Below are 65,016 nucleotides of genomic sequence, written 5' to 3'. Positions count from 1 at the left end.
ACAGAAGGTTGCTAACCCCTATGAGGTATTTATCCCAGTCATAACATCAAGGAAAGAAAAGCATCAAGTGCTAGTGAGGATGCAGGGACAGATGATCAAGCAGATTGTTTCTGTGACTGTAATCTTGTCCAGTCATTATGGAAAACAATGTAGAGTTTCCTCAAAGAACTAAGAGAGAAGGGTGAGGAATAGCTGAATACAGCACTTACCTGGCATGTGCAAAGGCCCTGGATTCTATGCACAGCTCAACAACAGCCAAACAAAAACCTAACAGATGAGTACTGTAGCAGACCGGTATACTCGCTTAGGAAATGGAAGCAGGAGGGTCAGTTCAAGGTCCCCTTTCACTATATAGTAAACTTGCCAATAGTTGGAGATATTTTTAAGATGATTTATTTGTTATTGAGATTGCAATGATTACATCGTTTCCCCTTCCCTTCCTCCAAACCTACCCACGCACATCCCCCCACCCTCATTTCTTTTTCTTTAATTGTCGGTGGTGTGTGTACATGTATATGTCCATATGTATATTCCTAAATATGTAAACATCTACTCAGTCTATATAATCTTAATTGTACCTGTATGTTTTCAGGGATGACTACTTGGCATAGGGAAGACTGTTTCCCCTCTCTCAGTATTCCTTGGTTGCCTGTAGTTTTGTCTAGGGTTGAGACATCATGAGCTCTCACCCTTTTACTTTGGCTTGTCTGTTGTCCCCGTTCAGGTCATACGTAGGCAGCCATGTTGATGAGACTTCATGAGTGTAGTAGTAGCAGATCTTATCTCTGAAAAAAAAAGTCTCCAGGAGATAGGGTGAAGGGCTACAAAATGCCATTCTCTGCATCAATACAGTCACTATAAACATTAGCTCACACCAACTTTAATGATCTGTATTGAACCAACACAAGACCAGCCCTGGCAAGAGTCAAGGAAAGAGGAGGGGCCCTGCCCTGTGCCTCTGAACTATTAACTGTTTATAGAGTTGACGGGAACAAGAGCCATTGCCTTCTCCAGTTGTGTCCCCTCTGATGAGTCTGTCAACCTCAAACAGATAGCGCCAAACCTCGGGTCACACAGGTGGTTCTGATGAGTCTCAGGGGATGAAAAACCAAAACTAAGGCATGAACATGAGAGAGAGCTTTGCACAAAGAGGGAAGAGTACGCAGGATGGTGAGGAGCCAGAAAGCAAGCGTAGTTTGTTTGCATGGTGTTCTTGCAGTGTGAAGGAGGCCAGAGAGTATAGGGTCCTTTGGAACTGGAATTACAGACGAGTGTGAGCTGAACCTGGCCCTCTTCTCTAGCAGCAAGTGTTCTTAACTGCTAAGCCATCTCTATGGCTTCTTTTATTTTTACTCCAGGGACTGTTTAAGCTCACCTGGAAATCACTGTGTAGATGAGATTGGCCTCAAATTTATGGTGAACCTCCTGCCTACAAAAAGTGTGTGGTTACAAGCATATGCCACTAGTCACAGATATAATTTCATTATAAATAAATAAATAAATAAATAAATACATACATACATACATACATACATACATACATACATTCTATATCTGTTCTACCACTTGCCACACCAATCTTTCGCCTCTCAATTCGTACTTTGGATGACTGTGTTACAGTCTTGACACAGCAGCAGGCAATGCAGGTTGATGGTCACAATTATGCAACCTAAGGAATCCTTAGAACTGCAGAGTTCTCTCTAGTTACATACTGCTGTGATTCTTGATGTATATTGCAGAAAACTTAAGAATGCTTATTGAATATGATGAAGGAAAGATATGAATGGGTATTAGGAGGGGCATAGACTGAAGTCCAGCAGTAGTAGCTATATACCTGATTTGGTTTTCTTGAGGCTTATGTTATTTAAAGGAAGTAGTTTATAACCAAGGTTGAGGGAGAAAAGAAGACATTTGTTCATCTTGGCAATCTGCCCTGGCTTTTTCCATTTTTGTGTGTATGTGTATTTTGTCCACAGATGTGGGTACACATGTGTATAGGTCCATATGTACATGTGTGTGCATGTATAAGCCTAAACTAATGTCCTCAATCATTCTTCTACCTTGTTTACAGAGACAAGATCTCAGCCAAACGGAGAGTTCACTGATATGGCCAGCTTGCTCTGGGGACCCCTGTTTCAGCCTTCCATAGCTGCAGTTATAGGAGGGCTTCATATAGGTTCACATCTTGGGCATTTGAACTCTGGCTCTCATGCTTTTATGGCAAATACTTAACCCATGAGCAATCTTCTTAGCTCCCCATTACATTACTGAAAAGTATTTAATTTTTCTTTCTTTCTTTGTTTCTTTCTTTGTTTCTTTCTTTCTTTCTTTCTTTGTTTCTTTCTTTCTTTCTTTGTTTCTTTCTTTCTTTCTTTCTTTCTTTCTTTCTTTCTTTCTTTCTTTCTTTCTTTCTTTCTTTCTTTCTTTCTTTCTTTCGAGACAGGGTTTCTCTGTGTAGCCCTGGCTGTCCTGGAACTCACTCTGTAGACCAGGCTGACCTCGAACTCAGAAATCTGCCTGCTTCTACCTCCCAAGTGCTGGGATTAAAGGCGTGCACCACCACTGCCCGGCTAAGTATTTAGTTTTCAAGGTTTATATCTGATTTTATTTATGTGAATGGTGCTGAGAACCGAACTTGGATTTTCTGAAAGAGCAGCAAATGTTTATAAGCACTGAGACATGTCTCCAATCCCAGAAGATTTGTTTGCTTGTTTTATTTAAATGATGTTATAAGCCCATCTGAAGGTACTGGTGAGGCTGCTATATGAATAAGAAATGTGATTGAGATAAACCCATAGAATCTGGGCAGTGGTGATGCATACCTGTAATCCCAGCACTTGGGAGGCAGAGGCAGGTGGATTTCTGAGTTCAAGGTCAGCCTGGTCTACAGAGTGAGTTCCAGGACAGCCAAGGCCACACAGAGAAACCCTGTCTTGAAAACAAACAAACACAAACAAACAAAAAAGAGGAGATAATAATACACTTTGGGGGCTGGAGAGACGGCTCAGCAGTTAAGAGGATTGGCTGTTCTTCCAGACGATCCAGGTTCAATTTCCAGTGCCCATATGGTAACTTACAACTGTCCGATTCCAGGGGTTCTGACACCCTCACACAGACATACCTACAGACACCAATACATAAGAAAACAAAATAAATCCAAAATAAAACTAGAACCGTGGATCAAAATTTAAAATCTGTCAGCCAGTTGTGCTACCACAGGGGACCATGTTGATGTGAGTAGTCTGTGCTGCCATTTGAAGCCATCTTAATGTCCTTGGTTTGTGCTGTTGCAGAGGGCCATGTTGGGGCCTGTGGTCCTGCTACAGCCAGGGGCAGCGGCAACCCCAGGGGTGGGCAGGGATAGTCATGTTGATGTCCATCACCGTTGCTGCCCCTGAGAGCTCTGATGGTGTTCATGGCTCGTGCTTTGTCGCTGAGCCGTTTTGATGTTTGTGGTCTATACTGCCACGTGAGACCATGTGGATGTCCGTGGTCTATAATGTCATCAGAAACCATGTGACAGAAGTATGTTGTCTATTCTGCTGACTGTAAAGGGCAAGGAAGTTACTTTTGCTGTGGTATTGATGACTGTAGACTCACAGCTGAGAAAGAGAGACATAGAAGGCTTCTATGACAACCCCTACCCCATCCTACTCTCCCCAAAAGTAACAGCCTAGATAGAAAGCCATTGAAGAGACTCTTAAAAATTGTGATGAGGATGTTGAAGTATAGCTCTCTGCAATTGATGGCTTTCAGTAGGAATGGAGGTGGGAGACTCAGTTTTTTTTTTTTTTTTTTTTTTTTTTTTTTTTTTTTTTTTTAAAGAGCAGGCCACTGGGAGTTTGAACCGAGGAGCTAATGCTTCATACAACATGGAGGGACTTAGAGTAACATAACCTGATGACAAAAGTGGTCAAGTGACAAGAGCGATAGAAGGGTCCAATGACCCTGTCCCTGTTGGAGTATTGAGTTGTGATTTAAACTAAAAATAGGGGAGACGTTTCGATAGAGAACAGGGAGTACTCGTAAGAAGTAATTTTCTTCAAGGTGTAGTCTGATTAATTATTGTGTCGTGTGGTACTGCAAGATAGCCCAAAGAAGCCCTCATTTTGGCTGGCCGTGATAGCACATGCCTGCAACCCCAGCAGAAGAATTGCCTTGAGCTTGAGGCCATGCTGTGTCTTGAGAGAGTTCTTGTTTTTTTGTTTTTTTTTAAAGGGTGGTTCATGTTTGAAGCATAAGCTGATTACTTTTGCCTTGCATCATGGATAAGTGCCCTTATATGGGGGAAGGTCTGTCCTGGCAGGTTTTGCCGTTCTTGGAGTTCAAGAACCAATTAAAAAAAATAAGTTATTGCTGAGCATTGAATTTTGAAGTGGAGTGAAATAATTTAGGAAGACACTCCTTCAGTTATTAGCATGCCTGTGCATAGTCAAGCAGGAGTTTGAGATGAAGGAAAGGACAGACTCAAAATGAACAACAGTCTTTATCAAAAACGAGGGGCATTCCCGGGCCTGTGGCTTACTTTCCTACTTCTGCGGCATGAGAATTGCACTTACAGCAGCTCCAGCAATGCTGGCAGCTAAAATACAGAAGTGGCTCCGAAAGAGGTCTCAGGAGCAAAACACAAGCCCATCTTCTACAGAAACAAAAAGAAAAAGGAATTGCGTAGGGGAAGAGAAAAACAAATTAAAGACGGGCACGAAAAGCGGGAGCATGTGAAAGAAGCTAACAGGGGCAGTCGTGAGAGGAACCGCAAGCGCTCAGGCATCTGCGGAAGCGGCCGCTGGCAGTCCGGGTCACGTTGCTGGAGCAGCCATTTAGGGAGAGCGTGACAGCGCGGCGCCGCGCGGCGCAGGGACCGTTGGGCAGTGACGCATGCTCTCCCCCTCCCGATTCCCCCCCCCCCTCCGCGGCGCCAGAAATCCAGACTTCTATAACTTGTAAGATGGCGGCGTCCACATGTATGCGTCCTTCCCGGGATTAGCAAGGTAGCTAGAGGATGACTTAATAATGAGAGTGGAGAAACTGGCCAGTTAATGAACATGCCCTGGTGAGTGCCGGGTTTCCCGCTGCCAGAGAGGTGACCACCGGGACAGCGGTCACCACTCTGACCGCATGGTCTGCTGAGCGCGCCGAGTAGCCGGCTAGCACTCCCTATTTCTCCCCCATTCCGCCCATAATAGATGATAAGTAATCAGTCCCCGCATCACCGGACCTCCACGGATGAATGTGTCAGGCTGGGGAAGCTAATTCCTAGGAGACATTGTGTTTTGACGGTTCCTTTGGTTTTCTTTTGTCTAATTGGGGTTTGACCGAGAGTGTCTCCAAAATAGAGTGTTCATTCCATCTCCCCAGAGGCCTCTAAGAACAGCCTCAGCTCTTATCAAAACTTAGTAGTTGATAAAACTAACTTATTTGTAACATTACTTATGTATAATACGCTTCCCCCACCCCTATGCCTTTCTTATGTACTCCAAAGAGTTACTGAATATGTGGTCTGAAAGCATTTGTTATAATAGGCCTTAAAGGGTGATCTGTGTTCTGTTGTTGGATGCTTATTTGGTCAAAAAGAATTTTCCGTACTTTAGCTAGGCATTGCTGAATAAAGTATGCATTGTTAAAACCATTTGGAAACATTAATGTAGCTATATTTAGAAAAATAAAAAGAATATATGGCGTACCAAGTTCCAATATCTGGAACTCAGTCTGACTTTCAAGGCTCAATCCTTCAGAAAGACAAGCATCAGTGTACAAATGAGGAGACCTAACAGAGGAGGCCTGTGCAGCTCTCTTTTTGTGGCAAGTAATAAGAAACAACCTGTGTATCCATCCATAGGAGGATGTTTAAAAAGTCTGTATATTTTGACTCTTTGGTATAAAAGATGATATGATAGCTTGTTACATTAAAAATAAGTTGTAGGATAATGTGAAAAATGTTAAATTAACTTTGTTTTTTTTTCAAACATTATTTTGGTGGTTTTATATATTATGACCTATTTAACACAAATGCAAACAGAGAATAAAATCAAACACTAACAGTATAGTTGAAGTTTTGCCATATCAATCCACAATTGCGTCTCACTCTTCTGTCATCCCGAAACTATTATTTTTAGTTTAGTGATTATGCTTATTTTTACCTTTCCCCACTAGCATTGCTTGTGGAACCTAGGGCCCTGTGGTGCTAGGGAATCATACTACCACCGAACTATGTCTGGATCTGTCCCCACTTTAAGATTTATTTTTATTTTTTATTTTTTTATTTTTTTATTTTTTTGGTTTTTTTTTTTTTTTGGATTTGGTTTTCTTCGAGACAGGGTTTCTCTGTGTAGTCCTGACTGTCCTGGAACTCACTCTGTAGACCAGGCTGTCCTCGAACTCAGAGATCCGCCTGCCTCTGCCTCCCAGAGTGCTGGGATTACAGGCGTGAGCCACCACCGCCCGGCTTAAGATTTATTTTTAATTGTGTGTGTTTAGCACAGTGGTAGTGGCGCATGCCTGTAATCCCAGCACTCTGGGAGGCAGAGGCAGGCAGATTTCTGAGTTCGAGGCCAGCCTGGTCTACAGAGTGAGTTTCAGGACAGCCAGGGCTACAGAGAAAAACCCTGTCTCGAGAAAAAAAAAATAGAAAAGAAAAGAAAAATAAAATTGTGTGTATTGGTGTGTAGGTATGTGTATGTGAGTACAGTTATGGAAGCCAGAAAAATCTATAGAATCCTGTGGAACTGGAGCTACAGGCGCCTCTAAGCCCCACTTTTGGAGCCCCTTACCCCCTTTTTTTCCCAAAACAAAATCTTCTGTACTTGAGGCTGTCCATGACCCTCAGTGCTCATTTCTAGCTTCCAAGTGCTGGGATTACAAGTTTGTACCACCATGCCCAGCTTGTATTTCTTATTTTAAGAGTATTAACCCAGGCTGGTCTTTTTCCCCCCTTCCCCTGCTTTTTTTTTTTTGAAAGATTTATTTATTTTTTATTTATATGAGTGCATACTAGAAGAGTGTGTCGGATACCATTACAGATGGTTGTAAGTCACCATGTGGTTGCTGGGAATTGAACTCAGAACCTCTGGCAGAGCAGTTGGTGCTCTTAACCATTGAGCCATCTCTCAAACCCCAGGCTGGTCTTGATTTTGTAAAATTTCTGCCTCTGCCTCCCAAATAGCTCAGCTTCTCCACTTATTTTGTGTGTGTGTGTGTGTGTGTGTGTGTGTGTGTCTGGTATTTTGCACCGGAGTCTTCAACTCTTTGTAACTCAAGTTCCAGGTGATCCAAATAGTCTTCTGACCTCCTTGGGTACCAGGCACATGATACACAAACATCCACGCAAGAAAAATATTCATACACACGAAATGAGATAAATCATGTTTAAGTGTTTTAATAAATAAAAGCAACAAAATTAAGAGCAATCATTTTTATTTGCATAGGATATTACTAAGACCAAAATAATGAGTCCGTCTCAGAGATTAATCTTTATTAATTATAGACACAGGACAACTGTTACCACTGCATAGACAAAGGAGCCTTTGAACAGAGCATTAATAAGCTGAAGCAGCCACTACAAGTTATTTTAAATGGTTCTGCATGCAGGCAAAGGAAGTCATATATTTGAATCTTGGGAATGCTATAGTCCTCAGGATATGTGCCTGAGACTCAAATTTGGAGTGTTAGTTCCACTCATGTAAAATGTTTTTGTGTTAATGGATCTTTCTGCACAGCAGCAGTGGTTCAGGACTTCGACTCAGTTACTGACAAGCAGCCAGTCATGAGTAAAGAGTCTTCAAAGAGTCAGATGTGTGGTCCCAACGAGAGGGTTTCAGGACATCCATCAGTGATGAATCTGACCCTCTCTGAGATGTAACAATACTATCACTTAGCAGGTTCTACGAAGATTTGAAGGCAAGAAATCTGGCAGGTTAGGCTCCAGTACTCGGCTATACATATGACTCCCCCAATATGACCTTCGTAAGGCTCAAGAGAATACCTTCCCGCTCCACCCTTCTGGCCACACTGAGGGCTCTGAGACTGTGCTCATATCAATTTCTTTGTTGTGTTTTTGAAACAGGGTCTTGCTATGTGGATCAGGCTGGCCTGGAATTCCCAGTCTTTTTACTTCAGACATGGTCATGCTTCAGACATGTATCAAACGTATGACTGTTAATCAATACGTTTCAACAGCTGAACCAGCACTGAAAAACAGACAACATATTTCAGTTTAGTAATTCCAACCTTCTTTATGTATTTAAGTCTGATACTATGCTGGCCTATTTAAACTGTGCTGTTTAAAAGGAACTACAGTACCTAAGCCTGTAGTGGTGTGGTAGTAAGAGATGTAGGGATTTGACCTGTTCTGAATGCACCTGGTTATTCTGTGCTTCTGGGTTGTGAAGTACAATTGCACACCCTCCTAATTATCTCTCCCTCTCCATGTACATGAGATGTGATGTCAAGAGAGCTGTGGGTTGGAAACTTCAGGCTGGACTTGGGTACCCACACACATCCTTCCCCTTTTCCATCTCCTTTAGTCTCTGATCAAGCAGTTTCTTTTGAGTGGAAGTCTTGTTTGGTACAGAACGCTCTTATGTATTTCAAAATGGCTGAATATATTTGAAGGTGGTTGCACCCTCCTAAGCATCTGGGATTTTTTTTCTCAGATGTTCATTGTGAAAACCTGGTAGTAGTCCTGGAGGTAGAAATCATGAAGAATTTTTGGACTCTCCATGGCATCGTTCTCCCTGCACCCAGACTTTTTGTTTGTGTCTTTGCTTTATCGTTGTTTGTTTATATTTCTTTGAGACAGGGTCCCACTATATAGCCTTGGCTGTTCTGGAACTTACTATGTAGACCAAGCTTGCCTCAAACTCACAGAGATCTGCCTGCCTCTCCCTCTGCCTCCTGAGTGCTGGGGCTGAAGGCGTGTACCAGCATGCCTGGCTAGAATGACAGTTTTCAAGCTCTGAGCATTCTGTACTAAAGCAGAAATGGTCTATAAATTTGTGACACGGTTAAGTTAGTGTAAATTTTCTGCTAGTGTTTTGGATTGCCTTTCATCTGTAGGTCAGTCACGTTTCATCGAGGCCCCTTTTGTTTTGCTTTGTTTTAGTTTTTCAGCATATAGTAGTTTGTTATACATTTATCACTTCGCTATTGTAGCATTATAATAGTGACATTTTTCCTATTGTTACATAAGAGAGACTTTACAAATTCTCAGTTTATACTGGTTTGTATTTTACATATTAGCACATTGATTTTGTTTTATTTTGAGATAGGATTTTCTGTAACTCAGGCTGGCCCCAAACTCCCCATGTAGCTAACTCTGTCTGTGAGCTCCTGATCCTCCCTCCACCTTCACTTCCCAAGGGCTGGGATTACAGGTGTGCTCCACATAGCTTTCACACTGATTTTTTTATTACTGGCCTTGGATATTACCAGCCCGAAGAAACAATCTACTGTTGATTTGTTATCCTTTTGTATATTCTTTCTGTTTTCTTTTTTTCTAAACACCCCCCCTCCCCAGTATTAGGGATGGAACTCACAATGGAACATGGTAGGCAGTGCTCCCCTACTGAGCCACATCCGAAGCCCATACAGTTTTTCTTTTCTTTTGAGTCAGGGAGTCCTTGTAGAGATGAGCCGTGGCACCTAAGTTTCCTTAGGAAAGTCTACTTTGACAGTTGTGTTTGTGGCTTCAGTTTTGATCAGTCTTCTGAGTATTTTTCCTGTCTCTCCTCCTTTTCTTTTCTAATCGTCAAACATTACTGCATGAGCAGGAGCCACCACTGCTCTAGACTGGAAGAAAAGGTCTTCTTTGTTTTATTATAAACTTAAGAGAAAAGTTTCAGACTTTAAGCATTTCTGTGATTTGTATGTCCATATACTTTGTTTACTTTGTTTTGGTAGCATTTCCTTCTATTCCTATTTAGCTGAGTGGATGTATATGTATGTGTATATATGTGTATATATATATGTGTGTGTGTGTATATACATACACATATGTGTATATATATATGTGTGTGTGTGTATATATGTGTGTGTGTGTATATACACACACACACACACAATTTATTTTTATTTTATATACATTGGTGTTTTGCCTGCATGTATGTCTGTGTGAGGGTGTCAGATTCCATGGAACTGGAATTACAGATAGTTGTAAACTACCTGTGGTTTCTTGGAATTGAAGCTGGGTCCTCTCTTTGGAAGAGCAGCCAGTCTCCTTAACCACTGAGCCATTTTTCAGCCCCTAGCTGAGAATTTTTTAAAAAGATGTATTTAGTTACATTTGTGTGTGTTTGCATGAGTTTAAATGCACTTCATGCATGTCGGAGCCTATGGAGAGCAGAGGGTGTCAGATGCCCTGTAACTGGAGTTAATAACACTTGTCAGATAGAAGCAGGACAATCAGGAAAGAGTTCAAGACTAAATTTAGCTAACTTGTGAGTTTGGTGTCAGCCTGGGTTACATAAGATTTTGTCGCAAATCAAAATCAGTGAGCTAATATACTAGCAACAAACTACTAGAGATTGAATTTTGAATTTCTTTATAAGTTGAAATTGTATAAAGTCCCATTTATATAACCACAGCAAAAGCATTGCGACTAGTGTCTCAATAGCGAGATGATGAATGTGTATCAAAGGACCTTCAGTATCAGTTATAGCTGCTGGATATGGTTGCTGGGAACTGAAGCCCAGTCCATTACAAGAACACGAATCAGTCCTGATCTGTGAACCGTCTCTCCAGCCCCTCCACTGGCAATTTTTATCATGAAAGAACATTGATTGGGAGGGGGCTGGGGCCCCGTTGTAAAGTGCTTGGATCATGAGCAGGAGCACCAGAGTGCTTAACCACTCGGCATGGTGGCAATTGTGACTCCATTGGAGTGAGGGTATCAGAGATGAGTGGATTACCGTAGCTCACTGGCCAGCCAGCCTAGCCAAATAATGGACTTTTAAGTTCTTTGAGACCTTGTCTCAAAAACTAACACTGACAGTAATTGAAAACGACACAACATCAACCTCTGACCTCCACATGCACACATGTACATACATATGAACACACATACACACAAAATGATGCACATAATAAATAAATAAATAAATAAATAAATAAATAAATAAATAAATATTGGATTTTTAAAAATGCATCTGTTGCCAGGCAGTGGTGCCTTTAATCACAGCACTCTGGGAGGCAGAGGCAGGCAGATTTCTGAATTCAAGGCCAACCTGGTCTACAGAGTGAGTTCCAGGACAGCCAGGGCTATACAGAGAAACCCTGTCTCAAAAAAACAAAAATAAATAAATAAAAATAAATAAATAAATGAATAAATAAATTTTCCATACCAACAGTTGAAATAAAAAACACAATCATTAGCCGGGCGGTGGTGGTGCACGCCTGTAATCCCAGCACTCTGGAAGGCAGAGGCAGGCAGATTTCTGAGTTCGAGGCCAGCCTGGTCTACAGAGTGAGTTCCAGGACAGCCAGGGCTATACACACCCTGTCTAGAAAAAAACAAAATCCAAAAAAAAACACCAAAAAAACAAAAACCAAAAAAACCCACAATCATATCACAGATGCTTTTTTTTTTTCGAGACAGGGTTTCTCTGTGTAGCCCTGGCTGTCCTGGAACTCACTCTGTAGACCAGACTGGCCTTGAACTCAGAAATCCTCCTGCCTCTGCCTCCCAGAGTGCTGAGATTACAGGTGTGCATCACCACCGCCTGGCAATTTATTTTGCAGTTATAGCCCAAGCAACAAAGTTTCAAAGCACTATGTATGTAAAATCAAATTAGAGTCCTTTATTAGCTTGCAACAGAGTTCAGACTCTTGCCCCAAAGAGCACTGAAGCTCAGAGTTTCTGCATCTCTTAAGGCAATAACTGCATTGACATCATTGGCAGGCGTGGGTCAGGGAACCTGGTAATGTTTCTTTTGGTTACACATTCAGCTGTTATGTTGGTCATCTGGGCCATGGTCAGGGTCATGGAAGGTTCCAAATATGCTGTCACGGTGGACCAGACTTTTTAAGGGATTAGGGGCTGAAAAAGTACCTAAACAAAGGGGAGTCAGCGTAAAATCAGGACAAGAGGCGTTACTATTACCACAGTCATTTCAGAAATGGTGGGGTTAAAACTTGACCATGCTATGCAAGCACTCTCCACTGACCTATGTTCCCAGCCCAGGTTTTTTAAACCATTAATTAATTCATTAATTAATTCTAATTTAAGGTAAAGTCTCACTTGTAGTCTAGGTTACCCTTGAAGTTCCAATCCTTCTGCCTCAGCTTCCCAGAGGCTAGGATTACAGGTATGTTCCACCATACCTAGCTCATATGGATTGACTTTTAAGAAGTTTACCCTCCCCCGTGGTCTGGCAGTAAACCACATTTGCCTGTAGTATGTTCTCTTCTTACAAGCCTATGATCTGACCATCTCTACCTCCCATCACTGAATTAACAGATGCTCTCACATTGCCTTAAAAAAAAAAAAAAAGGAGCCTGCTGGGGCTCCTAATGAGGCCCTACCAGGAACACAGAAAGCATTTTACACACTGAGAAAGCTCCCAAGCTCGAATTCCTTTTCTGTGGTATTTAATTTAATGTAGTATTTTGTTAGAGATTTTGTAACCAAGTGATCCTGATTTGTATTTTTGATGTTCTTTTACTTGTTTGCTGTCTCTTTGGTTTTGGTTATCAGGGGAATCTGGACCAATAGCTGGGAAGTGGCTTTTGCTTTTCATTTGTTTTAGGAAAGATTAGGTCTTTGTTGTTTGTTTGTGTTTGTTTTATTATTTATTTATTTATTTATTTATTTATTTATTTATTTATTTATTTATTTGATTTTTTGAGACAGGGTTTCTCTGTGTGGTCCTGGCTGTCCTGGAACTCACTCTATAGACCAGGCTGGCCTCGAACTCAGAAATTCGCCTGCCTCTGTCTCCCGAGTGCTGGGATTACAGGTGTGCGCCACCACCGCCCGGCTTGTTTCTGATTTAAAGACAGAGTTTTACTCTGTAGCACAGGCTCCATGGCACACGCCATGTTGAGTGGGCCCTGAATTTTCAGTGCTCCCCCTAAATTTGCAGTGCTCCTCGTGACTCAGCCTCCCTCTTGCTTGGGTTACACAGGAGAGCCAGGCCTCTGAAGGCTGGCTTTCAGGAGGCGAGCCTGAAGAGCTGCTGTTGAGAGGAGACTCACCTGATGGTGTGTCGTGCACAGTGGAGGCCTTTATGCCATGGATTTGATTTCTACAGTAGATAAACATGCTTCCACTGATCTTTGTCTTATAACCCAACTATGATGATTTCTGTTTCCCAAGGAAGTACTTCCTTTTGTCTTCATTTAGCAAACATTAGCATCATCTTTGCCAGCAGGGTCCATCAGCCAGACTTAGTGTGGGGTGCTCTGGGGGCTGTTCTTTAACTGTTGCTATTCATAAAGTATTTTCTCTTTCTCTTATGATAGTGGTCGTTTTTTTTTTTTGCATTTCTGGTCTCCTGCCAAGACAGGAGCAAGAGCATTTCCCAGTTTCTAGCCAAGGATAGAACTCAGAGCTATTGCTTTCAAGGTTCATGCCCTAAACGGCCTGAGAGGTTTCTAGCTCCTGATGTCATTAGCAGTCCCAGGCGGCCAGTGTGAACTGTGTTTTCTTAAGTCATTTTCTATCAATAAGGTTTCTATTTCTCATACAAATCTTACCTTCTCATTTCCTTGTATATCATGCAGTTTTTATTGAAACTTGAATATTTTAGGTAATATGATGCAGTGATTTTTTTTTTATTGGAGGGTGTTTCTGAGACAAAGTCTTACTCTAATAGCCTAGGCCTGCCTCAAACTCACAGCAATCTTCTTTCTTAGCTTCCAGAATGCCGGGATATAGGCTTGATGAGCTATGCCTTGTTCATCATAGCGATTTGGAGTAGTGTGTCTTCCTATTTGGGGGGTTTATTGGTACGGTATTTTTTTCATTTAATGATTTGACAGGACTTCAACCAATGTACTTATTACTTACACAACATCCTCGGTGTCACTCAGGGGAGAACAGCATTGAATTTAATCTCTGGCTTTTGTTATCATATCTCACCATTACTTTGTATTAATTACGTGCTACTCTATTGCTTTTGTCCCAGGCACTGGTGTGTGTGTGTGTGTGTGCCCATACTGGTACACACACGCATGTCATGTGATCAGAGGTTGACTTCAGGTGTATTCCTCTATTGCTCTACACTTTGTTTTTTAATTTTTTTTTTTTTTTTTTTTTTTTTTTTTTTGGTTTTAGTTTTTTTCAAGACAGGGTATCTCTGTATAGCCCTGGCTGTCCTGAAACTCACTCTGGCCTCGAACTCAGAAATCCGCCTGTCTCTGCCTCCCAGAGTGCTGGGATTACAGGCGTGCTCCACCACCACCCAGCTTGTTTTTTAATTTTAATTTTTTCTTTGTGATAGGGTTCCTTTCTGTCTCTCTCTGTCTCTCTTTGGTTCTTTCGAGATAGGGTTTTCTGTGTAGCCCTGGCTGTCCTGAAACTCACTCTGTAGACCATACTGACCTTGAACTCACAGAAATCTACTTGTCTCTGCTGGGATTAAAGGTATGCACCACCACTGCTCAGCAATCTTTAAATTGATTTATTTCATAGATAAAGGTATCTTGTATGCATGTAAGTCTGCATGCCACTTGTGTGCTGGGTGTCCAGGGGAGGCAGGAAGAGGGAACTGGACCTCCTGTGTGGGATGTACCTGTTGACAGTAGTAAAACACCTGTTTATAGGTGCCTTATAGGTGCTGGGAATGGACCTACATCCTCTGGAAGATCAGACAATGCACTTTACTGCCGAGCCATCTCTCTAACCCTACCTTATGTTTTTGAGAAAGGATGTGGTAGTGTGAATGAGGTAGTGGACCGAGCATTCCGATGCCTGCCGCAGTCTCAGGCATTGGAATACTTGGTTGCTAGTTGGTGCCATTGTTGGGAAAGGCTAGGGAGGCAGGCTTTGAGAGTTTAAAGATCTGCAGCATTTTGACTCTCCACTCTCTGTTTTCATGCTTGCAGTTCAAGATGTTCAACTTCTCAGCTGCTGCTCCAGCTACCAAGCCAGCCGCCCCGTCGCCTCCGCTCCATCAGGGAACTGTAAGCTTAAATAAACTCTTTCTTCTAATAAGTTGCCTTGGCCACATTTTATTACCATAACAGAAAAGTGACTGATGCCCAGGGTTTCTCACCAAACCTGGAGCTGGCCAGCAAGCCTGGGGGAGCCATCTGTCTCTACCCATAGGTGCTGCACTGTGCTATCACAGCCCGCTTTTAAAGATGTGCTTGGGCTCTGAACTCAAGTCTTCATGCAGGCAAGCACTTTACACAGTGAGCTATCCCCCATTTCTCCCTTGATGCTTGGTAATAGTGTTCTAAAGTGTGACTTAAATACATCTGTAATGGTAGTGTTTGAAGCCTATGAAGGAGTACAAGAATGGCCACTCCCAAACGTGGCGCTTTATTATATCAAATGAGAGTAGAAAATACTAGGAAAGTATATCTCGGTCTGCTTATAAAGTTCAGACCTGCTGAGGAATATAACAATCACCTCTATTCTCTTTCTTGAGTTTTCTTCTTTTTCTTTTCTTTTCTTTTTTCCCTTAGAGACAGGGTTTCTCTGTATAGCCCTGGCTGTCCTGGAACTCACTCTGTAGACCAGGTTGGCCCTGAACTCAGAAGGCATGCACCACCATCTCTGGCTTTTCCTTAGGTTTTCATTAAACTGATTTGTGTCACAGGGAGAGGGACTGGAAACCCTCTCTGCCTACATACACCTTTGTCCTACATCATTGCCCTATCCTTAGGATTCATTTACTATTCCCTAAAAATAGTACACAAGCAGTTGTCTGTCTAGAGCAGTGGTTCTCAACCTTCCTAATGCTGCATGCAGTCCTTTAAGATGATTCCTCATGTTGCTGTGATTCCTAACTATAAAATTATTTTCATTGCTACTTCATAACTGTAGTTTTGCTACTATTATGAATCTCAATGTAAATATTTTCGGAGATATTGCCAGAGGGGTTATCACCCACCCATGGTAGTTTGATCACCACTGGTGATCAACAGAAAGTCCTAGCCCATCATTCTGTTTCTCTTAAGTTTATTGAATTCTCATAAAAATGACTTTACTACTCCCACTTAAAGTGTAAACATTTCCCCACGTTCCTGCTCCCCTATGGAAACTGGAGTTATATGTAAGCTTCTAAATTAAGTTAGACTCAAGGATGGTTACCTTTGATTTGTAGGCTTTTTCTCTTACTCAATCTGTCACTCCCTGCTGCAGAGTTTTCATATAAATAGGGCAGAATTGAGTGAGGAGTCAGACTAGTTGTCTCTGCTAAGGCAGTCTGTGGTTACTCTTTAGTTTGATACTTGGAGCTCTTTTGAATTTCCTGTTTGTTGCTTTCCCCCAACCTCTCTATTGTGACCAGGAGCATCCTTAGGCCTCTGCTTTTCCCCCATTGTGTTCCTAATCAGTTTTCTTGAGGATGTCTTTCTGGGCTCTCTCTTCTTTCATCCTACCCTAAGCCTCTGCTCTGGAGCTGAAGCTGAGGCTTGCATTTCTCAGAGTGACACATCTTTGTAGGGTGGCTGGCAGGGAGCCATTGCCTCTGGTTTCCTAAAGAATTCTATTACCCTCAGGTGGTTTTTGTGCTGTGTCTCTGAGGTCTTGTTCCACGTAAGTGTCTTCACTCCTGTAGTATGCCTTAACTTGTAGTGACATAGTGATGCCCCTTAGCCTTGTGACTGGCGGGGAGTGTGCCTCATCTGCTTCATTTACTGTATCTTAGTCTTGGAAATGATGTCCTTGGGTCTTGTATGGGTTCCCTACTCCTTACTCCTGCTCCCTGATCCCCCACCTAGTTTTAGATGCAGTATTTATTTCTACCTTTCCCCCCAAAGCTGTTTTATTTAACCCCTTCATGTCCATTCACCAGGTTGAGATGGCTTTCAGACCTGGCCAGAGGCTGTGGTAGCTGTTACCCTTCTTGTATGGGATAAGGGTTTTGTTCTGTATAAGAGAGGGAGATCTGGGTAGGATTTCTTTTTCTTTTTTCTTTTTTTTTTCTTTTTTTTTGGGGGGGGGAGTTTTCGAGACAGGGTTTCTCTGTGTAGCCCTGTCTGTCCTGGAACTCACTCTGTAGACCAGGCTGGCCTCGAACTCAGAAATCCACCTGCCTCTGCTTCCCAAGTGCTGGGATTAAAGGCGTGCACCACCACCGCCCAGCTGTGTAGGATTTCTGTGTGTGTGTGTCTCTTTGTGTATATTTTCCCACTCTCCCCACACTGCTTATGCCCCAAGTGTGTGGTCCACTGGCCATTTCTTAGTGCGTTCCTCAGCCTTGTGTGCGCTGAACACATAGATGAAGAAAACCCCAGAAGAGTAAGCAAAGCTCCTCACTTTTTATGCTTTTTATTCTTGTGCTTGTTAACACATGTGCCAGCCATTCCTCTTGACGTCTTAGTGAAGAGGCCATCAGAATCAGATCCCCTGGAACTGAAATTATTGCGAACCACCATGTGGTTACTGGAAATGAAGCCAGGTCCTCTGCAACAGCAGCCAGTGCTCTTAACCACTGATCCATCTCTCTAGCCCCTAACAATGGATTTGCCCCTTACAATCTCTCCTTTTTTCTCCTTTGTGATACGGTCTTATGCAGTCCAGAGTAGCCTGAACTCTGTCCAGCTCTTGCTGTTGCCACCTCCCAAATGCTCCTGTACTGTAAATGGTAATGCTTACCTTGTAGTTTGCCTTTGTTATGTCCATCCCTAACCATTTCTACGAGGAGCCTAAGTACTTCCTGTTGAAAAACGGATTTAGAAGGTAGAGAGTGAATATTAAGTGTCCTTTAACTGGTGAAGCTTCATTGCTTCTGGACTAAGCAGTGGCCTAGAAAATACATTTATATAGTATGTAGCTATCTGTGGGGTTTTTTGTTGTTGATGATGTTTGTTTTTGTTTTTTGTTTTTTCTTTTTGATTTTTTTTGTATAGCCCTGGCTGTCCTGGAACTCAGTCTGTAGACTAGGCTGGTCTCGAACTCAGAAATCTGCCTGCCTCTGCCTCCCAAGTGCTGGGATTAAAGGCGTGCGCCACCACTGCCCGGCTATCTGTGTTATTTATGAAAGTAAACATGAATACATGGAGGCTCTGTGGTGGAGATAGTATTTGTTTTTTTTTAAACTTTCCTCTGGCAATAGGAAACTGGTCCTGGAATGTCGAGTCACTTCTGCGTTTAACTCTGTGCGTGGAAAGTAGGCACCCAGACAAGTCCAGATTCACCAGCTAGAACCAGGACAGTTCCTTCAAAGCCCATTTCTAAACAATGCAGAAATTTTCCTTTTTCTTCATAGATGCCATATAAAGTTTCTTTTGTACCTTTTTTGGATTTGCTTTTTTTTTTTCTTTCTTTCTTTCTTTTTTTCCAAGACAGGGTTTCTCTGTGTGATGCTGGCTGTCCTGGAACTCACTCTATAGACCAGACTGGCCTCGAACTCAGAAATCCGCCTGCCTCTACCTCCCAGAGTGCTGGGATTTCTTTTGTACCTTTAAATCTAGTATTCATTGGAAGGAATATTTGTATAATGAATGAGAGTGTTTTGATTTCTTTGGAACTCCGGTCAATTGTTTCACCATCTTTTGTTGAAAGATCACCGTTCCCCAGTTGTATGATGATTGCATCTCTGTGAAAATAAATTCTCAAATCGTCTTTGGGGACACTTGTGTGTAATTCTAGCAGGAGGCAGAGGCATGAGGGTCAGAAGCTCAAGGTCATAAGGATCTGCGTACGGAGGTCAAGGCCAGCTTGAGTACAGGATACAATGTATCAAGAGATAGTGTCAGGGAGGAATGAAAGAGGAGGAAGACCTTTTCTGCTCGGTGTTCGGTTCAGGAGGCAGCCATGGTGCCCAGCCGGAATGGCACGATCCTGAAGCCCCACTCCCACCAGGGTTGGCAGCAGTGAGTGGATACTTGCTTCAACCAGCCGACACGCAAGACCTGCAGACGCAAGGCCCCGCAAAGCGAAAGCCCGCCGCAGTGCCCCTCGTCCCACACCCGGCCCCATCAGGCCCATGGTGAGGGGCCCTGCAGTTAGATACCACACCAAGGTCCGGGCAGGCAGGGGCTTTAGCCTGGAGGAACTCAGGGCGGCTGGTATCCACAGGAAAATGACTTGTGCCATCGGCCTCTCTGTGGACCCAAGGAGGCGAAACAAATCCACTGAATCACTGCAGGCCACTGTGCTGGCCTGAAGGAGTCCAGCTCCAAGCTCATCCTGTTCCCCAGGAAGCTTCTGCTCCAAAGAAGGGAGGCAGTTCTGCTGAAGAACTTAAATTGGCCACCCAGCTAACAAGACCTATGATGCCCATCCGGAATGTGTACAAAGAGGAAAAGGCCAGCGTCGTCACTTAAGAAGAGAACTTCAAGGCTTTTGCCAGTCTCCGCATGGGCCGTGCCAATGCCCGGCTCTTTGGCATCCGAGCAAAAAGAGCGGGAGAAGTTGCAGGGCAAGAGGTTAGAAAGAAAAAGTAATGCGCGATTGGAGAGTTGCGATCAATTTTTCATAAAGAAAAAAAAATCAACCCAGATTTTCATGGGCCTACTTCTTAGAAGCGTTTTTTTTTGTTTGTTTTTTTTTTGTTTGTTTGTTTGTTGTTTTTTCAAGCTTGTGCAGTTTCCCACGGCCTGTGTGCTTTCAGGAGTCTGTCTCAGCGCTCACCCTGTTTTGATGTAGGACCTCCTGGCAGCCAGCTCCTCCTGTAGGACACCTACTCTAGTTTGCAGAAAAGCAGTCCCCAACAGCTCCTGCCTCCTAGGTCCAGGCCAGGGAGTTAGTTGGGCCACTGGGTTAAAGCACTTGCAATGCTAGCCGGACAACCTGAATTTGGTTCCTGGGGCACAGTGGAACATCTGTAATCCCAGGACTGCTGCAGTGAGATGGGCAGACTAAAAGGGAGAATCAGCCAGAAGCTTGCAGGCCAGCTAACCCAGAGAAGGCCGCACACTGGCAGAACCGATCCTGAAGGTTGTTGTACCCTGACTCTCTCATGCACTCCAGTATCACACTTCAACACTTGATGGGGGCAGCCTTACCTGGCTCCCTTTCAGTCTGGTAGAATGATCTAAAAACCCCCAAATCGGGACCCTTTCAGTTACTCCATTTTCTCATCGTCTTTATGTTCAAACAGGGCTTCTTCCCCTTGACCTGTGTCTCCTCATCAACTGGACTGGAACTTTCACCCTGATATACTTATTCCCCCCCCCCCCCCCAACATAAACGTTGCTCCTGATACCCAGAGCTTTGACTTGTTGCATGTGAGATAGAAAATATATAGCCAGGCGTTGGTGGCGCACACCTGTAATCCCAGCACCTGGGAGGCAGAGGCAGGCGGATTTCTGAGTTTGAGGCCAGCCTGGTCTACAGAGTGAGTTCCAGGACAGCCAGGGCTACACAGAGAAACCCTGTCTTGAAAAAAAACCAAATCTAAAAAACCAAAAAAAAAAAAAAAGATACATGATTAATTCTTACCCTTTCTTCATAATCCTAGGGTTAATGACAGGACTAGGAACAGGAGGTCCAACTGTGTACTTCTTATGCTGTTATTCCTTATCCCACGACACGCAGGAAATCCTTGATGAAATTTCTCAGTGTTTAACAAGAGTGTCAGACTGGGCCTGGAGAGTTGCTCAGAGGTTAAGAGCACTTGCTGTTCTCCCAGAGAAGAGTTGCCTGTCGCTGCCTGTAACCCCCATTCAGCCAATTCTTGGGGGTCCGACTCGCTCTTCTGACTTGTGCAGGCACCAGGCACTCATTCGGTACATATACATGCATGCAGGCAAAACAGCCATGTGCATAAAATAAGTATTAAAAATAAAAATGAAGGAAGGGCCTGGTATCAGGTAGGGTTACTCCTCCAAAACAGGAGAGGCCTACATTTCTTGGCAAGAGGAAAGGGGACTTGGCTACTTTGGGGGGGAAAACAGTGGAGCTTTTCTCTAAGTCATTCTGGCCAGGTCAGGTTGCAGCAACAAAGCTGACCTATTTCAAAAACTGGAAGCAGTTATCAAATTCTGGAACAAATGGTTTCAGAACTCATCCTGAATTGACCGACTTTTAACCAGCTGTCACCACTTTGATAACCATTTTGATTTTTACATCCACAGGTCCTTTTTCACTCCACCTGCTATCCAGATTTACCTAAACCACCATCCAACACACAAGTACTATCCCTCTGATGCATAAAATTCCGATTCTGATTTAGAGACTGCCACCTCATAGTGATGTCGTAGTAGCCAGAATGATCTCAGTGTCACCCAGGCCCCCTACCACCACTTTTTCTATAAAATATATCCCTCTGTTCTTTTTTTTTTTTTATAATTTATTTATTTATTTTTAATGTATGTGAGCACACTGCGGCTGTCTTCAGGCACATCAGAGGTGGACATCAGATCCCATTACAGATGGTTATGAGCCACCATGTGGTTGCTGGGATTTGAACTCAGGACCTCTGGAAGAGCAGCCAGTGCTCTTAACCACTGAGCCATCTCTCCAGCCCCCTCCTCTGCTGCTTTTACCTAAAGAAAGAAGCTGAAAACCTTATGTCGAGTAAGTGAGGAGTGTGTCCTTCTCAGAAATGGGCCTTTCAGGGAGCAAAGCGCTAAACAGACAGAGCTGCCAACAAGGGCACGCTCAGGGTGTCAGCTTCGCTGGCACTCAGGGCCTGGGAGCTGCTGAGCCACAGTGGCGCACCACAGACACCAAATGTTCTCTAGGCTCACTGTCCTGCAGAGTTGTCCAGTTGTCCCTTTATCTCAAAATGCATTTGGGACTTTTTAAGCACCCGCCGCAGCCCACACTTTTAACTCAATTTGACAATGTCACCCAACTGGGGCATTTGTTCCTGAGGTACACTTCCTCTTCACTACTGGACATAACACCCTTTGCTTTCTGCGGGTGGCCAAAAGCAGACTATGCCATGGGGCAGCTGAGCCCATTTGTCGAAATAAAACAAGATAGTCTGCTATATCTGTTGACTCTGTAGCTCAATGATTGAACTTTAATTGCAGTTAGTGCTACCAAGTGAATGTAATATTTTAAATTCTTTGTGATACAAGCAATGTTTACAGCTTCTTCACAATGTTTAAAACCCGTCTCAAGAAACTTGTTCTTTTTCTTATAAGAAAGCAAACTCCTCATCCATTAATTTTTATTTATTTATTTATTTGTTTGTTTCTCTCTCTCTCTCTCTCTCTCTCTCTCTCTCTCTCTCTCTCTCTCTCTCTCTCTCTCTGTGTGTGTGTGTGTGTGTGTGTGTGTGTGTGTGTGCCTATGCTTTTAGAAGCAGGAAAAAGGTTTCAGATCCCCTGGAACTGGACTTCCAGGCAGTTGTGAACTGCCACCTGGGTGCTGGGAACCCAGCCTGGGTCCTCTTCTTGAACAGCCTGTACTCTGACCTGCTGAGAGAACTCGCTAACAGCTAACAGCAGTACTAACAGCTTTAGACTCCTTTCCCAACTGAACTTTTGATAATTTTACTACATCGGAGGTTATCTCCTCTACTAAAATCTTGACCCATCCCCAAGATCGCCCATCAAGGTCGGAATCGACTTCCTCCAAACTCCTGTCAGATTTAATTTTCTTTCCGGGCAAAGGTTGAAGGAAGACACTGCACCAGCGCTCTAGCACTGCAGTACTGCCGGAAAGCCCCCACCCCCACCCCCACCCCCGTGTTGCCCTTTCAGTCACCCATGGATCCATGGATCATGCCTCTCATGGATCACAAAGGAAACGGAATACATACTGTTATTGTTTGTGATTCAGTAGCAGAGTGCTTTTACAAACATGAACCAGGTCTTAGGTTCAATCCCCAGGAGGGGCAAAAGTAGAAAAAGGCGAAATGTAATTCATAATTGAATTAGATGATTTACATGATTCCTTCACTGAGGCCTCGGCTGAGAAATGGATCCTGTGTTATGAGGTGGTATGAAAATTACCAATCTCAGCCGGGCAGTGGTGGCACACGCCTGTAATCCCAGCACTCTGGGAGGCAGAGGCAGGAGGATTTCTGAGTTCGAGGCCAGCCTGGTCTACAGAGTGAGCTCCAGGACAGCCAGGGCTACACAGAGAAACCCTGTCTGGAAAAAAAAAGGAAATACCAATCTCATTGCCCGGCATCCTCATAGCTTTTGGGAAAGCAGATCCAGATCTGATGGTCAGGCCTGGGTGGCAGGCACCTTGACTCAATTTCATTGGCTCCTGTGTCACCTTGTCTTTCTGAACTCCTTTGTTCTATGACTAGTCTTCAAACAATACTGTTTTGTCTAAAATATGCTTTATCTGCCAACAGGACCAGGAACGGGAGAAAATTTCAAGAAGTGAGAATCAAATGGTTTTTAGCTTTTTTTTTTGTTTTTTGTTTTTTTGGATTTGTTTTGTTTTGAGACAGGGTTTCTCTGAATAAGCCTGGCTGTCCTGGAACTCACTCTGTAGACCAGGCTGGCCTCGAACTCAGAAATCTGCCTGCTTCTGCCTCTCAGAGTACTGGGATTACAGGCATGTGGCACCACTGCCTGGCCAAAATGGCTTTTAATAATTGAAAACTTGCTCTGCCTTGTGAGTGCTGGAATTAATTACTCTGCCATGACTGGCTGCAGTAATATTTTAATACTTAAGTCCTCAAAGGTATAATTAAATATGTAAATTTAAAATAAAACTTTTATAACAAGCTATGCCACAAACAATTCAGAAGGAATCTAACTTGCTTTGCTTATACACAATAAAGCCTTTGCAATTATGCTCTTAAACTAATTAAATTCGAGGCCAACCTGGTCTAAAGAGTGAGTTCCACAACAACCAGGACTAGACAGAGAAACTTTGTCTCTTAAAACAAAACAAACATTAAAAAAAAAAAAAAACACTGCAACTCTTCTTTTTCAATTGTAGCCTGAATAAAATTACTAAAAATCATGTGATCCTCAATTATTCTTTAAATTTTCTCCTGTTCCTGTTGTCATTATTAGCTAATAAGAAAAAAGAGGTAATTAGGCAAAAAGATAAAAGTCAGTGAACAAAAAAGGATACTAAGGAAAGGCAAGATGTGGCTGTAAGGAGCATCTTCTCATCTTGTAGACTGGGATAAATTCAGGCTCCTTTCAAGGTGCCAGTGGATAGATGTCCTGGCTTCCCGCAGACAGCTCTTCCTTCTTAAACTCCCCTTTGTGTTTCTTTGGCCACATTTCTTGCCCTGGCTTCCTTGCAGTAGCTTTGATTTCTTTGTTTTTGGTACCCAAGGAATGTCTTTTCTCCTCTTTGATGTTTCTCACAGATTATTAATGTCTTCTCCTTTAGACAGTATTTCTACTTTGAGTTGCTTTGGGTAGGCAACTCCTAAGTTTATTAATTTTTATAGTATGCAACTTGTTTCCTATTAATTAAGGAATTAACACAATGGCATGTAAAATAATTCATGGAATTAGCATACATTAACTCTTTTCCTTGTTGCTGCTGGCGATGGTGTTATTGGTGGTGTTAATGGCTGCGGCGGTGGTGGTGGTGGTGGTGGTGGCGGCGGAGGTGGCGCAGGCCGCAGTGCTGGTGGTGCTGTTGTTGTTTGAGACAGGGTTTTGAATATCCCTAGCTGGTCTTAAATTTGAGCTCCCAGAATTTCTATGGTCCTGAGTTCACCTTCCAGGCATAAACTGCCACAGCCTTGCAAACTGTGATTTAATATCACAAGCAGAACATTCACATTATATATATAACAACATAAGTGCATTTTGCTGCCTCCCTATTCATGAAGTCAATTGGAAATTATTTTTAATTAGCAAAAGAAGTGGGTTTTATTACAGCATTTGGATCCATATATGCCTCAAACTCACAAAAATCAGCCTACCCCTGTTTCCTGAGTGCTGGGATTACACGTATATGTCTGGGTTGATAATTCTACTTTGAATTGTTTCAAGACTCTCCACACCAACTTCCAGAGTCACTGTACCAGTAAAATAAAGGCTTCCCTTTCCCCACATCATTGTTGACTTTCCCCCCTCCCCACATTTATCAAACGTAGTCCCAACTTACATTTCCCTGACGGTTTAGGATGATGGGAGTACTTTCAGATATTGGCCATTTGTGTGTGTGTGTGTGTGTGTTCAGTTTCATTTACTGAACCTGTTAATGTTAATTCTCTGTCTAACAGAGGATTGTACAGTTGGCAAAGACTCTTTTTTTAAAACCCCATTTTGTGGACTGTCCCATCATTTTCATGACAATATTCTTTAAATGTTATAGATTTCATACTTTATTATTATTATCATTATTGCTGTTATTATTAGTGTTTGTGTACATTGCTGTGCTGTGTGTATGGGGTCAGTGCTCTCCTTTCATCATTATATGCATTCAGCGGTAGCACACACCTTTACCTGCAGAGCCTTCTCTCCAGGCCTTTCCTGTTATTCTTATCCTAACATCTTGGTCTTAGAATACACTGTTTTCATCTATCACAAATTGCGAAGAAAGGCCGTGTGTAAAGGAATAGCATCAGGGATGTCATTGTATTGATGTTACCTTTCCATTATGGTGTTCATCACACAAGCCTATGCATGTGATAACATGCAATATTAATATGGCTTAGGTACTGTGCTTTATTTATGGGAATGTGATTCCTTGGGAAAATCTGGGTGGTGTATGCAAGATGGCTATATTGTATTTGTCTCGTACAATATGTACAAATATAGCACAATATGTAAAAATGTAAATCATCAAGGTAAAAGAAATCAGTCTGGAGAGATGGCTCAGTGGTTAGGAGACACTGGGTGCTCTTCCAGAAGTCCAGGTTCATCCACATATCTCACAACTGTCCGTAACTTCTGTGTCCTGTTAGGACACCCTCATACACACATATGCACTCAAAACACCTGTTTACATAAAATAAAAACAAGTAATTAAAAAACAATCTGAATATAGGAGAGTAACAGTTTGCAAATGATAGGAAAAATGAAAAATGATCTGAACAACTAAAAGAGGAGATTAGTAGAGGTTGGGAGTTTAGCTCAGCAGCAGAGAGAGATTGCTAGCAAGGCCTTCTTCTGTCCTCAGATCTGGGGGCGGAAATGGGGGGACAGTGGGAGGCAGTAGTGGACTGGTAGGAGGCAGTAGGAGGTAGGAGTTCCTGGGGGGGGCAGTGGGAGGCAGTAGGGGGCTGGTAGGAGGCAGTGGGGGGGGGGTAGGAGTTCCTGGGGGGGGGCAGTGGGAGGCAGTAGGGGGCTGGTAGGAGGCAGTGGGGGGGGGGTAGGAGTTCCTGGAGGGGGCAGTGGGAGGCAGTAGGGGGCTGGTAGGAGGCAATAGGGGGATAAGAGTTCCTGGGGGTGGGCAGTGGGAGGCAGTAGGGGGCTGGTAGGAGGCAGTGGGGAGGTAGGAGTTCCTGGGGGGGCAGTGGGAGGCAGTAGGGGGCTGGTAGGAGGCAGTGGGGGGATAGGAGTTCCTGGGGGGGCAGTGGGAGGCAGTAGGGGGCTGGTAGGAGGCAGTGGGGGGATAGGAGTTCCTGGGGGGGCATTGGGAGGCAGTAGGGGGCTGGTAGGAGGCAGTGGGGGGATAGGAGTTCCTGGGGGGGCATTGGGAGGCAGTAGGGTGCTGGTAGGAGACAGTGGGGGGATAGGAGTTCCTGGGGGGCAGTGGGAGGCAGTAGGGGGCTGGTAGGAGGCAGTGGGGGGATAGGAGTTCCTGGGGGGCAATGGGAGGCAGTAGGGGGCTGGTAGGAGGCAGTGGGGGGATAGGAGTTCCTGGGGGGCAGTGGGAGGCAGTAGGGGGCTGGTAGGAGGCAGTGGGGGGATAGGAGTTCCTGGGGGGGCAGTGGGAGGCAGTAGGGGGCTGGTAGGAGGCAGTGGGGGGATAGGAGTTCCTGGGGGGCAGTGGGAGGCAGTAGGGGGCTGGTAGGAGGCAGTGGGGAGGTAGGAGTTCCTGGGGGGGCAGTGGGAGGCAGTAGGGGACTGGTAGGAGGCAGTGGGGGGATAGGAGTTCCTGGGGGGGGCAGTGGGAGGCAGTAGGGGGCTGGTAGGAGGCAGTGGGGGGATAGGAGTTCCTGGGGGGGCAGTGGGAGGCAGTAGGGGGCTGGTAGGAGGCAGTGGGGGGATAGGAGTTCCTGGGGGGCAGTGGGAGGCAGTAGGGGGCTGGTAGGAGGCAGTGGGGGGATAGGAGTTCCTGGGGGGGCAGTGGGAGGCAGTAGGGGGCTGGTAGGAGGCAGTGGGGGGATAGGAGTTCCTGGGGGGGCAGTGGGAGGCAGTAGGGGGCTGGTAGGAGGCAGTGGGGGGATAGGAGTTCCTGGGGGGGGGCAGTGGGAGGCAGTAGGGGGCTGGTAGGAGGCAGTGGGGGGATAGGAGTTCCTGGGGGGGCAGTGGGAGGCAGTAGGGGGCCATGGAGAGTGAGGACTAAATAACAAGATTAGTGTAAAAGAAACTGACTCCAAAATGGGACCACTGCCTGGGGGCCATTCCTAAATGCCATTTTTTTTGGATAAAGCAAAGACAGAACTTATAATAAATGAAACAAATACTGAAGTGAATGGAAAAAGCATTCCAACAGTTCATGTAAAAACAACAGGTCTAGTTTCTCATTATTAGTTAAAACATATAAAATGCTAAAGTGAGTTTGTCACACGGAAAGATGAAGACACAAAATTTAAAGTTAGAATGTATTTCGGTACACAGAAGTTAAGTATACATTCAAATCCATAAGAATAAAATCATAGAGGTATGCATTAACAAAGTTTTCACATGAATATTTCAAAAACAAAGTTGTTAAAATAATGAATACAGTGATTTATGAAGGTGTATACACAACATAAAAAGATTCTAGGCAGAATCAGCATAAAATATCATTTGCAGGCGCCCTTGGCTGCCATCTGTGGTGGGCTCCCCCTAACCATGCTGGCTGTAGCCTGGCCAAGCACTGTAGGCCAAGCCTGACCTGCTCTTGCTCAATACTTTGAAATCATCACCATTATGCTGGCAGCTGGCCGCAGTCAAACATCTGGAGTATCACCTCCAGATGTCCTTGATTTGGTGGAGACGCTTCAAAGAAGGCAGCTCCTATTCTGACAGCTACCAGAGCTTCAATGGACTCTGGAAAATAATGGCAGTCACCCCACTCTTTTGCAGATTTGTCCTGCTCACCTGTTTCATCCCCTCTTTCTCTTTCCTTTGTAGACCCCAAATGATTGTTTTTCTGAGGGTGATCGAAGGCCTCCTGGCTCTGGTTGCTGCTGATTTCCAGATCATCTCCCTGATAATCTGCACTGTGAAGGACACACAGATCTTTAGCTTTCATACCAACTCTGGCCCCTTTCCCCCCCTATTTCTTTAAGAGATTATTAATGTCATTGATGGACAGGGTAACATGGTAGGGGCTTTGCGAAAAGATAAGGCCCACATGGCAGAGTGAGGGTCCCTTCTTATCATTTTAGAGGAAGGGTAAGGTTCTACAGCACTTCACGAATGGAATGTTTGCTGTCTCATCCTGGCTGGCAGTCAGGAGGGAGAGGGCCTGTTAGCCTGGGGCCTATAAGGTGAGTCAAGCTATGAGGGTGGAGATAGCAAGAATCTAGAAGAACGAGTTACTGGAAGAGCTTTGCGAAATAGCATGACCCTGACTAACACTCCCGACTTCTGATTCTGTCAGATAGGTTTTAGAATACCATAAGACCCTTCATTCCAAAGGTGCACTAAGCTTTAAGTCCAGCTACAAATGAGCAGAAAACACTAGTCCCTGCTAGTGCTTGCTAGGCTACCGATTTCCTAGCCCCCCCCCCCCAAGTTTGCTTAACCACAGCCTTTACCCCACCTAGAAGTGTAGAGAATTAAGTTACTCATAGCTAAACTGGCCTGCATGGCTATGCACCCGAAAAGTTCTACCAAATAAACAAGATATAATACATAGAGATGAACCCATTTTGTTGAGAAAATAAATACATGTGACATGAAGGAAATGCCCAGATGAAATGTTAAGATTGTACCCCCCCCCAAGATTATGAAAAGAAGGAAGGAAGGAAGGAGGATGGAAGGAAGGAAGGAAGGGAGGAAGGGAGGGAGGGAGGGAGAAGGAAGGGGAGGAAAGGTCATGTGGTAGAGCATATGCATTTCTCAATGCCCTGGTCAGCCCACCAGACAATCCAGGCTGATGCAAATAATAAACTGCTTTGCTGTTACTTTTCTGACTCTCCAACACTCTCCCCCTTTCTTTTTTATTAGGTTTTTTCTTGTAATGTATGTTGATCATATTTACCCCCTACTCCACACTCCTTTTAGATCCATTCCCCCTTTCCTACCCACCCAACTCTGTTCTTCTAAAACCCTGCAGTACTATCATTGTAAAGCAAATATGTCTCACAATCGCTCCCAATTGCTCACAATCGAGGAAAGCGGATGATGGGCAGATTGTCATCCTAGGGACTCACTCTCTGGTCAACTCAGCTGGGCAGTGGTGGCGCACGCCTGTAATACCAGCACTTGGGAGGCAGAAGCAGGTGGATTTCTGAGTTCGAAGCCAGCCTGGTCTACAGAGTGAGTTCCAGGACAGCCAGGGCTACACAGAAAACCCTGTCTCGAAAAACCAAAGAGAGAAAGAGACAGAAAGGGACCATATCACAAAGAAAAAATTAAAATTAAAAAACAAGCTGGGCGGTGGTGGAGCATGCCTGTAATCCCAACACTCTGGGAGACAGAGGCAGGCGGATTTCTGAGTTCGAGACCAGCCTGGTCTACAGAGTGAGTTCCAGGACAGCCAGGGCTATACAGAGAAACCCTGTCTCAAAAAAGAAAAAAAAAGAGTGGTGTACTCATCAATGGGCCTTGGGACAGTCTCAGAAATTTTGAACAAGGCAGGTTCTGTGTGAGAGAGGTCCTTCTAACATTGCCTCCACGTCTGCTAATACCTGTATAGTTGCCTAACATCTCCCATCAAGACTTTGTCACAAGTGAAAGGCAAGGTTTCAAGGGTGACGATGTGGGAAAATGATGTTTCTTATGTCTCTATGGACTAGGTAGGAAGATTGATAGATTCTAATCCATCCCAACTGATGGCTCCTTAGTGTGAAACTATCCCTTGTGCAAAAAACAAAAAAGAAAACAAAACCAAAAAACCTCCATCTTTCGGATTGTGAAAGTACAGACACTTCATTTTCCTCTGAGTTCACTTGTACTTTCCAAATACTTAGCTGTTTAGTTGGACACTTGTCAACACCAGGCACCAGGCACCAGTTTGCCAGCCTTACGCTCACTTCTTTTCTTTGGATCATGTTCCTAAGGGTTTTGTTGTTGTTGTTGCTGTTGTTTTGTTTTTTCGAGACAGGGTTTCTCTGTGTATCCCTGGATGTCCTGGAACTCACTCTGTCCTCGAACTCAGAAATCGGCCTGCCTCTGCCTCCCAAACGCCCTAAGGTTTTATGGTATTTCAAACTTTCTCCTATCTGCCCAGATGGAATACTATCAGTTGTTTTTGAAGTTACATTGTGATAAGTTTTCCACTACTATGAACTTAATAACCGAATGTGTGGCTGATTGTAGCATTTGCCAGCTATTCCAACATCTGTCCATTTTTCAGGCCTACCCACTCCCTGATACAAAGCAATATTAAATTAGGATAATTTGTAGCCCCTCCCCCCAAGTAGCCTCTAAGTTCAAGTGAAAGGAAGAGACATGTATCTTTAAACTAAAAGCAAGAAGTGGTTAGGATTAGTGAAGAAGATCTGTCAAATCTGAGATGGGGTTTCTCTAAGTTCCAGTACAGCCCAGGTTTCACAGAGAAACCCTGTATGGGGCACTACACGGGGTGGATTGGGCTGGGGACCTGGGGGTGTCTGAGATAGGAGGGATGGCACAGCTGTTAAAATACTTGCCAGGCACTGAACCTGAGTTCAGTTCCCAGAGCTTGCCAAACACACAGACACACAGACAGACATACACACAGACACACACACAGAGACACACAGACACACACACAGACATACATACAGACACATACACACACACACACTGACAGAGAGATAGAGAGAGAAAATAAGTTTGGGACCAGGAGTGGTAGCTCATGCCTACACCTCAGTGCACTGACAGTGGGTGGTACAGGCCTCTAATCTCAGCTACTTAGGATGCCGATATACGAGACAGTTTAAGGCCAGCCTGGGCAGCCTAGTGACATCCTGCATCAAAATAAAGAGCCACTCTTCTTTCTCTTATTCCTCTTACTCTCCTCTCTGCCTTCTTGGGCTCTCCTCCCCTCCCCCTTTCTCCACGTGGTCATGGCCGGCCTCTGCTTCTCTACTCTCTCTGCCTTTCTCTGCCTCCACTACCCCATTAACTCCCATCCTCTGCCCTAAATAAACTCTACTCTATAAAAAATAAAATAAAATAAAGAGCCAAAAAAACTTTATCATAATGTTGCAAATCAGTCATAATGTTGGAAATAGTCATAATGCTGGGTTTTGTTTGTTTCTGTTGTTTTCTTTTGTAACCCCTCTGCTCGTAAGTATCAGACTTTTCTAGGGCACCTAGGGCCTCACTCTAGATTAGTTTTATATAAGGGTGTGTTGTGGCTAGTTTGATTTTATATTCCAACCAATGAATGTTTTTGCATATTATATTGGCAATACAAGTGATCATTTCAGTTTGCATTTAGAATTCTATTTTCAGTACTCATTTGTGTACCATGCATCCAAATTCAGGTTCTGAAAGCCCTGTTTTAGGGTAGTTATCTGCCGCCACAGCAGTCAGACTGATTCCATCTGCTCCAGTGTGACCCAGTATCGTGAGCCAGGCAGTGACAGGATCTTTCATTGCTTGTTTAAAAGCCTTCAATTCAAGCTGTTCAGGGACTAAGTATTCCCTAATATCAAAGGTATTTTTGTATGGGACTATTATTAAACCAGCCCCCACCCCGAAGTTGTTGTGTCACAGATTTTTTTCTCTTCTTTTCTATTAAGGATTCGACCTAAGTATCTTTTCTCATTTTTTACCAATCCCCCCCCCTCCTTTTTTGTTTTTCTGAGACAGAGACAGTGTATCTCTGTGTAAGCCCTAGCTGTCCTGGAGCTCACTCTGTAGACCAGGCTGGCCTTGAACTCAGAAATCCACCTCCCTCTGCCTCCCAAGTGCTGGGCTTAAAGGCTTGCGTCACCACTGCCCGGCTTCTCCTCTTCTTTCTCACGTTTCTGTTCTTTCCATGGGTTCCCAGGAAGGGCTCTTCAGCACTCACTTAATCGTATACTTTCCCCCCAGCCCCCCTACCCCCACCCCCACCCCCGCTATAATAGGTGACAAACCAACACTTCTATCTCATCCTTTCTTTTATCAAGTTAACCTGCTAAATCAGAGGCCAACATGGAGGATGCTAGCTGTGTCTGCCTTTCTTGTGATTCCTCCTTTACACAGGTTCCTGCTAGGCTGCAGTTCCTGCCTGGGAAGCATTTCTATTCCATAGCAGCAGCCCAGCAGCCTGCATAGATGCATGCTGATATTCTCCACCCTTCTGTGCTATTCTCAAAGACTACAATTTAAAATCTTTCACTGTTCTCGGGTATCAGATTCCACTCATCAGGCAGGTACGCTACCCCAAAGCAGAGAGTTGAAGACTGCCTTCCTGGGATCCCTCCCACAGTCACCCCACCTTCCAGTGGCTCAGCCTTAGTTATACATCTCACCTCTCCTAGCAGGAACCATGAAATCAATGCTGTAGCAAAAAGGCACGCTAGCGCACACTGTATGGATTGGGGGCGGTCTTGGTTTCAGATGAGATTGGTGCATGGAATTTCCTCCTTAGATGATGCCCCCCCCCCTGCCCGCTGCCCCCCCTAGCTTGCTCAGCCTCAACTGTATGGCTCGCTTTCTATAGAGAGGACCACACAATCACCCCTCCCCAACTCATCCTTACTTCTTTCAAATCCCTGTTGGAGCACTTAAGTTTGTTGTGACATGCTTTTCTGGGGTGAATACAACACAGAAAGGTAGACGAAAGTAATGACTGCATCAAAGTCCAACTTAGCGAAGCAGTTGTGAGCTTTAATTGGGGTTACTACCAGGAGTATGGATGAGGGGTCAATTATAGATACTCACTGACTCAAGAACTTTTTTTTTTTTTTGGATTTGGTTTTTTCGAGACAGGGTTTCTCTGGATAGCCCTGGCTATCCTGGAACTCACTCTGCTCAAGAATGTTTTAATCAGTCAGGAAAAGCTCTCTGGAGCTCTCAGAAAAACTTGGAGGAAACCCAACTATCCTCTACACAGCTGGGCTAGTTGGTCATTACTTCAGCAGAAGCCTTTGAGAGTCTTAAGTTTTTATTCGCAAGAGATACCTGAAGGGTCCCCTCTCCTTAGAGGGATTGTTTTAGTTCACAGGAAACTGCTACACCACATTGGAGCAAGCAGGAGTGTGGTGGGGATGGTGTGTGTGTGTCTGTGTGTGTCGGTGTCTGTTGTCTGTGTGTGTGTGTGTGTGTGATTGCCCATCAGAACCAGAAATAATCTCCATTTCTGTCAACCAGGCAGTTCAGAGACAGACACAGAACACCCTTAAGATCTTCTAGCTTTTTTGTATGTTGGCCAACTTAAGCACACATGCTTGTGTAACCAGAATACTGGAGTCTGTGCTAGCTGTCACCACAAAGGCCACTAAGCAGAGACAGGAATTGAATCTTAGATGTGCTTTACCTAAAGAACCTGCAGTCTTGAGAAGGTAGAAGATCTTAAAAACAAACAAACAAGCAAACAAAATGAAACAAAAAAAAATCAAACCATTGAACCAAAAGGCACCCTGCTCCCCTCTGCTTCTTCTCCCCAGCACTGTACTGGAAGGGAAAGGGGAAGAAAGGAGCCAGTCACTCCGGAGCGCCTCTGGGCAGGTGGCCAACCACGTTTCTGAGGCTTGTGCTGGCTGGGCTTGTCTTCTTATCAGCCCCAGCATTTTCTCTTTCCTTCTTTGGGATTTCTTGGGCCCAGGCACATGGACACTCAGTCTAGTTAGTTTTTACAGGGCAAGACACTACAGAGCTTCTTCCATCTTGTATTCTTTTTGTTTGTTTGTTTGGTTTGGTTTTTCGACACAGGGTTTCTCTGTGTAGCCCTGGCTGTCCTGGAACTCACCCTGTAGACCAGGCTGGCCTCGAACTCAGAAATGTGCCTGCCTATGCCTGTCAAGTACTGGGATTAAAGGTGTGCGCCACCACTACCTGGCCTATCTTGTATTCTTGCTGAGACCATTTCAAATTTAACTAGAATTTGCTCTCCTTGATGGAGAATTCTGTGGAAATTGCACAAGTCTATTCTAAGAACCCAAGGTGAGGGTGTCCTTGCTAACTTAGCTTCAGTTCAACTGCCTGTTTGTGCAGACCTCCCCCACCCCCACCCCACACCCAGCAGCTGCTGCACACGTAAGATACCAGGAAGAGTTTTGCTTTAAAAGCTTCTTGCTCTAAATGCTCAGGGCTACACTTATGCCCTGAATACCTGTGAGCAGTCCCAGCAGCTGGAATCAAGACTTTCAGTTGCTATAAACTGTGTGTGGGGGAGAGAGGGTGTTTTCCCTATAACTGTCAACCTGTATTTCTCCAGGGGCATGTATCCTAAGAGAGGGGAGTTAACTCAGAACAAATGCTTAACAGTGGATATAAGTTAAGCCATTGACATATGTGGACGATCCCATTCTATAATCTAACATGCCATGTGCCCTTACATTATAGAAAGTATCTATCCCTATCCATTCCTCCTGTTCCCCATCTAGGTTGGCTTTGCTTCTTTTAAGAAGTCTATATTTCATCCTCTACTCACAATAAGTCCTAGAGAAACTACCTCAAAGAAATTTTCTTGTGCCTTATGGTACTATGTAATGGATACAATCCTTCCTACTTAAAAACAAGATCAAAATTCTTGTAAGTGGTATATCTATGTAATCCCAGAAATTCAAGGCTAGCCTCAGCTACATAATGAGTTTGAGGCCAGCCCAGGCTACATGATGCCCTGGGGGGGGGGGCAGTGTAGGGAGTTGGGCAGTGATGGTGCACGCCTGTAATCCCAGCACTTGGGAGACAGAGGCAGGCAGATCTCTGAGTTCCAGGCCAGCCTGGTCTACAGGTCAAGTTCCAGGACATCCAGGGCTACACAAAGAAGAAACTCTGTCTGGAAAGAAACAACTATCCACCCAACCAAAACTCCTCCCCCCAAAACAAAAAGGTTCAGCTTTATCTGAAATGATCCGTGCCAGAGAGTTATCAACAACTGCACTAGTTAATCCAATCAAGAATATGAGTCCTTGCAGGGCGTGGTGGCGCACACCTTTAATCCCAGCATTTGGGAGGCTGAGGCTGGCGGATTTCTGAGTTCAAGGTCAGCCTGGTCTACAGAGTGAGTTCCAGGACAGCCAGGGCTACACAGAGAAACCCTGTCTCGAAAAAACAAAAACAAAAACAAAAACCCCAAAAAACTAAGAATATGAGTCCTTTAATAATGGCCCGACCAAGCGAGGCTGAGACCTCCAAAATGTCTCTTGGTGCCACGTTAGTATTCAAGGGGGGTTGCATGGGAGGTTGGAGCAACCTTGGAACATCTGTCTTTTTGCAGAACTTAGTATTTTCAGACACAATATGACTATTTTTGACTTTGATTTCCTTTAATTATTTTAGCTTTATGCTTTAGCTTGTATAAGCATTAATTATTTTGGTTAATATATCTGGACCATGGTTAGGGTCGCAAGCAGTCCCAAAGTGTTGCCAAGGTGGCTGTGGCTGTTGGGGGAGGCTATTGAAGCAGGCGCAAAATGGAGTGGGGGGGTAGGGGGAAAATAGCTTTACTTCAGTTGATTGATTGATAGCATCGTTCAGGTCTGATAAAGCCTACAGATGACTGCCCTTGAAAAGGCAGTTCAGGCTGGGCAGTGGTGGCACACTCCTTTAATCCCAGCACTTGGGAGGCAGAAGCAGGTGGATCAAGGCCAGCCTGGTCTAAAGAGTGAGTTCCGTGATAGCCAAGGTTACCCAGAAAAACCCTGTCTTGAACAACGAAGAAGAAAAGGAAGAAAAGAAAAAGGAAAAAAAGAAAAAAAAGAGTAAGCACTTCTAACTGGCTTGGTGGTAGCCTTTAATCTAGCACTAGGGAGGCAAAAGCAGACAGATCTCTCTCCCTTGTTGGTCCTGCCCAACCCTTCAGTTAGCAAACTATATCAGATCCAACACCCTTGGGGAAAAGGACCAAGGAACAGCGACTGTTTTCCATTTTGGCCTAACCACCCTTGAACCTCCTTCACCTAGTATCCACACAAAAAATGCCTGTGTGCCTTCCCAGCACTGGAGAAGCTGGAGATAAAGCCAACATCCAGCCAAGCCAACTGATCGGCAAGCCCTAGCACAATACAAGACACTTAGCTCACAAACAAGGTAGAACATTAGCCTATAGTCAGGGTCTGGAACTGGGTTATTACTATGTGGCGATGCATCAGTTGCTGGCTCAACTGGTGAAGTTTGAGTTGTAGAGCTTGTATTACTATATTGAAGGCTTGTGAGCCTCAGCTTTGGCCAGATCTGATTTTTTTTTTTTAAATAAAGATTTAAATGTCTGTAGCTGTCTTCAGACATCCTAGAAGAGGGAATCAGATCTCATTATGGATGGCTGTGAGCCACCATGTGGTTGCTGGGATTTGAACTTAGGACTTCCAGAAGTGCAGTCAGTGCTCCTAAACGCTAGCCATCTCTCCAGCCCCAGCCAGATCTGATTTAAATCATAAGTTCGTTGCTTGATTTGGTTCTTCAAATTGAAACCAGGGGAAAGTACCCAAACCAACTTTGAATCCAACTATGTAACTTTTTGGCAATTTGCTTCTATTTTATGGACACATAGTGTATCATGTGCTAGTATTAAAGGGCTGTGTAGCTATGATTTAGCCTTCCCAGTTGTCTTCTCTCGTGGTTTGCTTATAGAATGCTACGTAATCTGGACACTGTGCTCCCTACAAGTTTCCTCAATAATCAAAGTTTCAACTTCCTCTTTTTTTTTTTTTTTTGTGCCCATGGACATGAGGCCACAATAGCAACAGGGCTTTCTTTCTCCCTTCGTTATTAGTTATTTTAGGTTCACAGGACACCAGAAGTTCCTTGTGTGCCCATCCCCCACTCCTGACTTTTAGCCTAAAAGTTGCAGATTTTTTTCCCTGATCTTCCTGGTTCCTAAGAGGAAAAGCAGGAAAGGAAGGGACCTGGTGTCTACAACCAGGAGCCTTCCTGTAACCCTTCACCCAAAATGACAGAACTTAAAAAAAAAAAAAAAAGGATTTCCTTCACCTATCCTTTTAAGGCAAAATCTTGAGTAGTTTCTATATCTAGGTAGCTTAAAAGAGTATTTCTTGTCTTGAGACATTCGCCTAACAACCTCCTAGGGCTTCCAGGGTCTCCTCCAGTGGGTGATGGCTTCCATTTGTGGGTCCCACTGTATCCGATGCCAGGCAGCCTCTGCCTCCTCTAGGGAGACCCAGTGGATCTCACCTGATTTATGGGTCAAGCCATGCATCCCTAAAGCACGGAGGGCAGGATCCTTGTACAAGGCCCCTAGGCATCCTGAGAATACTGCAGAGCACAGGGCACTGCACAGCCTTTCCCTCCAGTAATTTCAGGCTCCCTGGGGCAGGGGCAAGGATGAGGAACTTCTGCCTGTATATTGGAAGCACTAAGTCTTTTGACACGGAGGGGGGAAGGGTGTAGGGGGACGAAAAGGCATTGCCACAGTGGCCAGTGAGAGGGTCCTTGTCTCCCTAGTGGATGTGGCTCTCCTATTTTGCCAGGCTGAAAAATCCCAGCCTCACCTAGCCAGCCCATCACCAAACGTGTGCAGTGTGCAGGATGTGAGTCCCTCTCCTGTAATCTGCTAGTTCTTTCACCAGCACATTATCTATCTGACAGCGCCTTACAGAGCTCACCCTTTCCCCTGTGCCTCTCTGGAACAAGCTAGTGCAGCACAGACAGAACCTTGGATTTAACTCTGCTAGCAGCTCTGTTACAAAATGAGTGACACAACATGTGGACACTCTTACTGGGATATGAACCCTGGAAATTCATGGGTCCTAGAAAGAAATCAGACCTTTTCAGACCCATCAATGTAGCTGAGGACTGGGTAAGATTTGACTAAGACAATACATTAAACAACAGTAGACAGCAGCACAGACACATCAGACAACCCAAGAGCCTTCCCACATAGTGTTAGCTAAAGTAAGAGGGCCAGATAGTAAGCCAAAATGAATGTGAACACACCGTGTGCCTCTCAGCTCAAAGGGTGTACACATCTGTGATATCCCATGTATGTGTTTTTCTTTAAGTTGAACTTGAGGTGTGTCCCTGGAGCCCTGCCTGGATGGAGCTCCAGAATTTGTAGATTTGGAAGATACTCTTAGAACTCTTGGGTCTGCTTTCTTTTTATCGAGATAGCCACTATCTAAAAAAGCCTTTACCCAGAGAATTTCTTTGCAGAATGCCAGTCCAGCACAACACCAACGAGGCAGTACAAACCACACAGAGGCACCTACATGAAGTAACAAAATCAGTTTGTATTTAATATAACAGAAAAGACAACAACCACAGGCCAAGGGCAGAGCCCCGTGTAAAACACACACATCTGCTCAACCAGTGGGCAGGGGAAAACACACAAAAACAAGGAAAATAAAACGAAAACCCAAAGAGCAAAAATAACTAGGCAGGCATTGATGCCAAAGCCCCATTAGGGCCATGCTGTGACTAAAAGGTCCTTCTCGTGGCTACCGCGGCTACCGACACAGTGGATGTGAGCCGTGGAGGTCTTCCGGTGAGGCAAGTGGCTGTGAGCTCTCCCAGAGGGAGGTGGCCATCAGCGTGTTGTACAAAACTGAAAACCTGGAAGGAGACACAGAGAGGTAGAAAATGTCTGTACTATTATTAGTCCTGGAGAGAGGGACTAATTTATATTATTATAAAATTACAGCAACACACAATCATAACAATCTACTACAGTTCACCAGCTTAACTTTATTTTTATTTTATTTTATTTATTTATTTATTTATTTTTTTCGAGACAGGGTTTCTCTGTGTAGCCCTGGCTGTCCTGGAATTCACTCTGTAGACCAGGTTGGCCTTGAACTCAGAAATCCGCCTGCCTGCCTGCCTCTGCCTCCCAAGTGCTGGGATTAAAGGCCGCCGCCGCTGCTGCCGCTGCCACCACCACCACCCAGCAACATCAACTTTAAATGCAAGACAATGCTGTTACTTAGCTTTCTATTATTAGAACAAATAACTGAGATAATCAATCTTAAAAGAGAAAATGTTCACTTGGCTCGCAGTTTCCGTATAGCCACTCCATTGGCGGCTTGTTCCTGTTGATCTGGGACAGTGATGAGGTAGCAAGGGGATGTAAGAGATGGTTCAACTCACGGCCAGAAGAAGAGAACAGGATCTCACAATCCACTTTCAAGCTCACACTCCTAATGCTCCAGCCCCCACCCCCACCCTACTTAAAGTTTTCAACATCTCCCAATAGTGCGCATGCCCTGTGTAGCTGAAAGAGACTTTGAACTCCTGATCTTCCCTCTACTTCCCCAAGTACTGAGATCACAGGCATGTGCCGTCATGCCCAGCCAGTTCCTTTACAATTACCATTCTTTGTCCAATGTTTGAAGTTTCCAACACAGAATTTAAAATGTTTGTGAAACAGAGCCTGTAGGATATCGTTCAAGTTGTGAAATTTTGGCAAAAAAATTTTTTTTAAAAAAATTGGAGTCTCTATACTAAAAGTTAGCTTACAAACAGCCGTATTTTTTAATCTCAATGACAAAAATAATAGGGAGACAGACAGCAAAAATTACACCAGTAAAAGTGACTTGCTGGTAAAACAATAAGTATTCTAGAAACTTCTGAGTTAACTGGAACTTTGCTATTTTAAAAGGTGACACCATTACCATTACAAGGAATCAGCAATCGTTCTATGGAAATTTTGTGTAATGTCACTACATCAGTAACATGGGTAGTAACTATGGTGTGTGTAACATACAATTAATTTAATTTATATAATATATATAACATATAAATTAAATATATTACTGAATATATATGGTAAAGGTTTATGGCTCAAGTCATACACCCTACTGGAGACAGTTTCTTCCTGTAATACGGTAATTCCTACCTTTTAGAACTGAATAACATCTCTTCAGGAATGCTGCTAGTTTCAAAAAAACAGGTAGCTTCAAAATATGATGTCAACATCCAAAAGTAGTCAAAAAAAGAAAAAGGCAGTCTTTGTGAGCTTACTCTGCAATTTAACAAAGACTGGCTTTGGACCTCTGGTATGTTGTTTTCCAAAAGGAAGACCACTGGAGCTATCACAGATGGCAGAACCTGAACCAACTTGAAAGAGAACAGGCTCAACAAACGAGAAAAGTGTCAATAATGATGATGAGGTGAAACATTCAATTTTATAGTTCTTGGAATCCTAAGGAAATTAAAAGTCAATGTTTTTTACCCCATTGTTCCAAGCTGTACCTATAAATGCCAGAATTTGTTTGTTTGGGTTTTTTTTTTTTTTTTTTTTTTTTTTTTTTTTTTTTTTTTTTGATTTGATTTTTTCGAGACAGGGTTTCTCTGTGTTGCCTTGGCTGTCCTGGAACTCACTCTGTACACCAGGCTGACCTCGAACTCAGAAATCCGCCTGCCTTTGCCTCCCAGAGTGCTGGGATTACAGGCGTGCGCCACCACCACCCGGCGACAATTTTCTTTATAGAACTCACGCCTCTGCTTTATTTCTTTTTCCTCTAGACCCGCCACTAATTTGTATACTATGTTTTGTAATTGTGGATCCATCCTCAAGTTAATATGAGGTTTGGCTTCATGCACTATAATGTTGCACTTTGGACATCTGTTGCTATGTTCAAAATGTTTTACGATGCAGCTTTTACAGAAAATATTAAGACACTCTGTAATGCTTGTCGCATCTACTAAGTAGCCTTTGCAATTAGGACAGGAGATGTATGGCATCGGTTGCGAGAGAGGAAAGAGGAGCGTCTCCTAGTCGGACGTCTCCGGGTGAGGAAGCCTAAATCCTGAGCCTTGCATCCTCCTCTTGCTCTGGGTAGACCAGCCCTGCCTGGCAGCTGAGTGCTGCGCAGTGGAAATTACGGTAAAGACCTGGGGTAGCGGTGACAAGGCCTTTGCTCCCTCGTCGCTGCAAACATCCAGGCTGCCCCCTGGGAACTGTAAGTCCCTTCCATGGTTCCTTGGGCAGAGCACAATCCTGTAGAGGAGAGACAAACCAGGAGGCGAAGACAGTGCGGGAGGTGAGGCGAGGCTAGAGCATGGGGCGCGATGAGACCGAGGGACTCGGGCTCTGAGCAGGAAGCCAAGCGGAACAGAACATAGAGGTGTCCGGAGAGGGTACTGCTCGGGCCCTAGGACCAGAAAGGGCAAAGAGGAAGCAAGGAGGAGGGTAGGGAGGGACGAGGAGGCTAAAACCCAAGCCACTAGGCAAAGGAAGGAGAAGAAACTAGACCCAGAGTAGGCAAGGCAATGTGCAGACCCAGAGGAAGGTCTATGGGGCGTCTTAGGAAACTGTTGTCTAAACCAATCACAAGTTGCGATATTCAGGGCCTTTGTCAACCTTTTCAAAGACTGCATGCTTCACTGGGAGCGGGGAGGGGGGGTATTGGGGGGAGGGAACAGGAAGGCCTAGAGGGAGGAAAACCTGCTGTTCAGAGGTATTGTATGAGAGAATAAATAAAACTTTTAAAAAAATCCACTAAAATCACTTTTCAGCTTAAGATTCTGTTTGCCTCTGTTTATGCACACGGCACTGAACTGGATCCTGGATCTTGTGTGATGATACATTAGAAATAATGATTTCTGAGCCGGAGAGATGGGTCGGTGGATAAGAGCATTGGCAGCTCTTCTGGAGCACTGGGGTTCAATCCCCAGCACCCATATGGCCTCTTACAATTTTCTGTAACTCCAGTTCCAGAGATTTGACACCTTCACACAGACATACATACATATATTCAAGCAGGCAAAACACCAATGCACGTAAAAAGCAAATAAATCTTTTAAAAAAACAAAGAAAAAATCAATCAGAAAAATAATCATTTCCAATTAAGCATCAAATATGTTCTCTGGTAAATCACATTTATCCAAGATTATTTTTGCTAGGGAGTATGAAATTCCTGCTTTGAAACTTGTACGTTTATTTATTTTGAAGAATAATATATTGGTACAGTATGGAAATCTGATTGCTATTTGAAGACCACCTATATATACTTTTTTTTCCTTCTTTTTTGAAATAGTATTTTGCATTGCAGCTCATGCTGGCCAGGTGCTTATGATGTGTTCTAGACTAGCCTGGAACTTGAGGGTCTCCTGCATTAGACACCAGTGCTGTAGGATTACAGGTGTGTGCCACCACAGCCAACCATTTTCTTCAACAATCTGACCTCTTTTCAGAGCCCTTTCATTGATTTGTAGCCGTTCATATATTTTTGTTATTAATCACCAGTAACACTGCTGTCAAATACTTGTCAAATGCTGACAAAAAGTCTCAACTATAGGTTACATTTTCATGATTTTTTTTTTAAATTTGGTTTTTTCAAGACAGGGTTTCTCTATATAGCTCTGGCTATCTTGGAACTCACCAGGCTGGCCTCAAACTCAGAAATCCGCCTGCCTCTGCCTCCCAGAGTGCTGGGATTACAGGCGTGTGCCACCACCGCCCGGCATGATTTTTTTTTTTTTTTTTTTTTTGTGACTTTTGCTTTGTTCACAGAGTTCCACTGTGTATGTAGCTCTGGCTGTCCTGGAACTTGCTTTGTACACCAGGTTGCCGTCTAACTCTGCGTCCTGAGTACTGGAATTAAAGGTCGCCACTGCCAGCGCATTTTCATTATTTTGTGTTGCTATTTTGTTTTGAGACAGGGTCTGGAAATGTAACTCTGGCTGCCTAGAACTAGTAGGCAATTCTTCTGCCTCTGCGTCCAGAGTGGTGGGGTCATAGGCATGCACGCAGCACCGCACACGGCTGTTTGTATAAAGTGTGGTTTGGCTTTTAGGAGCAGGGCTGAATGTCGTCCATGCTGTAGTAAAGATGCCCTTACATTCCCATTCTCTTGCTTTTCTGAACTTTGTTTTAAAGTCATTACCAAGTCTAATGTGTTTCCTTGTTAGCACTTATGATTTTAACTGGTCTATTTTGGTCTTTGGTGCATTCTCAGTTCCTTCTATTTGAGTGTATGTGTTGTGATCTCTCTCTCTCTCTCTCTCTCTCTCTCTCTCTCTCTCTCTCTGTCTCTGTGTGTGTGTGTTCCTATCTGTGCACATGTGTATATAGAGGCTAGACTCTAGTCGGTAGAGATTGGTACCAAATGTGATTGGTACCAAATGTCTTCCTCAGTGACATTCTAATTTAATGTTGAAGCTCACAGGTTCAGTGACACTGATTGGCCAGTGACTCTGGACTCCACCTGTCTCTGTGTCTTCAGCAATATTACTACAAATGTGTGCCATCCTACTCTGACGTGGATGCTGGGGGCCTGAATTCAGATCCTTGTTTTTGTATGGCCTGGTCCTTGGAATCATGTTTTTTGCTTTTTTTTTTAAAATCACTCTTTTGTATAAGCATGCGAAGTCTTGCCCAAACCCTTTGTTTTGAAAAGACTATTCTTTTCTCAAAATTAAGTTGTCTTGATACTCTAGTTTAAAATCATCTGACCACACACACGAGCATTAATTTCTGGGCTGTTCATGCTAGCCTTATTAACTACTGTTAGTAGATTTTTTTTTTAAATTCTCACTGTATTAAATTTAAATATAATTGCTGAGCATTTAAGCCTTGTGCTATAAGACCTAGACCAAATACAGAATATTTAAGAGCAAATGGGTACACCTAATGGGATGCTTTTCTTCTTCAGAAACCAGAAGTTCACCCAGAGTCAATTCACCCTTTCCTTCCTGCATGCATTCATGCTGGTGTGTGTCCCTGTGTGTTACTACGCTGCAAGTAGAAGGGCATCCAGGGCCTTCTGCACTGAGCTACATATCCAGTCCTCACTTCTTTACTAACTTTAGTTTCTGATTTCTTGATATATACTTAAGTACTGGATTTTGCCAAAAAAAATTTCGGGGCGGGGGGCGGTTTGGAGAAGGGGCGGCCATGGCGGTTGCGCGGCGGCGACGGCGGTTGCGAGGGAGCGCGCGCCGGGCTCTGGCTGAGCGCGGGCTGGAGGCTGACGGCAGCAGTGCGCGCGGCCTGCGGCAGCTTGGAGCCTCCGCTGGGCGGGCAGGGAGGGGGAGGGGCAGGGGCAGGGGCAGGTTCTGCTTTTCACCTTGGCCATCACTCAGTTTCAGTTAAAGTTTATACTTGCCTAGCAACAGTGTTCTCGTTCTTAAAGAGATTAACGTGCAGATCTGGCAGAGGAAGGAAATTAAATGGAGATCAAATAACTTTGCCCACCACAGTTGACTATTCATCTGTCCTTAAGCAGACGGGGGGGGGGGGTGGGGTGGACTTTCTGGGATGAAGATGCACCCACAAGTGTAAAGATCAAAGGAGGGAAATGGGAATGTGGTAACTGCAGCAGAACTCTTCAGAACAACTGGAACCTGACTATTTCAAGGATGTGACACCAACTATACAGGAAACTCAGAAAATTGTCATTAAGAAGAGAGAACCATTGAATGTTGGTGTCTCAGGTGGTAGCATAGGTTTGTCCAGCAGATTGGCAGCTGCACAAGATCTGCCTTTTATTCATCAGTCTTCAGAATTAGGTGACTTAGATACGTGGCAAGAAAATACCAATGCATGGAAAGAGGAAGAAGATGAGCCTGACAAGAACTTCTGAGGCAGCAGAAAATGACAGCAGAGAGGAGAAGCAGCAGACCAACAAAGGAAGAAAATGGAGCCGGAAGCGCAATGCCTGATGAAGAAGGAGCAAAAGAAACTCGGTGCGAGGTTTTCCTACCACACGCTTTCTCCCAGGAGGAGAAGTGTGGGCCCGCAGCCTCCCTCCACACAAGCATTCCTATGGACTGGACAGTTTCTTCAGAATACACTCGGCTTGATCTTAATGTGTTTATTGAGCTATCCAGGACACCAGGATTCTTCCATAATACCTTGAACTATTAGTAATCAAGACTCAAAACCAAAAAGAATGAGACAATTATTTTCTTCAATGTGTTTTAAATATAAGACAGTTGTTTGCTGTAGAGAAGTTATTTTGAGAGGAATATACCCTTAAGCTAGTGTTTTAGCTGAATGAACGGGGGTAAATAATTTACGGTGGAAAAGTACTCTGCTACCTATTATGCTTTGGTTCATTGTGCATAATTATAAAATAATTTTAATAATCTTCTGTTTCCATGACCACTTGATGTAAATTAGACGAACTGTAGTTTGGGCTTTATCCCCTTCTTAATTTTGTTTTCAGGTACTGTTGACATACATGGTCTATAATTTGGACTGACATTGTTTGGTACAACATTAAGGAATATGATGATTTGGGTTTTAAAGAAAATAACATTATTAAATGCAATAATTTTATTTATCAAAAAAAATTCTGCCTTTCCATGTGAAAAGATCATATAAACATTTCTAAAAAGTGAAACTCAAAATCTCCACGTGGAACTTCCATAAGGACCAAGACTCGTCGCCATCTGACCAGCATTCCTTGCTACTCTTTTCTGTCTCCCATGTGTCCCTTCTGCCCTCTTGCTATTAAATCTAATGGAATCCACTGAGTGCAAGCCTTCGTGCACCCACAGTGTATAACTTGAACGCAGTTAACACTGAATCCCAGCTCGTAGATATTGTCTACACAGGTTCTGGGTCCATATACTAGATCCATATAGTTATCAGAGCAGCTGATTTGAGCATCCCTTCCAGGCTCCTTGCAGTGTCTGCAGAAAGCTGCTGAGGAGTGGGGTACATCTATGTCACAGCTTCAGTCTGAACAGACCTGGCATATATCAGGTTGAAGTGGAAACCTAACGGTTCTTTGGAAAGTCGGTTGAATGGTGTTTTGCTGGGGTCGACATGTGAAGGAATGTCTAGCTATAGCAGACAAAGGAGAAAGGATGTTCTGCTAAAGCAAGCACGTGAAAGGGCACGTGGTGAAGGAGTCTTTGCTAACAACACTCATTTCTTGGCCTGGCTTATATTGTGTAGTTGACCTGCATTTGTCGGGACTCCATAGAGAGAAAGGCACCGACAAACGTCCCACGGCGTGCTGCAGTTTCTTGCTGCTTCCACAGACACAGGCTGATTGGCAGAGTGACGTCATCTAAGACAGATGCACATGCTGAGGTGAGACCCGTGGAGGACACGGGATGTTTGGAGGGAAAAATAGGACTTGATGGACAGTGCTGGGGGCCAAGCTTGGCCCGCTTATAGAGTTGGCTGTGTAGCAATGCCGGTAGGTCTTCGGGCTTCACTGATCTTCTGCTCTCCTGAGAGAGGCACAGCCCAAAAGTGCTCCTCCTGTCCCTCCGGGTCCCTCCGGGTCCCTCCTCCTGTGCCAATGCTGCGGCCTGGTTGTCTCTGCTAGGTAGTGCCATCGCTGCTGATTGCTGTTTGATATCCCGGCTCTCACAGTGAAGTGTTTGCGGGTGAACCAAACCACCACTGCTAACCTGGAAACTGAACTGCCGATATCCAGACAACACAGACAGGAGTTGCTCCAGAGAACCTTTTGGAAAAGTCCACTTTCATGTATCCTTTCTTTCCCACTATTTCTGGTGGGTAGTGGGCCACAAGGGAGGTTAAAGCATTTAAGAACCATTATTAAAAATAGGTTTTGAAAAAAATTAAAGTGCCATCAGGTACTCAAAGTTCCCATCGCCTGCAAGGGAGAAACATTACCATGGGCCTCTGCTAAGATACACAGAGGATGGAACTTCCCATTGTGAGCTATCTGAGGATACCCTATAGTCCAGGGAGGAGCATCTCTCAGGGTTTAGTTCATGTGTGTGTGTGTGTTTCCATGCCTCCTCAGAAGTAAGAGCGCTGATGGTCTATGCTGCAGAGTTTGGTTTGGTTTGACACAGGCCCTCACACCCTGTCGATCAAGCTGAAGTTGGGCTGGCGCTCACCCTCCAGCAGCACAGCCCCGGGACCCCCGATTCCACTCGTCCCGCTGGGCTGAGCTCTAGCCCTGGGTGTGCTGAGCTGTGGACTTCAGGAAGGTCTCTCTACCTTTCATCCCTGGGCTTTGGAAAGCCCTGGCTGTGCTGTGCGCCTCTGCGGACTCGGGGCCGCCTGCTCCCTCCTTCCCTGGTAACAGCGCCCCTCTGAGGGGCTGGTGAAAGCGTTGATCTGCAGCTTCCTCTGTGGGGGCTTCTCCTTTAAGGGGGGCAGGGAAGCTGCTCTGCACAGTGCTGCAGCCAGCCTGGCCGGGGAGCTGGCAGCTGCAGCTCCTGCTCTGGCCTCTGCCTGTGGCTGCAGTGTCTCCTCAGAGCCCCCCTCAGGCCTGTCCCCTCCCTGTGCTGCGCTCCTGCACTCAGGGGCAGGAGTAAAGAGCCTCATTGCACGGGCAGAAGACCCGCCCCTCCCCCACCCCGGCCAGACCTAGCTTTTCTTTTGGGCAGGGATGAGACAAAAGGCTTCATCATGCCTGCCCTGGCTCTGTCACCAACCAGCACAGAGTGGGAAGCCTCGGCTAGGGCTTTTCTTTCAGGTACTGCAAACATCTTTGAAAAGTCTGTCTTAGGCTTCCCCAAACCACATATTGTTAGAACCAAACTTTTGCATCGCTTCAGTGTTCTGAGGTCAGGAAGCACAGGCTAGGAGGCTATGTGCTGGGTGGAGATGCTGCACTTGAGTGTGTGTGTGTGTGTGTGTGTCTGTGTGTTAGGGGATGGGGAGGACACATTTATCTCCCAGAAACCCAGATGTGGAGCTGGACAGGAGGGACAGTGGGCCTACCCAGGGCTTACAGGCCAGCCCCAGCCATCCCGGAGACCCTGTTGTCAGGAAGGAGAAGTCACCGCAGACAAAGTGCTCTTTTCTTTTGCTATCTGGTTTATCGAGGATATTTGGAAATGGCGTTTTAAAAGTAAAAGAAATGCAGTCTTGGCACGTGCTCGCTCTTCGTCTTTCTCTCAGAGGAGAGGCTGTGAGGCGGGCTTCTTCCTCATGCTGCGCCAGCTGCCAGAGTTGGTGTAAACACCACAGTACTTAGCCCATCTCAGTTGGCAACCCCTGGCCTAGTGCAGCCAAGAGTGTTTTAACCCCATTTCCTTCCCCGCGGCAACGGCAATGTTCTGTCCGGATGCCAGTGCCTCCTTTTCTATAGTCAAAACCATAAAATATCTGTGACCTGTGATGTTTGCACTGAAATATGAGTGTCTCAAAAGAACTGTCTAAGTGTAAGCCCGCTGGTGGAGACGGCTCTTAGTACCCAGAGAGGAGATGAACTGGCGTGTTTAAGGAGAATATGTTTATCACATGTAATAAATCATTAAATCGCCAGTACTATAGTTAGTGGGAGTTTATGTGCCTGTGTTGACGTGTCTGTGTTCATATGATCTGTGAATAAAACTTCCTGAGAAGAAGCTGTTGATACTGATAATGGGTGAATTGGAATTTCAGTCCTGGGGAGAGATTGGAATTTTGCTACTTTAGAGGTTAATTACTTTGTCTTGGGCTAGTTTTAGCCAGTGTTTGCCAAGCGATTGTATTACCTTAGCAGGACACTGGTTTCTGCCCTTCAGTGGCTAAGAATGTTACCAGATAGTATCTTGGGCCTTATAAGTATCACCCCCATCTTGTTCTACCTGCCTTACTAGTTTATCCATCAGTATATTTTAAACTTGCCTTGATTTATGACTTTCTCTGCTCTGTAAAGCTATAAACCTTCATGAAACGGCTCCCACATCCGAACATGAAATTTCATGTAATCTAAGTTTGTTTTCCTGGCCATGGTTACTCAGAATAGCTCCAAAATAAACTAGCTCTTATTCCTTTTCAGATGAGAGCTGTGGTTTTTATATCAATAGATTAGATAATCCTGTTTAATTCTATGCAACGTACAGTTACTATCGCTATGATGAAACATTATGGCCAAAGCAACTTGGAGAGGAAAGGGTTATTCAGCTTACACTTCCTCATCACTGTTCATCATTGAAGGAAGTCAGGACAGGAACTCAAACAGAGCAGGAACCTGGAGATAGGATCTGATGCAGAGGCCATGGAGAAGTGCTGCTTACTGGCTTGTTCTTCTTGACTTACTCAGCCTGCTTATAAAAATCAGGAGAGATGGCTCGGCGGTTAAGAGCGCTGACTTGCTCTTCCGAAGGTCCTCAGTTCAAATCCCAGCACCCACATGGTGGCTGGCTCACAACCATCTGTAATGAGATCTGATTCCCTCTTCTGTAGTGTCTGAGGACAGCTACAGTGTACTTACATATAATAAATAGATAAATCGTGAAAAAGAAAATCAGCACCACCATTCCAGGGATGGAATCACACATAATGGGCTGGTTCCTCCATCATTAGTTACTAATTACGAAAACATCTTACAGGCCTTCCTACAGTCCGATCTTATGGAGGGAGAATTTTTCTCCGTTGATGCTCCCTTCTCTCCTAGCTTCTGTTAAGTTGACATAAAACTGGCCAGCACAAATTCTCAGCCTATAATGCAGGCGAATATTATCTCATTTTATAGGTGAAGAAGGAATAGAGAATAACTTCCCCAGATCTTTCTGTTAGTGACTGGGCCACATAGCTTTTCCCCAAAGAATCTTTTTAAAACCTTCCCTTCATTCATACACCAAATACCTAACCACACTTTCCTTGGGTATACAGACTAGATTTCAGAATAATGTAAAACAGTTTCCTGATGAACTTTAGGTCCCTGCTAAAAGCAATATATAAATAGAATGTTTTGCCAGGCGGTGGTGGCGGTGCATGCCTTTAATCCCAGCACTTGGGAGACAGAGGCAGGTGGATTTCTGAGTTTGAGGCCAGCCTGGTCTACAGAGTGAGTTCCAGGACAGCCAGCCAGGGCTACACAGAGAAACCCTGTCTCGAAAAAACCAAAAAAAAAAAAAAAAGTTTCATTTACTCCTTGAGATGGAAAGCAAACTGGAAATAAATGTCTTCCAGAAGGGGAGCATAAGTAACAGGGCACAGGATCATATTCCAAAATAAACAGCCTCGCAGGGTAGCTTCCACCAGTCCATCCAGTCCCAGGGGAGATTAGGTAGGAGAATTACCTTGAGTTTTGGGCCACCCTACTCCACATACACTCAGAAAAGCAAAACCAGTCCTGGGGCTCTGATTCTATGGTCTAGTGTTTGCCTATATGTGTAAGGCCCTGCTATTAGGAGCTTTGTAAACATACAAACAAGCAAACACAGAATACTAAATGTATAACCTACTATCTTTGTCATGCTGGTCATTAAACCCAGGGCTTCACACATCTTAGACAAACATTCTACCAAAGAATTACATCTCTTTTTTTAGTTTGGTTTGGTTTGGTTTGGTTTTTTGGAGTTGGCTTTTTCGAGACAGGGTTTCTCTGTACAGCCCTGGCTGTCCTGGAACTCACACTGTAGACCCTCGGCTGGCCTCGAACTCAGAAATCCACCTGCCTCTGCCTCTCAGAGTGCTGGGATTACAGGCGTGCGGCACCACCGCCTGGCTACATCTCTTTTTTTTTATTTGTTTATTTGTTTCCTTGAGACAAGGTTTTTCTATGTAGCCCCTGTCTGTTCTCAAATGCTCTCTGTATACCAGGCTGGCCTGGAACTCAGATATCTGCCTGCCCCATCTGTGAGTGCTAGGATTAAAGGCATGTGTAAGCATACCTGGTCTGAGTTACATTCTTTAACTTAAAATTTTAAGATTCCTTCTTACTATGTTTCCCAGATGTCCTTCATCTGGATCTATAGCTCAGGGAAGCCTCCTGCCTTGGCCTCGTGAGTAGCTGGGGCTACAGGCTATGCAACTAGGCCTGGCTAAGATCTGAACTCTTAAAACTCCTAGGAAAAAACCCAATATTGGTTCTTGGCAAGGATTAGGGTTTCTACATTGGAAGAGTGGGAGTTGTCTTGGTTTTGCACAGCTAACAAACTCAAAATCAGATTCCAAATTGGCAGAGAATATTGCCAGAACATATTTTCTAAGGAGTTAATATCCAGAATATTTAAGGAAATTGGACAACGAACTCCAAAACAGATCAAAATAAGCAACTTAATTAAAAAAATTAGTGAAGGGGCTGAGTAGACATTTCTCAAGTGACGGCAGCAGGTGTGGGAAAAGAGCCTCAGCAATGCTAGTCATCAGAGAATGGCAAACTAAATCCACAGTCAGCTCTCCGCATGCAAGAAAATGACCATACAATCCAAAGCATTTCAGCAAAGCAAAACATTTTCTCTCTGCTGAAGGGTCCACGGGTCTACCATGTGCAACAGGAAGGCATACCTAGTGGCAGGTGGGCATCTATCCTGGTCTTTATTACTAGGGTAAAGGCTGTTGTGTACTTCACTATGGTTACAGTCTTTTTTTTGTTTTGTTTTTTGCCTCTTTTAAATTTTTCTTTTATTTGTTGTTCTTTCATATATTACATCTGGACCGCAGTTTACCCTCCCCCTCTCCTGACACAATCCTCCCTACATCTCCCCTTCTCCCCTCTCCCCCAGATTTATTCCTCCTCCCTTTAGAAAAATCACACCTCCCAGGGATCTCAACTGAACATGACATGACAAGTTATAAGAGTAGGCACAAACAAACCCTTATATTTAGGCTAGACCAGGCGACCAACCATGAAGGAGGAAAAGGGTCCCAGAAGCAGGCAAAGGAGTCAGAGATACCCCAACTCCCACTCTTAGGGGTTCCCCAAGAACACCAAGTTGCACAACTCCATACAGAGGGCCTAGGTCAGACTCATGCAGGCTCCCTGACTGTTCACTATCTCTGTGAGCAGGTATGAGCCCTGCTTAGGTGAGTCTGTGGGGTTTCTTGTGGCGTCCCTGGTGTGCTCACATTCTTATGATTAGCCTACACAGAGCAGCACAGTCTCTAGGGAGAAGTAACTTGAGCACATTTTTGCTTGTTTGACTTTTTTCCAGGCAAGGTCTCACTACTAGCCCTGGCGGTCCCTGAACTCACTCAGCAAACCAGACCTGCCTCAAACTCAGCTGTCCACCTGCTTTTGTCCTTAAATGCTGGGATTAAAGGCAAGAGCCATTATTCTCGGCTTCTGAACACATATTTTATTTCAAGAAGTGTTGACCCTGGAGGAATTTGAGTTTCTACCAAGTGGTTTCTTTACGATTTTTTTTTTTACTGGAGTTTTGTCTTATTTAACCCTTTTGTTTTGTTTTGTTTTGTTTTTGGATTTTTTTGTTTGTTTGTTTGTTTTGAGACAGGGTTTCTCTGTGTAGCCCTGGCTGTCCTGGAACTCACTCTGTACACCAGGCTGGCCTCGAACTCAGAAATCTGCCTGCCTCTGCCTCCCAGAGTGCTGGGTTATTTAACCCTTTGATAGAAAAAAAAAAAACAGTACATTTTGTTTCCAACAATTTCCCCCAGTTACAATACATTTTCATTCTTATCCTTAGATTCAGTTAGCGTTGCCCAACTTGCCTGTTTTGAGGCATTCATCAGTAATCCTATTTTGAAATGATGGGAATGTTTTGCCAGTTTCAGCTGTTTTACATCGTCTTTGCATGAACAACTATTGTATGTATGGCGTCATGGGACCTCCAACTGTATCCCTAGGACTAGAACAAGGGATTTCAGGACTGAAATCTTTATTCTTTTTCACTTTCTAAAACATTGTTTCCTAAGATTGAAAATGGGTCATTTATTCCTGAATTTTGTTGTTGGGTAGAGAGTCAAAGGCCACTCAGCACCCCCAAAGTCTGAACTGATCATCTATATTAAGTCAGTGGGTCTGTAGTCACACTACTTCTAACCTACAGTGTATCTGTCTTCCTCAGTTCCCAGGTCCAAGCCTGAGGGCAGTGGGGGCTGAACCATGACCCTATATTTATACCAAACACAAGACTCAAGAAGAGGTAAAGGAACAGGGAGTAGAAGGGCTTGGGGCCAATGAAATCTTAATTTTAATGGATCCAGAATCTGGGGACAGTCTATTTGGCATCATCTGTGGTTTGGCTTTCTTCACCTACAGGAAAACTACATCTTGGTTGGCCGGTGCAGGGAAAAGTAAAGCAAGCAAGCAGGTTAGCAGAAGCCAACAACATGTAGTTAGCTGTGATTTTGACTCTGAATTTCTGGAACAAGTTTGGGTCCTTTCCCATAGTACTTATCATGTTGGGGGTAGAAAAGTAGCGAGGTCAATTACAGGTAAAATCAAAGATGGTTCCAACTGAGACAAGATGGAGGAACTGTCATTTTTTTCAGTTAACATATTGAGTATAGTAGGTAGTCCCTGAAGAGCTTTCATGAGGTGCTATCAGAAGTTTTCTTTCTTTCTTTCTTTCTTTCTTTCTTTCTTTCTTTCTTTCTTTCTTTCTTTCTTTCTTTCTTTCTTTCTTTCTTTCTTTCTTTCTTTCTTTCTTTCTTTCTCTTTCTTTCTTTCTTTCTTTCTTTCTTTCTTTCTTTCTTTCTTTCTTTCTTTCTTTCTTTCTTTCTTTCTTTCTTTCTTTCCCAAAAATCAAGTACAACTTGACTATCTGCCATCTCAGAGATTCCCCTTTATGTGCTAATGTCACAGTGAGGGCTAGCCAATTTAGCATGCCATTTCACTGGTGCCCTCTGGATGATCTGCTATACCTTTAAGAGGTATAGGTATCCTCGTGTAATTGTAAAATCTTTGTTAAGTTTAGAATGCATCCTTTATCCATTTTACATTTTTATTTATGGTAGATTGCAGACCTGAATCCTGTTGCTATTTAGTTTCTAGTATTAGACTGCTTAGGGTCCCTCCTGAACTCCAGTAGAATCTATAGAATACCCTGAACTCCAGTGGAATGTATAGAAACATGAGGGTCAATGACATTCCCATTTTGGATGAAATCATTGAGGTTGGCCTTGGTACACTGACAATATGTGGTAGTGAAAGAGATAACCAATTGAACCAAAGTATAGGTCCTGCTCCAATTGGCTGGTAAGATTTTTAAATTATGATTCACCATATGTCTCCTCTGGCAATGCTCAGGCTAGTGTGGTGTCACATCTCCTCAAAGGCACAGAGGTTCTTACATTAAACTACATTTTGCAAGAATTTCAGCTCAGCACATCTCCTCATCCTAGGAGACAGGAGGTGTAATTGCTTCCTATCAAGGAAGGTTAAATAGTGAGGAGAGAGCAGTCTTTGGCTCAATCTCTTTGTGGTTGGTAACAAAAGGGATGTGGATTTAGAACACAGGTTTCTCCAAGCCATCTCAGTTTGGAAGAGGACAATCAGGCAGCCCATCCCTAAGGTGTCTGGTGTCCAACTGAGCAAGAATGAGATGACTCAAACTTCTGGCCTCCCTGCCACAGAAGAATGACAATAGTGTCTGAATAGTGACAGAACATTCGATACATTCTAGCCAGATACTCATCTTAACACACCCAGTTTCAACCCCTATTGTCTATTTTAAATCTTAAATGTTACTCCTTTACTTTTTGAGTCATCCTTAGGAATCTCTGGTTTAGAGGTAGGGCTAGGTTGAGTAACTAGCCTAACAGAAAAATGTCCCCAGGTCTCTATTTCCCAAATAAAACTCAAATACATTTAGGCTAGCTACTATTGGAGCTTTTTTCACTAGAAAGACATCAACTTGGGCTAAGTATAGAGTTGGGGCCCAGAAATTGATGCAATTGATATGTTACCCTATATCACAGAACCCTCCATCAAGGGCATCTGCTTTCTTTTATTCAAGCATTATCTTCCTATTACTGGAACATGGGTGCCAGAGTCCTATCTGGGAGACTTATTCTTACTGGTCTCAGGTCTTTTCTTTTCTTTTCCCCCTTCCTGGAAGAAGGACCTGGTTTTCCATCCCTATCTTGTGTTTGTGATGACTTCATCAGAGTCTTAAACCTCTCTCTTTCCTCCTATCGTGAAAACTCTCAGAAAGCATCATAGGGGACTTTCTTGGCTCCTGGTAGGTCACCATAAGTTCCTGATGAAGGAGCTCCCGGACAAAGTCCATATAGAAGACCTTATGCTACGTAAGGAACTGAGACAATAGAGGATCTACATGCCCATGCATATCTGCCTGGTCCACACAGAAAGATGATCATTCAATGTTTGCATCATCAACTCACTGGGTGGGTTGAAGCCCCCTCCCCAGCCCCCAGCCCTCTCCATCTTTGGCGTAGTTGATTATTTTAGTTGACTATGTACTAGCTGTTTGTTACTTGGCCCACATCCCTACCTTGTAACTTTGCAGGTGTCTTGCTGTTAATTATACTAAGTTCTCTGGCTGTTTTCACTGCTGTCAGTGACGTTGTCTGCTGATTCTTTTTTACTGGCTGGTGTTGCTACCTTTGACCTTGCAGGTGTTCCACTGCTCTTCATTATGATTTCTTCGTTTCCTCAGTTGCCACAAAAAGCAGCTGCAGTGTTTATGGTTAATCTCTTTGTCTACTACAGGATGGTCTGGGTCTCTTTCCTGAAAGGGCAAAGGGGTTGTTAGAAGCTACCCTTATTTACAATTTAGTTGATGATAATTAACTACATTTGAGATGACGGATTAAAAGCAGTGATGTAATGTGTAACACTCCCTAGCACGCTCTTGCTTCTCTATGAGGAAAGGTCTCAAAAAAGCTAGCCAGCTTTGCTCACTGCTCTTGCTTCTTAGAGCCCCTTTGTCTCTTTTCTGACTTATTTGGTTATGTTATAGCCAGCTGTAAATGTCTTTGTTCCTTCTTGGTGCTTCTAGATCTGTTATTTTAACTCTTATGTTGCCTTTTATCCTTAAAATCCGTTCTCTCTGTAACATACAGAATAACTTGTAGTTTTCTTTTTTCTTTCTTTCTTTCTTTCTTTCTTTCTTTCTTTCTTTCTTTCTTTCTTTCTTTCTTTCTTTCTTTCTTTCTTTCTTTCTTTCTTTCTTTCTTTTTCTTTTTTCGAGACAGGGTTTCTCTGTATAGCCCTGGCTGTCCTGGAACTCACTCACTCTGTAGACCAGGCTGGCCTCGAACTCAGAAATCCGTCTGCCTCTGCCTCCCAGAGTGCTGGGATTAAAGGCGTGCACCACCACCGCCCAGCTTGTAGTTTTCACAGTAGGCTCTTTTTCTTATTGCTTGATGTGTTTGTTTTATAAAAAGATAAAGAGAAGGGGGAATATGTTCTATGGAGGTGTGATGAGGTATGGGGGAAGGGGTGCCTCAGCAGGCCCATGCCGAGGCATTGAGGCATGTGCTTTCCCGTGAGAGACCAGCCACACACCAGAATAGCATAGAATAGAAGAATACAGTGTATTCAGGGCATGGGGAGGGGAGTTGAGAGAGGGTAGTAGAGGCAGAGAGAGAGAGAGAGAGAGAGAGAGAGAGAAAGAGAGAAGAGAAGTTGAGGAGTAGAAGACTAGAGGCTAGCCCTGACTGATCATGTGGAGAAGTGGGGGGAGGGGGAATGAGGAGAGAGGGCAAAGGGAAGCAGAGAAAGAGCAAGAGAGAAACAAGAGAGAAGCAAGAGCGCAAGGAGGGGGCCATCAGCCCTTTTAATAGTGGGGCACAGCGACCCGGGTAGAGCATAGCCGGCAACTGTGGGGCAGAGCTTAGACAGAATGCTAACACGGCCTATGAGCAAACTCCTGCCTCAACATGGAACTTAATCTTTAGACAATTACATAATTATGTACAACTGGAAAGTCATGTTTTGCAGACTAAATTATATTGAAAAGAATTTGTGAAGCTTCAAGATTTTTTTTAAATGTGTTGGGTGGGGTAGCATCCCTCAGAAGGCAGAGACAGGTGAATCTCTGTGAGTTTGAGACTCATCTTGCCTACACAGCAAGTTCCAAGACAGCCAGAGCTACACAGAAAAACCCTATCTCAAAACTGCCCCCACCCCAAAACAAAAGAGGAAACAAACAAAAAAGATAGATAGATAGGAAGAAAGGGAGGGAGGGAGGGAGGGGGAGAGGGAGAGAGAGAGAGAGACAGAGAAACAGAGAGAGAGGGGGGGAAGAGAGAGAGAGAGAGAGAGAGAGAGAGAGAGAGAGAGAGAGAGAGAGAGAGAGAGAAGGGTAACAATTGAGTTTTCCGAATGTAGCACATACATGAAACACAGATAGCTTAATGTTGACAATTGCTCAACTGGACCTGGACAAACATTCATCAGGTTACCCACACTGGCATCCCCACTATGGTCACACACTGTGTTAGCGTTTTTGTTTTCTTTTGTTTTGTTTGTTTTGGTTTTGTTTTGTCCAGGCTCCAGTTACCTGGCGACAGCCAGGTGTGCCCGACTCTCTATAACGGGGTTGCTCGCCCCGCCCCCTCCTCTCTTGCCTACTTGCTCTGTCCCATTGTTCCTGCTCCCCCTCTCTCCCCATTCCCCTCCTCCTCCCTCTCCCTCTCCACGTGCTCATGGCCAGCCTCTCTCTCTCTCTCTCTCTCTGTCTCCATCTTTGTCTCTGTCTCTCTTTGTCTCTCTGACTGTCTCTGCTTCTCTCTCTCTCTCTCTCTCTCTCTCTCTCTCTCTCTCTCTCTCTCTCTCTCTCTCTCTCCCTGCCTTTCTCTATCTCTATCCCCTCAGCTCCCCTCCCCAGTCAGGGCATGGTCCCTGGGGGGCGGGGGGGGGGAAAGGATGCCTCAGCATGGGCCTGCAGAGGCACCCTCCCCCCCCCCCATATTTGACTAACCATCTATCAGACATATTCTTTCTCTTTATTATTTTCATAAAACACATTTGGTGCGGTAATTCAGAGCTGCGTATGTGTGCGCGCAGGTATCGCTGGCACTGTGGCTGCCACCGTTCAGCAGTGCTAAGGCCCCGCCTTCCCTTGGGCACTCATGCCATCTGGCCTGAGTTGTGGCTCCTCGAGGTCTGTGGGCTGTCATATCCAGCCCCTGGCGCCTCAGCCACGCACATGCTTGTCACGCTGCTGCCTGGGAGCAGGGGACACCAGGTTACCTAAGGAGGAGTGAACTGCCCCAGGTCAGAAATGGAGCAGTTCAAATCTCCCGTGCTCATCATTCATGGGCCTCAACCGGCCTGGACACGCTCACTTTCTGTCACCACAGTACCATGCCACCCCTGTGAGTTTTCTAGGTTCTGTCCATTCTGGTCTACATTAACTCTAAGCCGAGGGTACACTAGACAATTTTTCTCTATGTGTCTCTTCATGTGTTTTTCTTTGCTAATATACCCCGTCAAAGTTAGTTAATAATTAGGCTTTTTGTTCTATCCTGCCTTGGTAAATAATGGTTTTTGCTATTGCCATTAAGTTATAGTATGCTCTATTTACTATCTACATTCTCAAACAGGTAATTTAACAACCACAAGTTGTCTAACTCAGATTATGTTCAATAGATACTGCTCTCAATCTTGTCAGAAATCTGCTAATGTATTAATGTTTAAGCTTATGGCTTAAATTTAAGCTGGTTTGTATTGTACAAAGCTGTTGTTGTAAGCTATTGTATTAACATTTAAGCTATTTGGGAGACAGAGACTCCCAAAGCCTGAGTTACCTTCAAGGTCTCCAAGAAGATATGGACACGGCGACAAGCGTCCACCTGGACTGTGTATGAGGCCCACTAACACAACACCGCCAATGCCCTTTCCAGGCTTGGTCTACACTGTGGACAAAACAGGATAGCCTGAGGGTCAAATGCCTCATGTTGCCTAAGTTAAGGTGTGGGTCATTTCTCATTTCACATGTATCTATTCCACAGAAAAAAGCTCTTTGTCTTCTGGGCTTGACAACCAGACTGACTCTACCTAAGTTGCCATGGAGACCACAGGGACCTGGGAATGTTTAGGTAGTGGACCATGGATGAAACTCTGTCATTTTAAATTAATACATGACTTCTAGATTATAATTTATTTTTCCTCAGACTTCTGACTACATTAACAGCTAAGCTAACTGTAGCTTCACAGATAGAAAACACACCTAGTTCCTTACCCCTAAGGTAATCCACCACTATATTAGCTCATTAATAAATTCATTAACTAGCTAAGACTGCCAAATTTCTTACAGACTTCATGATAAATGATACCCAAGTTCAGATGTAAGCTTGCACAGATGTAACCTGTTACTTCCTTACCTAAACTCAGTTTCCAGCAACTGAAGGCTTCCTATTTCCTCTTCTTGCCTTGCCACTGTCCTAACATTATTCAAGTTCTTATAAATTTCCCTAACCCTAATAAAACATTCCACTATACAACCCAACTATATAATCACAAATCCAAATTTTTAGTTTTCTTTGTCTTTTAATTAAATCTAAAGTGTCTCTCGTGCTGAATCTACACTATAAGCCAATATACTCAAATATACGTTTCATTTGATCGCACTTCAACTATAGTCTTAAGGTGTTTCTCTTGCTATATGATCAACTGTATTCACAAGGTCAGGGTTTTGACTTTACTTTGTCTCTTAATTATAAACTTAAAATTGTTTCTTGTTATATATATTCAGTCTCCTAGGCAGAAGGAATAAGACCTTCTTGCTATTTCTGCTCCACAAAAGCTTGTTGTTTTCCCTAAGCTCATCTCAAAGACTGTTCATATTGTTAACAAATCTCTTTTGTAACCCTTATAAGCTACAGGAAACACACTCAGATCTTCCTCTCATGGACCACATAGACTCCATCCATATAAGTACACCTACCTATTCCAGACGGTGGGATTCCTCTCCTGTGCCCTGAAATTGGGACTCACCCCCAACCACCAAGACCTAAGAGTTTCAAATGTACACCTAAGAAAAAATTGCTTTCTCCCAAATGTACTTAACTTTATTCTCTACCTATAATGTGTGTGTGTGTGTGTGTGTGTGTGTGTGTATGTTTCAGTATCTTGTCAAGTCCTGGCACTTACTACACTCCAGGACAGCTCCAGAGAAGCAAACCACAAATGTTCCAATCTCCTCTCAGAGACACAGATGCTTCTACTGGACCTGTTGCTTCTGATGTATCCACAGACGCTTCCACAGATCCTGGACAAACAGCCAACTCTCCTGAGGCTGGACCAGCATCCCCAACTCATTTTCCTAGGTTTCCTAGAGACACGTGGTCCCAAAGTTAGCAGGAAGTAGCTAAAGATCACAACAACCTAGTCCTGCTCCACCGTCGCCTCTTTCTAGTTTTTTTTTTTTTCTTTTTTAATTAAACCAAATTGAGGAAATGTTAGCATTTTGTCTAGGCTCTGCTCCACAGTTACCTGGCAACAGCCAGGTATGCCTGACTCACTATAAAAGGGGGGCTGCTTCTCCCCTCCTCTCTCTTGCCTTCTTGCTCCTGCTCTGTCCCCCTTTTCCTGTTTCCTCTCTCTCCCCATCCCCTCTCCCTCTCTCTCCACATGTTCATGGTGGCCTCTATTCCCCCTTTCTTTCTTTCTGCCTTTCTGTGTGGCTCGTCTCTCCTCTGGGGAAGGCATGCCTCAGCATGGGCCCACAGGGGCAACCCCTTCGACGGCTAACTATTCATCCACTTTTTTATTTTATATTCTTTCTTTTATTTTTATAAAACACAACGCATTGTATTCTTCACATTTAATCCTTATGTTGTCTTGCATCTTAAAGAATAGACTTCCTTACTTGCTCTGTTCAGCTGTCCAGTTGCAACTGTCCCTTTAAAAGGACAAAGCACACTTTCTCTCAGCTATCCATGAGGTATGGTCAACAGCTTTTAATGGCGTCTCTTTCCATATATACACACATTAAAAATCAGGGCTTTTCCATGGAGGCCCCACTAACCAGAAAAATCACTATGTAACCAAAGATGACATTGAATTTGCTATAATCCTGCATTTGTCTCCTGAGTATTAGAATTGCAAGCTGGATCTACCATGACTGCCTCTTAATGGTGTTTAACTTTCTCCAGACTTGCCTTCTTCCAAAGAGCTTCTCCTCACCAACTAAGTATATAGAAAGAGTGCCTTCTGGAGTAGTTTGCCAGCTACAGAAATGGACAATGCTTGGGCAGTGCCCCTGGGATCTGCAGAGTGCTAAGGAGAACTTACAAACAATACTGCCTCCTTGAGTTAGTGGGTCTGTTTCAAACAAGGGTACAGGCTCTCAGGGAACTTTACAGAGGAGACCTCACTGTCTGAGAAGGTGGTAGACGGGAACTAAAGAGAGGTTACCACTCATAAATGGGGTCATGTGGAATCACAGGAATGTGGTAGGTAAACATCCAAAGGGAGAGGAAAAAAAATAATTCACAGAATACATAGGCCAAAAAGGAGGGAGTGGGGCCCATTATTCTGCTTTCAGGGTGCTACTTCTGAAGGCTCCGGCCCTGCCTAGAAACACAGCCAGAAATGGAAACTCCAGACCTTAAACAAGAATTAAAAAACTAAGTATAGCTTAAAGCAGCCTCAGCTCCACAGGTAAAGAAAGAGAACTTTGAACTTTGAACTACTGAGTAAACACCAAGTCGAGCAAGTACAATAGGAGCATCAGGTTGCTTATTAACTTATTAACAAAGCACCAAATAAGAAACAGAGGGCATAGCTGATTTCTTTGTTTTTTGGTTTTTGTGTTTTAATTTCTACTTTACGCCATGCTGGGAGTCAGGAATGCTATGAAAGGTCTTTTCCGCCAAGCTGCATTGCGAGTCTTCTCTGGGTTTTGTGTCTTTACAACGTACGTTATAAGTTAAATAACAAATGTGAAGAAGCTGTTCCAATTGATGACAAAAGTCACAGGACTAATCACATCTTTGCTCAAATTATATTTGTCCCTGGACACTCTTGAAATATATAGCTATTTTGATCCATCTCAACTTTAAGTATCTCTAAATATAATATAACGAAAATTAAGTGCTTGAAACGCTGACCTTTAGCTCTTTCTTTGACTAAATTTTCCAGAGTTATAACGCTAATGCAGTAAAATGTTTATATGGCACACAAATGTCCTCACATGAATGATAAAAGTTGGCATAAGTCTTTCGCACTTATTAAATGGCTTGATAAAATGCTAATTGAAATCAGGCATGTGGCTTATGCCTTCAATTCCAACAGTTGGGAGGCTGAAACAGATGGCTGTGAGTTTAAGGTCAGCCTGGTCTACATGGCAAGTTCCAGGCCAGTCAGGGCCACAAAGTAAGAAATGTTTGAAAGAAGAAAAAAAGGAAGGAAGGAAGGAAGGAAGGAAGGAAGGAAGGAAGGAAGGAAGGAAGGAAGTTAGTTCACCCATACATTCCGGCAAATGTAAATTAGACATCTCTATTATAACCTTAAGACCATGTATTGGCTGTTGGAAGGGGGACCTTGAGAGATGGGCCTTTAGAATGTAATAGCAATCAATAAATACTATTACCAGTTCCATTCTTATATAATCAATAATTCCTATGACTCTCACAGATGTGCTTGGTCAGTTTTGCTCAGTGTTCATTTCAACAGCCTTTCAGGTTACTTCCATGTCCATAAGTATATAACATATCCTTTCTACCTACCTGTTTAGTAAGTTCAAACATCTTTGCATATATATACTTATTTGTGTGTGTGTGTGTGTGTATGCACGTGCGTGCACATGCATGTGTGTGTTAGATGACACTGTTCCTGGGAAGACATGAATAAATGTTTCCTCACCCCAGATAATTATTCAAGACAAAGCAGAGATACCACCAAAGTCCTACTTGCTGAAGCAAAGGGTTTTATTGAGGTTACTTACAGGAGTACGGGTGAGAGATTACAGGATCAGGCCCGACTCAATGGCAGCTGCATCACCAAAGCCCACCCCAGCAGGCATGACAGCTCATGAAGCTGGGACGCTATGGCTCATTGTACCACATGCAAGCTGTTTGACAGGTTAGGGAAGATCAAATACTGGCTGCTCTCCGCCTCTTCCAAGGCACAAAGTAGTGGATAAATACTTACTCCCTCCATTGCTTTAGGGATTCCAACATTTGTACCAGAGATTAGTTTCCACCAGGGAACTCCTTCCTGCCTTGAAACTCAGTTTTTTTGTTTGTTTGTTTGTATTTGGTTTTTCATGACAGGATTTCTCTGTGTAGCCCTGGCTGTCCTGGAACTCACTCTGTACACCAGGCTGGCCTCAATCTCAGAAATCCACCTGTCTCTGCCTCCCAGAGTGCTGGGATTACAGGCCTGCGCCACCACTGCCCGGCTTGAAACTCACTGTTAATAAACCTTGAATAAATGTTGCTAGTCCCTGACCAAAAACCCTGTATTGAAACTCTAGCCCTTCCCCATCATTGCCGAACTCAATGGCCCATTATGAACGCCACTCTTAATAGGCAGAGCCAAGGGAGTTTCTAAACCAGATAAAACAGCCTTTTCTGGACAAACAACTCCAGGAGGGAGAAACTTCAGGCTTGCAGCTGCTATAGACCCAGTAGTTGTATTCCTCAAACCTCCTATATAAATTCAAGTATACCTTGCTCTTTCGAGAGATACCTGTTTCCTACTTCTGGATATTTCCTTCAATATTTGAAATAAATAGTCCCATCTGCTGAGGTCAGATGGGTTTCTTTTTCTACTTCCTGCCTTTAAGCTGCCACAGAAACTTAATACCCACCACCTCTGCCATTCACCCTCGGCCTGCCCCAGTAGATGACCAAATAACATTTTGTTTCCCATAGTCCTGTAGGCCAGTCATCTGAGGTGAAGGCATGAGCGAGTTTGGGTCCTTCTGTGCCCTTAGAGGAGAGGGTCTTCTTCAGACTAATGGGTAGTGATCTTCTCCGTGGCTTCCCCTTGTGTTTCAACACTCTTACAATCTCTCCCAATCACTCTTTTTTTTTTTCTTTTTCTTTTTGTGTGCATTTCTAAAGGAGCACCATACTTTGCCCTAGCCATCAGGAAGCCAACAAATCACAGTTCCTCTCAACACAGGAAGCATAGAAAACAGGAAATGGAGCCAGACTATGAGACCTCAAAGCACTCTCCAAATGATTTGTGTCCCCTCTAAAAACACCACCTCCAAAAGATTCCATAACCTTCTGCCACATTCTTACATAGCCTCAAAGATTAACCTGACTTGGGGCAAGTCAGGGAATAAATAAAGACAGACAAATGGACACACAGACAAGCTGGAGAGAGGTGGACTGGATGCACTGATGGAGAAACCACATAAAGCCCAATGGGGTGGAGGGTTATTGTCTGGTGAAAAACAAAGAGATTATGGTATACAGCTGATCAAGGAGACAGATGATCGGGTCTCAGTAGGCACTCAGTAGGCACTGAGACAGTAGTCTCAGTCTCTGTAGGGCACCAGTCTTCAGGCCATCAATACTTGGGGAGAAAGCTGAGGTGGGAATTTCATGCGCACACTCTCACCAACATTTGCACTCAGACCCCTTGGGATCCCTCTGAACTGCATGGGGATGGGGAGGACACTTCGCCACTCCAGGGGGCCGAGCCTATGCTCCTTGACATGGCGGTGTCCGTTTCAACAACACACATTGACTCAGGGCTTCCAAGGAGTCCCCAGAACCTTCATCAACACCACCAGCAACTGGAGACTGAACGTGGCACACAAGATCTCATGGGGATGGTTCCTATTCCTGTTCCAGCTTCCGTGCAAGTCCAAAGAGTAGAAGGGGAACATCTGCTCCATGTTAAGGTTCAAAGGTCCTCATTGTTTGGGACAAGTGAGTTGGCTCAGTGGGTAATGGGACTTGTGACCTGCCACCAAGCCTGATGACTACAATTTAATATCCAGGATGCATGTGGTGGAAAGAGAGAAATGACAAGTGGACAGGATCCCCTCTCTACCTTCCTTACCTACATGCACACAAAGTACAATAATGTAAGAGACAAAAAATGTTTTTGTTTAATTCTCTGACTTCTGAGCCCACCCAAGTGGCGGAGATGCGCCTCACTTCTGAGAATCAGCTCTGAAAAGAATGTGGGGCACAAAGGCAGATGCCTGTCTGGCTAGAGCATGCTGGCG

The 65,016-nt window shown here is 44.1% G+C and overlaps 1 protein-coding gene and 2 pseudogenes across 2 annotated transcripts; all 3 read left to right on the top strand.

Annotated features, from left to right (window-relative positions):
- Positions 1 to 4,908: 4,908 nt before the first annotated feature.
- Positions 4,909 to 29,046, top strand: LOC127676183 (p53 apoptosis effector related to PMP-22-like). Of its 2 annotated transcripts, none has more exons than XM_052172134.1 (3): positions 4,909 to 4,991; positions 15,040 to 15,117; positions 28,222 to 29,046. In XM_052172134.1, the coding sequence occupies exons 1-3, from the start codon at positions 4,963 to 4,965 to the stop codon at positions 28,376 to 28,378; spliced, it is 264 nt and encodes an 87-aa protein (XP_052028094.1). In that variant the 5' UTR covers positions 4,909 to 4,962; the 3' UTR covers positions 28,379 to 29,046. The 2 variants fall into 2 exon arrangements, with proteins under 2 accessions (XP_052028094.1, XP_052028095.1); XM_052172135.1 differs by having other exon boundaries at positions 4,909 to 5,053.
- On the top strand, positions 18,516 to 19,615 carry LOC127676182 (60S ribosomal protein L13-like; annotated as a pseudogene).
- Positions 29,047 to 44,191: 15,145 nt separating the features above from the next.
- Positions 44,192 to 45,458, top strand: LOC127676179 (receptor-binding cancer antigen expressed on SiSo cells-like; annotated as a pseudogene).
- The last annotated feature ends 19,558 nt before the right edge of the window (positions 45,459 to 65,016 follow it).

The sequence above is a fragment of the Apodemus sylvaticus genome, unplaced genomic scaffold (genome assembly GCF_947179515.1).
Source record: "Apodemus sylvaticus unplaced genomic scaffold, mApoSyl1.1 scaffold_325, whole genome shotgun sequence".
Lineage (NCBI taxonomy): Eukaryota > Metazoa > Chordata > Mammalia > Rodentia > Muridae > Apodemus > Apodemus sylvaticus.
This window is presented reverse-complemented; position numbering and strand designations above follow the sequence as displayed.

Bases quoted from the DNA above. Each gene is read 5' to 3' on its own strand.
- LOC127676183 (XM_052172134.1), top strand. From the start codon at position 4,963: ATGTATGCGTCCTTCCCGGGATTAGCAAG. The intron at 4,992-15,039 runs GTAGCTAGAGGA...TCATGCTTGCAG, and splicing joins TCCTTCCCGGGATTAGCAAG to TTCAAGATGTTCAACTTCTC. The intron at 15,118-28,221 runs GTAAGCTTAAAT...TTTCCTTTGTAG, and splicing joins CTCCGCTCCATCAGGGAACT to ACCCCAAATGATTGTTTTTC.